Here is a 56,213-nt window from a genome sequence, read left to right as displayed (position 1 = left end):
ACAGACGCAGTCATATAGGACGGCGCACAGACAGCAGTCATACTAGTGACGGCGTGCACAGACAGCAGTCATAGGACGGCGTGCACAGACAGCAGTCATATCAGGACGGCGCACAGACAGCAGTCATACAGACGGCGCACAGACCAGCAGTCATATTGATGACGTGCGTACAGACAGCAGTCATATCATGACGGCGCATAGACAGCAGTCATACAGTGACGGTGCATAGACGCAGTCATACGATGACGGCGCACAGATCAGCAGTCATACAGGACGGCGTCACAGACACAGCAGTCATACAGACGGCGCACATACGGTCAGTACAGACAGCAGTCATATAGGACGGCGTACAGACAGCACAGACAGCAGTCATACAGGACGGTCGTACAGCACAGCAGATCAGCAGTCATACAGGATGGCGCGTACAGACCAGCAGTCATATTAGTGACGGCGCATACAGATCAGCAGTCATATTAGTGACGGCGTACAGATCAAGCAGTCATATTGGTGACGGCGCACAGATCAGCAGTCATACAGGACTGACGCGCACAGACAGCAGTCATACAGACGGCGCAGTCAGATCGAGCAGTCACATCAGTGACGGCGCATACAGATCGAGCAGTCATATTACAGGATCTGGCGTACAGATCGCAGTCATACAGGACGGCGCACAGACGAGCACAGATCAGCAGTCATACAGGACGGCGCGCACAGATCAGCAGCTCATATCAGATCTGCGTACAGATCAGCAGCTCATATTATGACGGCGTACAGATCAGCAGTCATACAGGATCGTGCGTGCATAGATCGAGCAGTCATATTATGACGGTGCGTACAGGACAGCACAGACAGCAGTCATATCATGACGGCGTGCACAGACGAGCAGTCATATCAGGACGGCGCACAGATCAGCAGTCATACAGGACGGCGTGTACACGACAGCAGTCATATTGGACGGCTACAGACGCGCATAAGACCAGCAGTCATATCAGGACGGCGTGCACAGATCAGCAGTCATATATGACGGACGGCGTACAGATCGAGCAGTCATACAGGACGGCGTGCAGCAGACAGCAGTCAGTCATATATGACGGCGCACAGTACGCAGCAGTCATACAGACGGCGTGCACAGATCAGCAGTCATATCAGGACGGCGCATGCATCAGATCAGACAGCTCACATATTATGACGGCGTGCACAGATCAGCAGTCATACGACGGACGGCGTACAGACGACGTGCAGTCAGCAGTTACACGGTGACGGCGTGCACAGATCGAGCAGTCATACAGGACGGCGCTGCAGATCAGACAGACAGCAGTCATACTATGACGGCGTGCACAGACGAGCAGTCATTACAGGACGTGTGCGTACAGATCAGCAGTCATATTGCGGACGTGTACAGACAGCATCCATCAGGACCGAGCAGTATTCAGACGAGCAGTCATACAGGACGGCGCCATACAAGACAGCAGTCATACTATGATCTGCGCACAGATCAGCAGTCATATTGCGACGGCGTGCTACAGACAGCAGTCATACAGATGACGCTGGTGCGCACAGACAGCAGTCATCACAGGACGGCGTGCACAGACAGCAGTACAGACAGCAGTCATATTGCGATGATGCAGACGCAGCCACATATGACGGCGTACAGACAGACAGTCATACTATGACAGCAGTCATATGCAGTGACGGCGCACAGATCAGCAGTCATATTGCGACGGCGCACAGATCCAGCACACAGCCATTGTGACGGCGTGCACAGATCAGCAGCCATATGGGACGGTGCAGCACAGACAGCAGTCATACAGGACGGCGCGCACAGACCAGCAGTCATACAGGACTTGCGCATGGACATCAGCACAGACGGCAGTCATACAGGACGTGCGCACAGATCAGCAGTCATACAGGACGGCGCATCAGACAGCAGCAGTCATACAGGACGGCGTGCACAGACAGCAGTCATACAGGACGGCGTGCATACAGACAGCAGTCATACAGGACGGCACAGACGCACAGACAGTAGCTTCATATTGTGATTATGTGTATAGACAGCAGCTATATAGGATGCAGTGTGTATAGATCCGTAGTTACATAGGATGGTGTATAGACAGAAGCCATATTAGGATGGTGTAGACAGTATAGACAGTAGCCATACAGGATTTATGCACAGACAGCAGCCATACAGGACGGTGTACAGACAGCAGTCATATTATGACGGCGCTCTTAGAGCATCAGCAGTCATAATAGGACTTGCGTACAGACTGCAGTCATTAACAGGACGGCGTACAGCATCAAGTACAGACAGCAGTCATAATGGTGACGGCGCACAGACGACAGCAGTCATATTATGATTTACAGCAGTCATACAGGACGGTCAGCACAGACGCAGTCATATTATGACGGCGTGCATAAGACAGCAGCCATTGGTGACTTCGCGCACAGACAGCACAGACGGCAGCATCCCACGAGCAGTCATATTAGTGACGGCGTACAGATCAGCAGTCATACTAGGACGGCGTACAGATCAGCAGTCATATCAGGACGGCGCATCAGATCAGCAGTCATATTACGGATTTGCGTGCATACAGACAGCAGTCATACTAGGACGGCGTGCGACACAGATCAGCAGTCATTATCAGGACGGCGTGCACAGACGAGCAGTCATACAGGACGGCGCACAGACGAGACAGCAGTCATACAGTGACGGCGCGCACAGATCAGCAGTCATATCAGTGACGGCGCACAGATCAGCAGTCATATTGCGACGGCGCGTACAGATCAGCAGTCATCATTGACGGACGGTGCAGCACAGATCAGCAGTCATACAGGATCGGCGTGCATAGATCAGCAGTCATACAGGACGGCGTGCATAGACAGCAGTCATACTAGGACGGCGTACAGCACAGATCAGTAGCCATACAGGACGGCGCACATAGACAGCAGTCATATAGTGACGGCGCATGCAGACAGCAGTCATACAGGACGGCGCGTACAGACAGCAGCAGTCACAGTCATGGACGGCGTACAGATCAGCAGTCATATCAGGACGGCGTACAGACAGCAGTCATATCGGACGGCGCACAGACGCAGCAGTCATACAGGACGGCGCGCACAGACAGCAGTCATATATGACGGCGTGCACAGACGAGCACAGACAGCAGTCATATTATGACGGCGTGCACAGACAGCAGCATATCACATACAGGACGGCGTACAGACAGCAGTCATATTGTGACGGCGCGTATGACGCACAGACAGCAGTCATATCAGGACGGCGTGCACAGATCAGCAGTCATATTAGTGACGGCGCACAGATCAGCAGTCATACAGGACGGCGTGCACAGACCAGCAGTCATATAGACGGCGCATACAGATCGTGCACAGACAGCAGTCATACAGGACGGCGTACAGATCAGCAGTCATATTAGTGACGGCGCACAGACAGCAGTCATATTGTGACGGCGTGCATACAGATCAGCAGTCATACAGCGACGGCGCACAGACAGCAGTCATATTAGACGGTGTACAGACCGGCAGTCATATTGGTGACGGGCATGCGCAGCTCATACAGGACGGCGCATACAGACAGCAGTCAATCATAAAATGAAGTGCATAGACGAGCATTACATCAGCAGTCATACAGAACGGCGTACAGACGAGCAGTCATTGGTGACGGCGTGACAGACGCATGGACAGACAGCAGTCATATTATGACGGCGTCCACAGACAGCAGTCAAGACAGCGCGTTACAGACAGCATAGACAGCACATCTTGACGGTGTATAGACAGTATAGACAGCAGTTATATAGAATGGTGTATAGACAGTAGTTATATAGTGATTTAGACAGCCCAGACAGCAGTCATATAGGAGTCTACGGCAGCAATCATACGACGGCGCAGACATAGTTAAATATGGTGTATTGCGTGTGCAGACAGCAGCAACACAGGACGGCGTGCAGAGATCAAGCAGTCATACAGGACGGCACATTATGACTGGAGCAGTCATACAGACGGTACAGACAGCACAGACAGCAGTCATATTAGACGGCGCACAGATCAGCAGTCATATATTATGACTTATGCATGACTGCACAGACAGCAGTCATACAGGATTTGGGTGCGTACAGACCGCAGCTCATACGGACGGCGTGTACAGATCAGCAGTCATTATTGGTGACGGCGCATATGACGAGCAGTCATACAGGACGGTGCGTACAGACGCGCACAGACAGCAGCTCACAGGACGGCGTACAGACGAAAGCATTAAGATTGCGCAGTCATACAGACGGCGTGCACAGATCAGCAGTCACATTATGACGGCGTACAGACAGCAGTCATATTATGACGGCGTGCATAGATCAGCAGTCATACAGGACGGCACGTGCACAGATCAGCAGTCATACAGGACGGTGCGTACAGACGAGCAGTCATATCAGTGACGGCGCACAGATCAGCAGTCATACAGGACGGCGCATACAGACGAGCAGTCATATAGGATGGCGTGCATAGACAGCAGCTATACAGGATGGCGTGTATAGACAGCAGTCATATTAGGACGGTGTGTACAGACAGCAGTCAGATACAGTCATTAGGACGGCGTATAGACAGCAGTCATATAGGATGGTGTGTATAGACAGAGCAGCTCATATTAGGACGGCGTACAGACAGCAGTTATACAGGATGGCGTGTACAGACAGCAGCCATATAGGACGGCGTGCATAGACAGCAGTTATACAGGACGGCGTGTACAGACAGCAGCTATACAGGACGTGCGTACAGACGGCACAGACCGTGTTATATAGGATGGTGTGTATAGACAGAAGCAGATCGGATGGTGAGTATATGGTAGTTATTATATCGGATGGTGTGTATAGACAGCAGTTATATCGGATGGTGTGTATAGACAGTAGTTATATATAGGATGGGTGTATAGACAGTAGTTATATAGGATGGGTGTATAGACAGCAGTTATATAGATGGTGTGTATAGACAGTATAGACTGTAGTTATATAGGATGGTGTGTATAGACAGCAGTTATATCGGATGGGTGAGTATAGACAGTAGTTATATCGGATGGTGTGTATAGACAGTAGTTATATCGGATGGTTTGTATAGACAGTAGTTATATAGGATGGTGTGTATAGACAGTAGTTATATAGGATGGTGTGTATAGACAGTAGTTATATAGGATTGTGTGTATAGACAGTATAGAGTAGTTATATAGGATGGTGTGTATAGACAGTATAGAGTTATATAGGATGGTGTGTATAGACAGTAGTTATATAGGATGGTGTGTATAGACAGTAGTTATATAGGATGGTGTGTATAGACAGTAGTTATAGAGGATGGTGTGTATAGACAGTAGTTATATAGGATGGTGTGTATAGACAGTAGTTATATAGGATGGTGTGTATAGACAGTAGTTATATAGGATGGTGTGTATAGACAGTATAGACTGTAGTTATATAGGATGGTGTGTATAGACAGTAGTTATATCGGATGGTGAGTATAGACAGTAGTTATATCGGATGGTGTGTATAGACAGTAGTTATATCGGATGGTGTGTATAGACAGTAGTTATATAGGATGGTGTGTATAGACAGTAGTTATATAGGATGGTGTGTATAGACAGCAGTTATATAGGATGGTGTGTATAGACAGTATAGACTGTAGTTATATAGGATGGTGTGTATAGACAGTAGTTATATCGGATGGTGAGTATAGACAGTAGTTATATAGGATGGTGTGTATAGACAGCAGTTATATAGGATGGTGTGTATAGACAGTATAGACTGTAGTTATATAGGATGGTGTGTATAGACAGTAGTTATATAGGATGGTGTGTATAGACAGTAGTTATATAGGATGGTGTGTATAGACAGTAGTTATATCGGATGGTGTGTATAGACAGTAGTTATATCGGATGGTGAGTATAGACAGTAGTTATATCGGATGGTGTGTATAGACAGTAGTTATATCGGATGGTGAGTATAGACAGTAGTTATATCGGATGGTGTGTATAGACAGTAGTTATATAGGATGGTGTGTATAGACAGTAGTTATAAAGGATGGTGTGTATAGACAGTATAGACTGTAGTTATATAGGATGGTGTGTATAGACAGTAGTTATATCGGATGGTGAGTATAGACAGTAGTTATATCGGATGGTGTGTATAGACAGTAGTTATATCGGATGGTGTGTATAGACAGTAGTTATATAGGATGGTGTGTATAGACAGTAGTTATATAGGATGGTGTGTATAGACAGTAGTTATATCGGATGGTGAGTATAGACAGTAGTTATATCGGATGGTGTGTATAGACGTAGTTATATCGGATGGTGTGTATAGACAGTAGTTATATCGGATGGTGAGTATAGACAGTAGTTATATCGGATGGTGAGTATAGACAGTAGTTATATCGGATGGTGAGTATAGACAGTAGTTATATCGGATGGTGAGTATAGACAGTAGTTATATCGGATGGTGTGTATAGACAGTATAGACAGTAGTTATATAGGATGGTGTGTATAGACAGTAGTTATATCGGATGGTGAGTACAGCAGTAGTTATATAGGATGGTGAGTATAGACAGTATAGACAGTAGTTATATAGGATGTTGTGTATAGACAGTAGTTATATCGGATGGTGTGTATAGACAGTAGTTATATAGGATGGTGTGTATAGACAGTAGTTATATAGGATGGTGTGTATAGACAGTAGTTATATCGGATGGTGTGTATAGACAGTAGTTATATAGGATGGTGTGTATAGATAGTAGTTATATAGGATGGTGTGTATAGACAGTAGTTATATAGGATGGTGTGTATAGACAGTATAGCCAGTAGTTATATAGGATGGTGTGTATAGACAGTAGTTATATAGGATGGTGTGTATAGACAGTAGTTATATAGGATGGTGTGTATAGACAGTATATACAGTAGTTATATAGGTTGGTGTGTATAGACAGTAGTTATATAGGATGGTGTGTATAGACAGTATAGACAGTAGTTATATAGGATGGTGTGTATAGACAGTAGTTATATAGGATGGTGTGTATAGACAGTAGTTATATAGGATGGTGTGTATAGACAGTAGTTATATAGGATGGTGTGTATAGACAGTAGTTATATAGGATGTGTGTATAGACAGTAGTTATATAGGATGGTGTGTATAGACAGTAGTTATATAGGATGGTATGTATAGACAGTATGGACAGTAGTTATATTGGATGGTGTGTATAGACAGTATAGACAGTAGTTATATAGGTTGGTGTGTATAGACAGTAGTTATATAGGATGGTGTGTATAGACAGTATAGACAGTAGTTATATAGGATGGTGTGTATAGACAGTAGTTATATAGGATGGTGTGTATAGACAGTATAGACAGTAGTTATATAGGATGGTGTGTATAGACAGTAGTTATATAGGATGGTGTGTATAGACAGTAGTTATATAGGATGGTGTGTATAGACAGTATAGACAGTAGTTATATAGGATGGTGTGTATAGACAGTAGTTATATCGGATGGTGTGTATAGACAGTAGTTATATCGGATGGTGAGTATAGACAGTAGTTATATCGGATGGTGAGTATAGACAGTAGTTATATCGGATGGTGAGTATAGACAGTAGTTATATCGGATGGTGAGTATAGACAGTAGTTATATCGGATGGTGTGTATAGACAGTATAGACAGTAGTTATATAGGATGGTGTGTATAGACAGTAGTTATATCGGATGGTGAGTACAGCAGTAGTTATATAGGATGGTGAGTATAGACAGTATAGACAGTAGTTATATAGGATGTTGTGTATAGACAGTAGTTATATCGGATGGTGTGTATAGACAGTAGTTATATAGGATGGTGTGTATAGACAGTAGTTATATAGGATGGTGTGTATAGACAGTAGTTATATCGGATGGTGTGTATAGACAGTAGTTATATAGGATGGTGTGTATAGATAGTAGTTATATAGGATGGTGTGTATAGACAGTAGTTATATAGGATGGTGTGTATAGACAGTAGTTATATAGGATGGTGTGTATAGACAGTAGTTATAGGATGGTGTGTATAGACAGTAGTTATATAGGATGGTGTGTATAGACAGTAGTTATATAGGATGGTGTGTATAGACAGTATAGCAGTTATATAGGATGGTGTGTATAGACAGTAGTTATATAGGATGGTGTGTATAGACAGTAGTTATATAGGATGGTGTGTATAGACAGTAGTTATATAGGATGATGTGTATAGACAGTAGTTATATAGGATGTGTGTGTATAGACACAGTTATATAGGATGGTGTGTATAGACAGTAGTTATATAGGATGGTGTATAGACAGTAGTTATATAGGATGGTGTGTATAGACAGTAGTTATATAGGATGGTGTGTATAGACAGTAGTTATATAGGATGGTGTGTATAGACAGTAGTTATATAGGATGGTATGTATAGACAGTATAGTTATATGGATGGTGTGTATAGACAGTAGTTATATAGGATGGTGTGTATAGACAGTAGTTATATAGGATGGTGTGTATAGACAGTAGTTATATAGGATGGTGTGTATAGACAGTATAGACAGTAGTTATATAGGATGGTGTGTATAGACAGTAGTTATATAGGATGGTGTGTATAGACAGTAGTAGACAGTAGTTATATAGACAGTATAGACAGTAGTTATATAGGATGGTGTGTATAGACAGTAGTTATATAGGATGGTGTGTATAGACAGTATAGACAGTAGTTATATAGGATGGTGTGTATAGACAGTAGTTATATAGGATGGTGTGTATAGACAGTAGTTATATAGGATGGTGTGTATAGACAGTAGTTATATAGGATGGTGTGTATAGACTGTAGTTATATAGGATGGTGTGTATAGACAGTAGTTATATAGGATGGTGTGTATAGACAGTAGTTATATAGGATGGTGTGTATAGTACAGACAGCAGTTATATAGGATGGTGTGTATAGACAGTAGTTATATCGGATGGTGGTGTATAGACAGTAGTTATATAGGATGGTGTGTATAGACAGTAGTTATAGAGGATGGTGTGTATAGACAGTAGTTATATAGGATGGTGTGTATAGACAGTAGTTATATAGGATGGTGTGTATAGACAGTAGTTATATAGGATGGGTGTATAGACAGTACAGACAGTATTATAAAGGATGGTGTGTATAGACAGTAGTTATATAGGATGGTGTGTATAGACAGTAGTTATATAGGATGGTGTGTATAGACAGTAGTTATATAGGATGGTATAGACAGTATAGACAGTAGTTATGAGGATGGTGTGTATAGACAGTAGTTATATAGGATGGTGTGTATAGACAGTATCAGGTTATATAGGATGGTGTGTATAGACAGTATAGACAGTAGTTATATAGGATGGTGTGTATAGACAGTAGTTATATAGGATGGTGTGTATAGACAGTATAGACAGTAGTTATAAAGGATGGTGTGTATAGACAGTAGTTATATAGGATGGTGTGTATAGATAGTAGTTATTATAGACAGTAGTTATATAGGATGGTGTGTATAGACAGTATAGACAGTAGTTATATAGGATGGTGTGTATAGACAGTATAGTAGTTATATAGGATGGTGTGTATAGACAGTAGTTATATAGGATGGTGTGTATAGACAGTAGTTATATAGCATGGTGTGTATAGACAGTAGTTATATAGGATGGTGTGTATAGACAGTAGTTATATAGGATGGTGTGTATAGACAGTAGTTATATAGGATGGTTTGTATAGACAGTAGTTATACAGGATGGTGTGTATAGACAGTAGTTATATAGGATGGTGTGTATAGACAGTAGTTATATAGGATGGTGTGTATAGACAGTATAGACAGTAGTTATATAGGATGGTGTGTATAGACAGTAGTTATATAGGATGGTGTGTATAGATAGTATAGACAGTAGTTATATAGGATGAACCGTGACTAGAATACAGTATATACATATGAAGTGGACAACAGGATGAACCGTGACTAGAATACAGTATATACATATGAAGTGGACAGCAGTAGTTATATAGGATGAACCATGACTAGAATACAGTATATACATATGAAGTGGACAACAGTAGTTATATAGGATGAACCATGACTAGAATACAGTATATACATATGAAGTGGACAGCAGTAGTTATATAGGATGAACTAGAATACAGTATATACATATGAAGTGGACAGCAGTAGTTATATAGGATGAACTAGAATACAGTATATACATATGAAGTGGACAGCAGTAGTTATATAGGATGAACCATGACTAGAATACAGTATATACATATGAAGTGGACAACAGTAGTTATATAGGATGAACCATGACTAGAATACAGTATATACATATGAAGTGGACAGCAGTAGTTATATAGGATGAACTAGAATACAGTATATACATATGAAGTGGACAGCAGTAGTTATATAGGATGAACTAGAATACAGTATATACATATGAAGTGGACAGCAGTAGTTATATAGGATGAACCATGACTAGAATACAGTATATACATATGAAGTGGACAACAGAATGAACAATGACTAGAATACAGTATATACATATGAAGTGGACAGCAGAATGAACAATGACTAGAATACAGTATATATACATATTGTGTAAAACAGTACGAAAACATGAATAAAGTGACAAGTGCTCAACGGATCCATGTACACAGGGCAGCAGGCTCTAAGGTTCAGGGCAGGGTGCTGGGTGGAGGCCGACTAGTAACAGTGACTAAGGTTCAGGGCAGGGTGCTGGGTGGAGGCCGACTAGTAACAGTGACTAAGGTTCAGGGCAGGGTGCTGGGTGGAGGCCGACTAGTAACAGTGACTAAGGTTCAGGGCAGGGTGCTGGGTGGAGGCCGACTAGTAACAGTGACTAAGGTTCAGGGCAGGGTGCTGGGTGGAGGCCGACTAGTACCAGTGACTAAGGTTCAGGGCAGGGTGCTGGGTGGAGGCCGACTAGTAACAGTGACTAAGGTTCAGGGCAGGGTGCTGGGTGGAGGCCGACTAGTAACAGTGACTAAGGTTCAGGGCAGGGTGCTGGGTGAAGGCCGACTAGTAACAGTGACTAAGGTTCAGGGCAGGGTGCTGGGTGGAGGCCGACTAGTACCAGTGACTAAGGTTCAGGGCAGGGTGCTGGGTGGAGGCCGACTAGTAACAGTGACTAAGGTTCAGGGCAGGGTGCTGGGTGGAGGCCGACTAGTAACAGTGACTAAGGTTCAGGGCAGGGTGCTGGGTAGAGGCCGACTAGTAACAGTGACTAAGGTTCAGGGCAGGGTGCTGGGTGGAGGCCGACTAGTAACAGTGACTAAGGTTCAGGGCAGGGTGCTGGGTGGAGGCCGACTAGTAACAGTGACTAAGGTTCAGGGCAGGGTGCTGGGTGGAGGCCGACTAGTAACAGTGACTAAGGTTCAGGGCAGGGTGCTGGGTGGAGGCCGACTAGTAACAGTGACTAAGGTTCAGGGCAGGGTGCTGGGTGGAGGCCGACTAGTACCAGTGACTAAGGTTCAGGGCAGGGTGCCTGGTGGAGGCCGACTAGTAACAGTGACTAAGGTTCAGGGCAGGGTACTGGGTGGAGGCCGACTAGTAACAGTGACTAAGGTTCAGGGCAGGGTGCTGGGTGGAGGCCGACTAGTACCAGTGACTAAGGTTCAGGGCAGGGTGCTGAGTGGAGGCCGACTAGTAACAGTGACTAAGGTTCAGGGCAGGGTGCTGGGTGGAGGCCGACTAGTAACAGTGACTAAGGTTCAGGGCAGGGTGCTGGGTGGAGGCCGACTAGTAACAGTGACTAAGGTTCAGGGCAGGGTACTGGGTGGAGGCCAGATAGTAACAGTGGCTAAGGTTCAGGGCAGGGTACTGGGTAGAGGCCAGATAGTAACAGTGACTAAGGTTCAGGGCAGTGTACTGGGTGGAGGCCAGATAGTAACAGTGGCTAAGGTTCAGGGCAGGGTACTGGGTAGAGGCCAGATAGTAACAGTGACTAAGGTTCAGGGCAGGGTACTGGGTGGAGGCCAGATAGTAACAGTGGCTAAGGTTCAGGGCAGGGTACTGGGTAGAGGCCAGATAGTAACCGTGACTAAGGTTCAGGGCAGGGTACTGGGTGGAGGGTAGCTAGAAACAGTGACTAAGGTTCAGGGCAGGGTACTGGGTGGAGGGTAGCTAGAAACAGTGACTAGGGTTCAGGGCAGGGTACTGGTTGGAGGCTGGCTAGTGGTAACTAAGGTTCAGGGCAGGGTACTGGGTGGAGGCTGGATAGTAACAGTGCTAAGGTTCAAGGCAGGGTATTGGGCGGAGGGTAGCTCGAAACAGTGACTAAGATTCAGGGCAGGGTACTGGGTGGAGGCTGGATAGTAACAGTGTCTAAGGTTCAAGGCAGGGTACTGGTTGGAGGGTAGCTAGAAACAGTGACTAAGGTTCAAGGCAGGGTACTGGTTGGAGGGTAGCTAGAAACAGTAACTAAGGTTCAGGGCAGGGTACTGGGTAGAGGCCGGCAAGTGGTGACTAAGGTTCAGGGCAGGGTACTGAGTGGAGGAAAGCTAGTAACTGTGACTAATGTTCGGGGCAGGGTACTGAGTGGAGGCTGGCTAGTGGTAACTAAGGTTCAGGGCAGGGTACTGGGTGGAGGCAGGCTAGTGGTAACTAAGGTTCAGGGCAGGGTACTGGGTGGAGGCTGGCTAGTGTTAACTAAGGTTCAGGGCAGGGTACTGGGTAGAGGCTGGCTAGTGGTAAGTAAGGTTCAGGGCAGGGTACTGGGTGGAGGCTGGCTAGTGGTAACTAAGGTTCAGGGCAGGGTACTGGGTGGAGGCTGGCTAGTGGTAACTAAGGTTCAGGGCAGGGTACTGGGTGGAGGCTGGATAGTGGTAACTAAGGTTCAGGGCGGGGTACTTGTTGGAGCATGGATAGTGGTAACTAAGGTTCAGGGCAGGGTACTTGTTGGAGCATGGATAGTGGTAACTAAGGTTCAGGGCGGGGTACTGGGTGGAGCCTGGATAGTGACAGTGACTAAGGTTCAGGACAGGGTACTGGGTGGAGGCTGGATAGTGGTAACTAAGGTTCAGGGCGGGGTACTTGTTGGAGCATGGATAGTGGTAACTAAGGTTCAGGGCAGGGTACTTGTTGGCGCATGGATAGTGGTAACTAAGGTTCAGGGCAGGGTACTTGTTGGAGCATGGATAGTGGTAACTAAGGTTCAGGGCAGGGTACTGGGTGGAGCACGGATAGTGATAGTAACTCATGTTCAGGGCAGGGTACTGGGTGGAGGCTGGATAGTGGTAACTAATGTTCAGGACAGGGTACTGGGTGGAGGCTGGATAGTTACAGTAACTAAGGTTCATGGCAGGGTACTGGGTGGAGGCTGGATAGTGGTAACTAATGTTCAGGACAGGGTACTGGGTGGAGGCTGGATAGTGGTAACTAATGTTCAGGACAGGGTACTGGGTGGAGGCTGGCTAGTAACAGTGACTAAGGTTCAGGACAGGGTACTGGGTGGAGCCTGGATAGTGACAGTGACTAACTTCAGGGCAGGGTACTGTGTGGAGGCTGGATAGTGGTAACTAATGTTCAGGACAGGGTACTGGGTGGAGGCTGGATAGTGACAGTGACTAAGGTTCAGGACAGGGTACTGGGTAGAGGCTGGATAGTGGTAACTAATGTTCAGGACAGGGTACTGGGTGGAGGCTGGCTAGTAACAGTGACTAATGTTCAGGACAGGGTACTGGGTGGAGGCCGGAGAGTGGTGACTGTTTAACAATCTGATGTAGCATCCCTATTTATCCTGAATACAAAACACTCTGATGTAGGATCCCTATTTATCCAGAATACACAACACTCTGATGTTAGAATCAGCTGAAGACTTAAAGTCTCTGGTGTTTTATATGTCTCTATCTCTCGCTCCTTCTTCATCCAGACACTGTGGAATGTCCATATCTTCATGGTACACCATTTTAACAAAGGTATGTGGACACCCCTTCAAATGAGTGGATTCGGCTATTTATCCACACTCGTTGCAGACAGATGCATAATTTCGAGCACACAGCCATGCAATCTCCACAGACAAACATTGGCAGTAGAATGGACTTACTGAAGAGCTCAATGACTTTCAAAGTGGCGCTGTCATTGGATTCCACCAACAAGTAAGTGTCCAATTTCTACGCTGCTAGAGCTTCCCCGGTCACTGTAAGTGCTCTTATTGTGAAGTGATAAAGTCTAGGAGCAACAACGGCTTAGCCGCGAAATGGTTGGCCACACAAGCTCACAGAACGTGATCACCGAATACTGAACTACGTAGCGTGTAATAATCGTCTGTCCTCGGGTGCAACACGCCATACCGAGTTCCAAATTGCCTCTGAAAGCAACGTTAACTGTTAGTCGGGATGTTCATGAAATGGTTTTCCATGGCCGAGCAGCCGCACACAAGCCTAAGATCACCATGAGCAATGCCAAGCGTTGGCTGGAGGGGTGTAAAGCTCGCCGCCATTGGACTCTGGAGCAGTGGAAACATGTTCTCTGGAGTGATGAATCACGCTTCACCATCTGGCAGTACGACAGTCAAATCTGTGTTTGGTGGATGCCAGGTGAACGCTACATGCCCCAATGCATTGTGCCAACTTTAAAGTTTGGTTGAGGAGGAATAATGGTCTGGGGCTGTTTTTCATGGTTCGGGCTAGTCCCCATTAGTTCCAGTCAAGGGAAATCTTAACTCTACAATGACATTCTAGACAGTTCTGTGCTTCTAAATTTGTGGCAACAGTTTGGGGAAGGGCCTTTCCTGTTTCAGCATGACAATGCCCCTGTGCACAAAGCAAGGTCCATAAGGAAATGGTTTGTCTTGATCGGTGTGGAAGAACTTGACTGGCCTGCACAGAGCCCTGTCCTCAACCCTATCGAACACCTGTGGAATGAATTGGAACGCCGACTGCGAGTCAGGCCTAATCGCCCAACATCAGTGCCCGACCTCACTAATGCTCTTTTGGTTGAATGGAAGCAAGTCCACGCAACAATGTTTCAACATCTAGTGGAAAGCCTTCCCAGAAGAATGGAGGCTGTGTAATAGCAGCAAAACGGGGGACCAACTCCATATTTAATCCCCATGATTTTGGGATGAGATGTTGAACAAGCAGGTGTCCACAATACTTTTGGTCATGTAGTGTAAATATCCCCATTAGATATGGTCAGCTAGAGGTTCATGGTGGTGATGAGTCTCTCCTCATTCAACCATATCTGTTAAAGAACTACATACATTAATCCATGAGTCCGTTATGGCGCCCATAGACTACACGTCAGTGAATATCTTCTTGTTGACGCTGACGCTGTTCACCGTGTTGTTTTGTGTCACGGTTGTCGTCGTGGTAGCGGTGGTTGCCGTGGGGAAGTTCTGCTGCTGTTTGAAGGTGCTGCTGTTCATTCCTCTGTGTTCCTCTATCACCAGGTACTCACTCTTACTGAGCGACGAAGAGCTGCTCCTCTTCCTCACCTCCCCATCCTCCTCCGTCTCGGCCGCCAGCGGCTGACAGCTGCCCACGTGGAGGTACTGCGCTTGCTCCTCGCCCTCCGTTTCCCGGTGGTAGAAGTAGTTGAAGTTGGACACGATGACGGGGACGGGCAGGGCGATGGTCAGCACGCCAGCGATGGCGCAGAGAGAGCCCACGATCTTCCCGCCGATGGTTATCGGGTGCATGTCTCCATAGCCGACAGTAGTCATGGTGACCACGGCCCACCAGAAGGCATCAGGGATGGAGCTAAAGCTGGAGTCTGGGTCGTCGGCTTCGGCGAAGTAGACGGCACTGGAGAAGAGGATGACTCCGATGAAGAGGAAGAAGATGAGCAGACCCAGCTCCCGCATGCTGGCCTTCAGGGTCTGGCCCAGGATCTGGAGCCCCTACCATAGATAGACAGAGTGAGTTCAGACCTACCATAGATATACAGAGAGAGTTCAGACCTACCATAGATAGACAGAGAGAGTTCAGACCTACCATAGATATACAGAGAGAGTTCAGACCTACCATAGATAGACAGAGAGAGTTCAGACCTACCATAGATAGACAGAGAGAGTTCAGACCTACCATAGATAGGCAGAGAGAGTTCAGACCTACCATAGATAGACAGAGAGAGTTCAGACCTACCATAGATAGACAGAGAGAGTTCAGACCTACCATAGATAGACAGAGTTCACTCTAATTAAATTAAATCAAATCAAATCAAATGTATTTATATAGCCCTTCTTACATCAGCTGATATCTCAAAGTGCTGTACAGAAACCCAGCCTAAAACCCCAAACAGCAAGTAATGCAGGTGTAGAAGCACGGTGGCTAGGATTTTTTGTTTGTTTATTGTATTAGGGCAATTGGTTTGGTTTAACGCAGCTTCAGCTTGACAGTACACACACACACAGACAGTGAGAGGGAAAGCGATGGCAACAGTGAACATCGAACACATCTTTGGAGGTTTGTCCTATATAGAGATGGTACTACATAGATACCTTGGAGTGTCTGGACAGCTTGAAGATCCTGAACACCCTGACCAGCCTGATGACCCTGAGGATGGCGAGGGACATGGCTTGCTGTCCGTTCCCCTGCTGCTCTGCCAGTTCCGTGCCCAGCGTAATGAAGTAGGGTATGATAGCAACGATATCTATAATGTTCATGATGTTCCTAGAGAAGGTGGCCTTGGAGGGACAGGCGAAGAACCGGACCAGCAGCTCGAAGGAGAACCAGATGATGCACAGCGTCTCCACCACGAAGAACGGGTCGGAGAACGGAGAGGAGAAGTACGGCTCGGTGCCGTTAATAACGGGAGCCAGAGGGACGGGCTCCTTGTGGTCCTCCCTGAACTCCGGTAACGTCTCCAGGCAGAAGATGACGATGGAGATGAGGATGACGAGCACGGATACGATGGCTATCCCCCGAGCCGGACCACTGCTCTCAGGGTACTCAAACAGCAACCACACCTTTAAGATGAGATATACTGTATTAACCACACCTTTAAGAGGAGAGGATATATACTGTATTAACCTCACCTTTAAGAGGAGATATACTGTATTAACCACACCTTTAAGAGGAGATATACTGTATTAACCACACCTTTAAGAGGAGAGGAGATATACTGTATTAACCTCACCTTTAAGAGGAGATATACTGTATTAACCACACCTTTAAGAGGAGATATACTGTATTAACCACACCTTTAAGAGGAGATATACTGTATTAACCACACCTTTAAGATGAGAGGAGATATACTGTATTAACCTCACCTTTAAGATGAGAGGAGATATACTGTATTAACCTCACCTTTAAGATTAGATATACTGTATTAACCACACCTTTAAGGGGAGATATACTGTATTAACCACACCTTTAAGAGGAGATATACTGTATTAATCTCACCTTTAAGAGGAGAGGAGATATACTGTATTAACCACACCTTTAAGAGGAGAGGAGATATACTGTATTAACCACACCTTTAAGAGGAGATATACTGTATTAACCTGACCTTTAAGAGGAGAGGAGATATACTGTATTAACCACACCTTTAAGATGAGAGGAGATATACTGTATTAACCACACCTTTAAGAGGGGAGGAGATATACTGTATTAACCTCACCTTTAAGAGGAGAGGAGATATACTGTATTAACCACACCTTTAAGAGGAGAGGAGAAATACTGTATTAACCACACCTTTAAGAGGAGATATACTGTATTAACCTCACCTTTAAGAGGAGAGGAGATATACTGTATTAACCTCACCTTTAAGAGGATATATACTGTATTAACCTCACCTTTAAGAGGAGAGGAGATATACTGTATTAACCACACCTTTAAGAGGAGATATACTGTATTAACCTCACCTTTAAGAGGATATATACTGTATTAACCACACCTTTAAGAGGAGATATACTGTATTAACCTCACCTTTAAGAGGAGATATACTGTATTAACCACACCTTTAAGATGAGATATACTGTATTAACCACACCTTTAAGAGGAGATATACTGTATTAACCACACCTTTAAGAGGAGAGGAGATATACTGTATTAACCACACCTTTAAGAGGAGATATACTGTATTAACCACACCTTTAAGATGAGAGGAGATATACTGTATTAACCTCACCTTTAAGAGGGGAGGAGATATACTGTATTAACCTCACCTTTAAGATTAGATATACTGTATTAACCACACCTTTAAGATGAGATATACTGTATTAACCACACCTTCTGTATTAAACACACCTTTAAGAGGAGATATACTGTATTAACCACACATTTAAGATGAGATATACTGTATTAACCACACCTTTAAGAGGAGAGGACATATACTGTATTAACCTCACCTTTAAGAGGAGATATACTGTATTAACCACACCTTTAAGAGGGGAGGAGATATACTGTATTAACCACACCTTTAAGAGGAGATATACTGTATTAACCTCACCTTTAAGAGGAGAGGAGATATACTGTATTAACCACACCTTTAAGATGAGAGGAGATATACTGTATTAACCACACCTTTAAGAGGGGAGGAGATATACTGTATTAACCTCACCTTTAAGAGGAGAGGAGATATACTGTATTAACCACACCTTTAAGAGGAGAGGAGAAATACTGTATTAACCACACCTTTAAGAGGAGATATACTGTATTAACCTCACCTTTAAGAGGAGAGGAGATATACTGTATTAACCTCACCTTTAAGAGGATATATACTGTATTAACCTCACCTTTAAGAGGAGAGGAGATATACTGTATTAACCACACCTTTAAGAGGAGATATACTGTATTAACCTCACCTTTAAGAGGATATATACTGTATTAACCACACCTTTAAGAGGAGATATACTGTATTAACCTCACCTTTAAGAGGAGATATACTGTATTAACCACACCTTTAAGATGAGATATACTGTATTAACCACACCTTTAAGAGGAGATATACTGTATTAACCACACCTTTAAGAGGAGAGGAGATATACTGTATTAACCACACCTTTAAGAGGAGATATACTGTATTAACCACACCTTTAAGATGAGAGGAGATATACTGTATTAACCTCACCTTTAAGAGGGGAGGAGATATACTGTATTAACCTCACCTTTAAGATTAGATATACTGTATTAACCACACCTTTAAGATGAGATATACTGTATTAACCACACCTTCTGTATTAAACACACCTTTAAGAGGAGATATACTGTATTAACCACACATTTAAGATGAGATATACTGTATTAACCACACCTTTAAGAGGAGAGGACATATACTGTATTAACCTCACCTTTAAGAGGAGATATACTGTATTAACCACACCTTTAAGAGGGGAGGAGATATACTGTATTAACCTCACCTTTAAGATTAGATATACTGTATTAACCACACCTTTAAGATGAGATATACTGTATTAACCACACCTTTAAGAGGCGATGAGATATACTGTATTAACAACACCTTTAAGAGGAGATATACTGTATTAACCACACCTTCTGTATTAACCTCACCTTTAAGAGGAGATATACTGTATTAACCACCCCTTTAAGATGAGATATACTGTATTAACCACACCTTTAAGATGAGATATACTGTATTAACGACACATTTAAGATGATATATACTGTATTAACCTCACCTTTAAGATGAGGAGATATACTGTATTAACCTCACCTTTAAGATGATATATACTGTATTAACCACACCTCTAAGATGAGAGGAGATATACTGTATTAACCACACCTTTAAGGGGATATATAGTGTATTAACCCCACCTTCTGTATTCACCACACCTTTAAGAGGAGATATACTGTATTAACCACACCTTTAAGATGATATATACTGTATTAACCTCACCTTTAAGAGGAGATATACTGTATTAACCTCACCTTTAAGAGGAGATATACTGTATTAACCACACCTCTAAGATGAGATATACTGTATTAACCTCACCTTTAATATAAGATATACTGTATTAACCTCACCTTTAAGAGGAGATATACTGTGTTAACCACACCTCTAAGATGAGATATACTGTATTAACCTCACCTTTAATATAAGATATACTGTATTAACCTCACCTCTAAGATGAGATATACTGTATTAACCACACCTTTAAGATGAGAGGAGATATACTGTGTTAACCACACCTTTAAGAGGAGAGGAGATATACTGTATTAACCTCACCTTTAAGAGGAGATATACTGTATTAACCACACCTTTAAGATGAGAGGAGATATACTGTATTAACCTCACCTTTAAGATGAGATATACTGTATTAACCTCACCTTTAAGAGGAGATATACTGTATTAACCACACCTTTAAGAGGAGAGGAGATATACTGTATTAACCACACCTTTAAGAGGAGATATACTGTATTAACCACACCTTTAAGATGATATATACTGTATTAACCACACCTTTAAGAGGAGATATACTGTATTAACCTCACCTTTAAGAGGAGAGGAGATATACTGTATTAACCACACCTTTAAGATGAGATATACTGTATTAACCTCACCTTTAAGAGGAGATATACTGTATTAACCACACCTTTAAGAGGAGATATACTGTATTAACCACACCTTTCAGAGGAGATATACTGTATTAACCACACCTTTAAGAGGAGATATACTGTATTAACCACACCTTTAAGAGGAGAGGATATATACTGTATTGACCACACCTTTAAGAGGAGAGGATATATACTGTATTAACCTCACCTTTAAGAGGAGATATACTGTATTAACCACACCTTTAAGAGGAGAGGAGATATACTGTATTAACCTCACATTTAAGAGGAGATATACTGTATTAACCACACCTTTAAGAGGAGATATACTGTATTAACCACACCTTTAAGAGGAGAGGATATATACTGTATTAACCACACCTTTAAGAGGAGATATACTGTATTAACCACACCTTTAAGAGGAGAGGAGATATACTGTATTAACCTCACCTTTAAGAGGAGATATACTGTATTAACCACACCTTTAAGAGGAGAGGAGATATACTGTATTAACCTCACCTTTAAGAGGAGAGGAGATATACTGTATTAACCTCACCTTTAAGATTAGATATACTGTATTAACCACACCTTTAAGAGGAGAGGAGATATACTGTATTAACCACACCTTTAAGATTAGATATACTGTATTAACCTCACCTTTAAGATGAGATATACTGTATTAACCACACCTTTAAGAGGAGATATACTGTATTAACCACACCTTTAAGATGAGATATACTGTATTAACCTCACCTTTAAGAGGAGATATACTGTATTAACCTCACTTTTAAGAGGAGATATACTGTATTAACCACACCTTTAAGAGGAGAGGAGATATACTGTATTAACCACACCTTTAAGAGGAGAGGAGATATACTGTATTAACCTCACCTTTAAGAGGAGAGGAGATATACTGTATTAACCACACCTTTAAGATGAGATATACTGTATTAACCACACCTCTAAGATGAGATATACTGTATTAACCACACCTCTAAGATGAGATATACTGTATTAACCACACCTTTAAGAGGAGAGGAGATATACTGTATTAACCTCACCTTTAAGATGAGATATACTGTATTAACCACACCTTTAAGATGAGGAGATATACTGTATTAACCTCACCTTTAAGAGGAGAGGAGATATACTGTATTAACCACACCTTTAAGAGGAGATATACTGTATTAACCACACCTTTACGATGAGATATACTGTATTAACCACACCTTTAAGAGGAGATATACTCTATTAACCTCACCTTTAAGAGGAGAGGAGATATACTGTATTAACCACACCTTTAAGAGATATACTGTATTAACCTCACCTTTAAGAGGAGATATACTGTATTAACCACACCTTTAAGAGGAGATATACTGTATTAACCACACCTTTAAGATGAGAGGAGATATACTGTATTAACCACACCTTTAAGAGGAGATATACTGTATTAACCACCCCTTTAAGATGAGATATACTGTATTAACCTCACCTTTAAGAGGAGATATACTGTATTAACCTCACCTTTACGATGAGATATACTGTATTAACCACACCTTTAAGATGAGATGAGATATACTGTATTAACCTCACCTTTAAGAGGATATGTACTGTATTAACCACGCCTTTAAGATGAGAGGAGATATACTGTATTAACCTCACCTTTAAGAGGAGAGGAGATATACTGTATTAACCTCACCTTTAAGAGGAGATATACTGTATTAGCCACACCTTTAAGAGGATATATACTGTATTAACCACACCTCTAAGATGAGATATACTGTATTAACCACACCTTTAAGATGAGATATACTGTATTAACCACACCTTTAAGAGGAGATATACTGTATTAACCACACCTTTAAGAGGATATATACTGTATTAACCACACCTTTAAGAGGAGAGGAGATATACTGTATTAACCTCACCTTTAAGAGGAGATATACTGTATTAACCTCACCTCTAAGATGAGATATACTGTATTAACCTCACCTTTAAGAGGATATATATACTGTATTAACCACACCTTTAAGATGAGATATACTGTATTAACCACACCTTCTGTATTAACCACACCTTTAAGAGGAGATATACTGTATTAACCACACCTTTAAGATGAGATATACTGTATTAACCTCACCTTTAAGAGGAGATATACTGTATTAACCACACCTCTAAGATGAGATATACTGTATTAACCACACCTTTAAGAGGATATATACTGTATTAACCACACCTCTAAGATGAGATATGCTGTGTTAACCACACCTTTAAGAGGAGATATACTGTATTAACCTCACCTTTAAGATTAGATATACTGTATTAACCACACATTTAAGATGAGATATACTGTATTAACCTCACCTTTAAGAGGAGATATACTGTATTAACCACACCTTTAAGAGGAGATATACTGTATTGACCACACCTTTAAGATGGGATATACTGTATTAACCACACCTTTAAGAGGCGATGAGATATACTGTATTAACAACACCTTTAAGAGGAGATATACTGTATTAACCTCACCTTTAAGAGGAGATATACTGTATTGACCACACCTTTAAGATGGGATATACTGTATTAACCACACCTTTAAGAGGAGATATACTGTATTAACCTCACCTTTCAGAGGGGAGGAGATATACTGTATTAACCACACCTTTAAGATGAGAGGAGATATACTGTATTAACCACACCTTTAAGAGGAGAGGAGATATACTGTATTAACCTCACCTTTAAGAGGAGATATACTGTATTAACCACACCTTTAAGAGGAGATGAGATATACTGTATTAACCTCACCTTTAAGAGGAGATATACTGTATTAACCACACCTTTAAGAGGAGATATACTGTATTAACCACACCTTTAAGAGGAGATATACTGTATTAACCTCACCTTTAAGAGGAGAGGAGAAATACTGTATTAACCACACCTTTAAGATGAGAGGAGATATACTGTATTAACCTCACCTTTCAGAGGAGATATACTGTATTAACCACACCTTTAAGAGGAGAGGAGATATACTGTATTAACCACACCTTTAAGAGGAGATGAGATATACTGTATTAACCACACCTTTAAGAGGAGATATACTGTATTAACCCCACCTTTAAGATGAGAGGAGATATACTGTATTAACCACACCTTTAAGAGGAGATATACTGTATTAACCACACCTTTAAGAGGAGATATACTGTATTAACCACACCTTTAAGAGGAGATATACTGTATTAACCACACCTTTAAGATGAGATATACTGTATTAACCACACCTTTAAGATTAGATATACTGTATTAACCTCACCTTTAAGAGGAGAGGAGATATACTGTATTAACCACACCTTTAAGAGGAGATATACTGTATTAACCTCACCTTTAAGAGGAGATATACTGTATTAACCACACCTTTAAGATTAGATATACTGTATTAACCTCACCTTTAAGAGGAGAGGAGATATACTGTATTAACCACACCTTTAAGAGGAGATATACTGTATTAACCTCACCTTTAAGATGAGAGGAGATATACTGTATTAACCTCACCTTTAAGAGGAGATATACTGTATTAACCACACCTTTAAGATGAGAGGAGATATACTGTATTAACCTCACCTTTAAGATGAGAGGAGATATACTGTATTAACCTCACCTTTAAGAGGAGATATACTGTATTAACCTCACCTTTAAGATTAGATATACTGTATTAACCACACCTTTAAGATGAGATATACTGTATTAACCTCACCTTTAAGAGGAGATATACTGTATTAACCACACCTTTAAGAGGAGATATACTGTATTGACCACACCTTTAAGATGGGATATACTGTATTAACCACACCTTTAAGAGGCGATGAGATATACTGTATTAACAACACCTTTAAGAGGAGAAATACTGTATTAACCTCACCTTTAAGAGGAGATATACTGTATTGACCACACCTTTAAGATGGGATATACTGTATTAACCACACCTTTAAGAGGAGATATACTGTATTAACCTCACCTTTCAGAGGGGAGGAGATATACTGTATTAACCACACCTTTAAGATGAGAGGAGATATACTGTATTAACCACACCTTTAAGAGGAGAGGAGATATACTGTATTAACCTCACCTTTAAGAGGATATATACTGTATTAACCACACCTTTAAGAGGAGATGAGATATACTGTATTAACCTCACCTTTAAGAGGAGATATACTGTATTAACCACACCTTTAAGAGGAGATATACTGTATTAACCACACCTTTAAGAGGAGATATACTGTATTAACCTCACCTATAAGAGGAGAGGAGAAATACTGTATTAACCACACCTTTAAGATGAGAGGAGATATACTGTATTAACCTCACCTTTCAGAGGAGATATACTGTATTAACCACACCTTTAAGAGGAGAGGAGAGATACTGTATTAACCACACCTTTAAGAGGAGATGAGATATACTGTATTAACCACACCTTTAAGAGGAGATATACTGTATTAACCCCACCTTTAAGATGAGAGGAGATATACTGTATTAACCACACCTTTAAGAGGAGATATACTGTATTAACCACACCTTTAAGAGGAGATATACTGTATTAACCACACCTTTAAGAGGAGATATACTGTATTAACCACACCTTTAAGATGAGATATACTGTATTAACCACACCTTTAAGATTAGATATACTGTATTAACCTCACCTTTAAGAGGAGAGGAGATATACTGTATTAACCACACCTTTAAGAGGAGATATACTGTATTAACCTCACCTTTAAGAGGAGATATACTGTATTAACCACACCTTTAAGATTAGATATACTGTATTAACCTCACCTTTAAGAGGAGAGGAGATATACTGTATTAACCACACCTTTAAGAGGAGATATACTGTATTAACCTCACCTTTAAGATGAGAGGAGATATACTGTATTAACCTCACCTTTAAGAGGAGATATACTGTATTAACCACACCTTTAAGATGAGAGGAGATATACTGTATTAACCTCACCTTTAAGATGAGAGGAGATATACTGTATTAACCTCACCTTTAAGAGGAGAGGAGATATACTGTATTAACCACACCTTTAAGATGAGAGGAGATATACTGTATTAACCTCACCTTTAAGAGGAGATATACTGTATTAAACACACCTTTAAGATGATATATACTGTATTAACCTCACCTTTAAGAGGAGAGGATATATACTGTATTAACCTCACCTTTAAGAGGAGATATACTGTATTAACCTCACCTTTAAGATTAGATATACTGTATTAACCACACCTTTAAGAGATATACTGTATTAACCACACCTTTAAGAGGAGATATACTGTATTAACCACACCTTTAAGAGGAGATATACTGCATTAACCTCACCTTTAAGAGGAGAGGAGATATACTGTATTAACCACACCTTTAAGATGAGATATACTGTATTAACCACACCTTTAAGAGGAGAGGAGATATACTGTATTAACCACACCTTTAAGAGGAGATATACTGTATTAACCACACCTTTAAGATGAGAGGAGATATACTGTATTAACCTCACCTTTAAGAGGAGATATACTGTATTAACCACACCTTTAAGATGAGATATACTGTATTAACCACACCTTTAAGATGAGATATACTGTATTAACCACACCTTTAAGAGGAGATATACTGTATTAACCTCACCTTTAAGATGAGAGGAGATATACTGTATTAACCTCACCTTTAAGATTAGATATACTGTATTAACCTCACCTTTAAGAGGAGATATACTGTATTAACCTCACCTTTAAGATGAGAGAAGATATACTGTATTAACCTCACCTTTAAGAGGAGATATACTGTATTAACCTCACCTTTAAGATGAGAGAAGATATACTGTATTAACCTCACCTTTAAGAGGAGATATACTGTATTAACCACACCTTTAAGAGGAGATATACTGTATTAACCTCACCTTTAAGATGAGATATACTGTATTAACCTCACCTTTAAGAGATATTCTGTATTAACCACACCTTTAAGATGAGATATACTGTATTAACCTCACCTTTAAGATGAGATATACTGTATTAACCTCACCTTTAAGATGAGATATACTGTATTAACCTCACCTTTAAGATGAGATGAGATATACTTTATTAACCACACCTTTAAGATTAGATATACTGTATTAACCACACCTTTAAGAGGAGAGGAGATATACTGTATTAACCCCACCTTTAAGATTAGATATACTGTATTAACCACACCTTTAAGATGAGATATACTGTATTAACCACACCTTTAAGAGGAGAGGAGATATACTATATTAACCTCACCTTTAAGAGGAGAGGAGATATACTGTATTAACCTCACCTTTAAGATGAGATATACTGTATTAACCACACCTTTAAGATGAGATATACTGTATTAACCACACCTTTAAGAGGAGAGGAGATATACTGTATTAACCTCACCTTTAAGAGGAGATATACTGTATTAACCCCACCTTTAAGATTAGATATACTGTATTAACCTCACCTTTAAGATGAGATATACTGTATTAACCACACCTTTAAGGGGAGATATACTGTATTAACCACACCTTCTGTATTAACCACACCTTTAAGAGGAGATATACTGTATTAACCACACCTTTAAGATGAGATATACTGTATTAACCTCACCTTTAAGAGGAGATATACTGTATTAACCACACCTCTAAGATGATATATACTGTATTAACCACACCTTTAAGAGGAGATATACTGTATTAACCACACCTTTAAGAGGAGATATACTGTATTAACCACACCTTTAAGAGGAGAGGAGATATACTGTATTAACCACACCTTTAAGAGGAGATATACTGTATTAACCTCACCTTTAAGATGAGATATACTGTATTAACCACACCTTTAAGAGGAGATATACTGTATTAACCACACCTTTAAGATGAGCTATACTGTATTAACCACACCTTTAAGATGAGATATACTGTATTAACCTCACCTTTAAGAGATATTCTGTATTAACCTCACCTTTAAGAGATATTCTGTATTAACCTCACCTTTAAGAGATATTCTGTATTAACCTCACCTTTAAGATATATTCTGTATTAACCTCACCTTTAAGAGATATTCTGTATTAACCTCACCTTTAAGAGATATTCTGTATTATTATTATGACATTATGTTGTTTTCATCTGTCTTTTAAATTCCTTTCTCAAGGGAGCATCAACATTTTACATTTACGTAATGTAGCAGACGCCCTTATCCAGAGAAACTGCATACATTTTCACGTACTGGTCGCCCGTTGGAATCCGAACCACAACCCTGGCTCTACCAACTGAGACACTCAGGGTAACCAGTAGAAGAAAGGGAAGAGCTAGAAGGTTCTCTTTGGTAAAGGTGTAAATGTATCATTAAAAGAAAAATCAAGGATGCTGTTATTGTTACGGCATGTTCAATGGAACAAACATTTCTAAACTCATTTCTAAACTCTGACTCTGTTTTGTCAGAGTTTGTCTGTGTTCAACCATACCTGCCTCTGCAGCTCATTGTCAGGCAGTGGTCTCTCCTCTTCTTTAATAAAACCCTCATCCTCTCTGAACTTCTCCATGGCCTCTTCTCCCAGCTCGTAGAAGCGGATCTCCTCAGAGAAGATGTCTATGGGCACGTTGACAGGTCTCCTGATACGCCCGCCTGACTGGTAGTAGTAGAGGATGGCGTCGAAGCTGGGCCGGTTCCTGTCGAAGAAATACTCGTTCCTCAGAGGGTCAAAGTACCTGGAGAAAGAGAGGGGGGAATAGAGAGAGGCCGATACATATGCAGTAATACTTCATTTACAGACAGACAGAGACAAACACAGAGACAGACAGACAAATAGACATGCAGACAGACAGAGGCAGACAGGCAGACAGGCAGAGACAGACAGACAGACAGACAGACAGACAGACAGACAGACAGACAGACAGGCAGACAGGCAGGCAGGCAGGCAGGCAGGCAGGCAGGCAGGCAGAGACAAACACAGTGACAGACAGACATACAGGCAGACAGAGATATAATTGATATATTGATAGTTAATTGATTAATTGTCAGCAGTAGGCATGACGTGTTAAGACAATAACCAGTAGAGAGTATGTCCTTCTGTATCTCATCCTGGTCTTAAGGTTAGAGTTACCATAAAGTACAATACAATAAATAGTCAACAGTTAAAGTACCTCATAACAAATCGGGTCAACATCAGGGGATATCTTTATTTCAACTAGATCTCACAGTCTCACGTCACAATTAGATGTTCATCCATGTTTCTCAAACATTACATTTCAAAGTTGTTCCAAATGTTGTACCAAACGAAGTGTTTAGGGTGAAGTTTAGACATTAACACCACATTTTTAAGGTAAAGGTTAGACATTTGTCTCAGAAATCTCAAGGTTAGACATTAACTCAGAGTGGTTAAAGTAAAGGATAAGGCTTAAAACAAAAATATCAAGAACACCTTTCTATGACTGGATTCGAACTTGCAGAGGCAGATGCTTAAGCCCATCCCCAACTCCCTCGAGAAACCTACTTGAAGGTAACATCGCTCACTGCTGCCCCTAGTGGTCGAATTCCACTTCATCTCCAGGTGTGGACGGACATCAAATAGTGACTTGTATCACAGGTGACCCGGCTGATTTATCTATATATTTCCTGACAACAAGGTTGATGAAATCCGAGCAAGGGTAGCATTCCAGAGGGACATCAGAGACTGTAACGTTCTTTGCTTCACGGAAACATGGCTCACTGGAGAGACGCTATCGGAGACGGTGCAGCCAGCTGGTTTCTCCACGCATCGCGCCGACAGAAACAAACATCTTTCTGGTAAGAAGAGGGGCGGGAGCATATGCTTCATGGTTAACGTGACGTGGTGTGGCCTAAACAACATACAGGAACTCATGTCCTTCTGTTCACCTGATTTAGAATTCCTCACAATCTACTGTCGACCGCATTATCTACCAAGGGAATTCTCTTCGATTATAATCACAGCCGTATATATTACCACCCGAGCAGACACATCGATGGCTCTGAACTAACTTTATTTGACTCTTTGCAAACTGGAATCCATATATCCGGAGGCTGCATTCATTGTAGCTGGGGATTTTAACAAGGCTAATCTGAAAACAAGACTCCCTAAATTTTATCAGCATATCGATTGCACAACCAGGGCTGGAAAAACCTTGGATCATTGCTATTCCAACTTCCGCGACGCATATAAGGCTCTGCCCCGCTCTCCTTTCGGAAAAGCTGACCACGACATTTTGTTGATCCCTGCCTACAGACAGAAACTAAAACAAGAAGCTCCCGCGCTGAGGTCTGTTCAACGCTAGTCCGACCAATCTGATTCCACACTCCAAGACTGCTTCCATCACGTGGACTGGGATATGTTCCGTATTGCGTCAGACAACAACATTGACGAATACGCTGATTCGGTGAGCGAGTTCATTAGAACGTGTGTTGAAGATGTCGTTCCCATAGCAACGATTAAAACATTCCCAAACCAGAAACCGTGGATTGATGGCAGCATTCGCGTGAAACTGAAAGTGCGAACCACTGCTTTTAATCAGGGCAAGGTGACTGGAAACATGACCGAATACAAACAGTGTAACTATTCCCTCCGCAAGGCAATCAAACAAGCTAAGCGTCAGTATAAAGACAAAGTAGAATCTCAATTCAACGGCTCAGACACAAGAGGTATGTGGCAGGGTCTACAGTCAATCACGGATTACAAAAAGAAAACCAGCCTCGTCAAGGACCAGGATTTCTTGCTCCCAGGCAGACTAAATAACTTTTTTGCCCGCTTTGAGGACAATACAGTGCCACTGACACTGCCCGCAACTAAAACATGCGGACTCTCCTTCACTGCAGCCGACGTGAGGAAAACATTTAAACATGTCAACCCTCGCAAGGCTGCAGGCCCTGATGGCATCCCCAGCCGCGCCCTCAGAGCATGCGCAGACCAGCTGGCTGGTGTGTTTACGGGCATATTCAATCAATCCCTATCCCAGTCTGTTGTTCCCACATGCTTCAAGAGGGCCACCATTGTTCCTGTTCCCAAGAAAGCTAAGGTAACTGAGCTAAACGACTACCGCCCCGTATCACTCACGTCATCATGAAGTGCTTTGAGAGACTAGTCAAGGACCATATCACCTCCACCCTACCTGACACCCTAGACCCACTCCACTCCAATTTGCTTACCGCCCAAATAGGTCCACAGACGATGCAATCTCAACCACACTGCACACTGCCCTAACCCAATCAGAACAAGAGGAATACCTATGTGAGAATGCTGTTCATCGACTACAGCTCGGCATTTAACACCATAGTGCCCTCCAAGCTCGTCATCAAGCTCGAGACTCTGGGTCTCGACCCCGCCCTGTGCAACTGGGTACTGGACTTCCTGACGGGCCGCCCCCAGGTGGTGAGGGTAGGCACCAACATCTCCATCCCACTGATCCTCAACACTGGGGCCCCACAAGGGTGCGTTCTGAGCCCTCTCCTGTACTCCCTGTTCACCCACGACTGCGTGGCCACGCACGCCTCCAAATCAATCATCAAGTTTGCGGACGACACAACAGTGGTAGGCTTGATTACCAACAACGATGAGAGGACCTACAGCGATGAGGTGAGGGCCCTCGGAGTGTGGTGTCAGGAAAATAACCTCACACTCAACGTCAACAAAACTAAGGAGATGATTGTGGACTTCAGGAAACAGCAGAGGGAACACCCCCCTATCCACATCGATGGAACAGTAGTGGAGAGGGTAGTACGTTTTAAGTTCCTCGGCGTACACATCACAGACAAACTGAATTGGTCCACCCACACACACTGCATCGTGAAGAAGGCGCAGCAGCGCCTCTTCAACCTCAGGAGGCTGAAGAAATTCGGCTTGTCACCAAAAGCACTCACAAACTTCTACAGATGCACAATCGAGAGCATCCTGTCGGGCTGCATCACCCCCTGGTATGGCAACTGCTCCGCCCACAACCGTAAGGCTCTCCAGAGGGTAGTGAGGTCTGCACAACGCATCACTGGGGGCAAACTACCTGCCCTCCAGGACACCTACACAACCCGATGTCACAGGAAGGCCATACAGATCATCAAGGACAACAACCACCCAAGCAACTGCCTGTTCACCCCGCTATCATCCAGAAGGCGAGGTCAGTACAGGTGGGTGCATCAAAGCTGGGACCTGAGAGACTGAAAAACAGCTTCTATCTCAAGGCCATCAGACTGTTAAACAGCCACCACTAACATTGAGTGGCTGCTGCCAACACACTGACTCAACTCCAGCCACTTTAATAATGGGAATTGATGGGAAATGATGTAAAATATATTACTAGCCACTTTAAACAATGCTACCTAATATAATGTTTACATACCCTACATTATTCATCTCATATGTATACGTATATACTGTACTCTATATCATCTACTGCATCCTTATGTAATACATGTATCACTAGCCACTTTAACTATGCCACTTTGTTTACATACTCATCTCATATGTATATACTGCACTCAATACCATCTACTGTATCTTGCCTATGCCGCTCTGTACCATCACTCATTCATATATCTTTATGTACATATTCTTTATCCCCTTACACTTGTGTCTATAAGGTAGTAGTTTTGGAATTGTTAGCTAGATTACTTGTTGGTTATTACTGCATTGTCGGAACTAGAAGCACAAGCATTTCACTACACTCGCATTAACATCTGCTAACCATGTGTATGTGACAAATAAAATTTGATTTGATTTGATCCTGTTTAACTACTGTCCATACTATGCACACCATTATATAGATTTATATTCTGGACTTTGGCTCCTTCTGATATTTCTTCATGTATTTATTTAATCTGTTTTGATGATGTGTGTATTGTTAGGTATTACAGCACTGTTGGAGGTAGGAACATTTCACACTTTCGAATACGATTTGATTTGATTAGATTTGATATCTTATTTTATGCGATATAAGGAGTATTTGGTATTTTAAGCAAAAGCAGAAGCTACTCTTCTTGGGGTCCAAACTAAACATGTATCACGACATAATACAGAACATTAATAGACAAGAAGGACAGAACTACGTAAAAAACACACGTAGCCTACATATCAATACACACAAACTATCTAGGTCCAATATGGGAGAGACGTTGTGCTGTGAGGTGTTGCTTTATCTGTTTTGTTAAACCAGGTTTGCTGTTTATTTGAGATGGAAGGAAGTTCCATGCGATAATGACTCTATAAAATGCTGCATCTTGAATTTGTTCTGGATTTGGGGACTGTGAAAAGCCCCCAGGTGGCATGTCTGGTGGGATAAGTGTGTGTGTCAGAGCTGTGTGTAAGTTGACGATGCAAAACATGTGGGATTTTCAACACATGCATGTTTCCTATAAAAAGAAGTGATGCAGTCAGTCTGAATGTGGTAGGAACATCACATCATACAGTTGAAGTCGGAAGTTTGCATACACCTTAGCCAAGTACATTTAAACTCAGTTTTTCACAATTCCTGACATTTAATCCTAGTAAAAATTCCCTGTATTAGGTCAGTTAGGATCACCACTTCATTTTAAGAATGTGAAATGTCAGAATAATGGTAGAGAGAATTATTTATTTCAGCTTTCATTTCTTTCATCACATTCCCAGTGGGTCAGAAGTTTACATACACGCAATTAGTATTTGGTAGCATTGCCTTTAAATTGTTTAACTTGGGTCAAATGTTACGGGTAGCCTTCCACAAGCTTCCCACAATAAGTTGGGTGAATTTTGACCCATTCCACCTGACAGAGCTGGTGTAACTGAGTCAGGTTTGTAGGCCTCCTTGCTTGCACACGCTTTTTCAGGTCTGCCCACAAAATGTTCTATAGGATTGAGGTCAGGGCTTTGTGATGGCCACTCCAATACCTTGACTTTGTTGTCCTTAAGCCATTTTGCCACAACTTTGGAAGTATGATTGGGGTCATTGTCCATTTGGAAGACCCATTTGTGACCAAGTTTTAACTGATGTCTTGAGATGTTGCTTCAATATATCCACATAATTTTCCTCGTCATGGTACCATCTATTTTGTGAAGTGCACCAATCCCTCCTGCAGCACCCCCACATCATGATGCTGCCACCCACGTGCTTCACGGTTGGGATGGTGTTCTTCGGCTTGCAAGCCTCCCCCCTTTTTCCTCCAAACATAACAATGGTCATTATGGCAAAACAGTTATATTTGTGTTTCATCAGACCAGAGGACATTTGTCCAAAAAGTACGATATTTTGGTCTGGCAGTTTTGGAGCAGAGGCTTCTTCCTTGCTGAGCGGCCTTTCAGGTTATGTCGATATAGTACTCGATTTACTGTGGATATAGATACTTTTGTACCAGTTTCCTCCAGCATCTTCACAAGGTCCTTTGCTGTTGTTCTGGGATTGATTTTCACATTTCACACCAAAGTACGTTCATCTTTAGGAGACAAAACTCGTCTCTTTCCTGAGCGGTATGACAGCTGCGTGTTTACACTCGCGTACTATTGTTTGTACAGATTAAAGTGGCACCTTCAGGCGTTTGGAATTTGCTCCCAAGCGTGAATCAGTCTTGTGTAGGTCTACAGTTTTTTATCCTGAGGTCTAGCTGATTTCTTTTGATTTTCCCATGATGTCAAGCAAAGAGGCACTGGGTTTGAAGGTAGTTCTTGAAATACATCCACAGGTATACCTCCAATTTACTCAAATGATGACAATTAGCCTATCAGAAGCTTCTAAAGCTATGACATCATTTTCTGGAATTTTCCAAGCTGTTTAAAGGCACAGTCAACTTAGTGTATGTAAACTTCTGAGCCACTGGAATTGTGATACAATGAATTATAAGTGAAATAATCTGTCTGTAAACAATTGTTGGAAAAATTACTTGTGTCATGCACAAAGTAGATGTCCTAACCGACTTGCCAAAACTAGTTTGTTAACAAGACATTTATGGAGCGATTTATTTTATTTTTTATTTCACCTTTATTTAACCAGGTGGGCTAGTTGAGAACAAGTTCTCATTTACAACTGCGACCTGGCCAAGATAAAGCAAAGCAGTTCGACACATACAACGACACAGAGTTACACATGGAGTAAAACAAACATACAGTCAATAATACAGTATAAACAAGTCTATTTACGATGTGAGCAAATGAGGTGAGATAAGGGAGGTAAAGGCAAAAAAGGCCATGGTGGCAAAGTAAATACAATATAGCAAGTAAAACACTGAAAATGGTAGATTTGCAGTGGAAGAATGTGCAAAGTAGAGAGAAATAATGGGGTGCAAAGGAGCTAAATGTATAAATAAATAAATACAATAGGGGGAGAGGTAGTTGTTTGGGATAAATTATAGATGGGCTGTGTACAGGTGCAGTAATCTGTGAGCTGCTTTGACAGCTGGTGCTTAAAGCTAGTGAGGGAGATAAGTGTTTCCAGTTTCAGAGATTTTTGTAGTTCGTTCCAGTCATTGGCAGCAGAGAACTGGAAGGAGAGGCAGCCAAGGGAAGAATTGGTTTTGGGGGTGACCAGAGAGATATACCTGCTGGAGCGCGTGCTACAGGTGGGTGCTGTTATAATGACCAGCGAGCTGAGATAAGGTGGGACTTTACCTTGCAGGGTCTTGCAGATGACCTGGAGCCAGTGGGTTTGGCGACGAGTATGAAGCGAGGGCCAGCCAACGAGAGCATACAGGTCGCAGTGGTGGGTAGTATATGGGGCTTTGGTGACAAAACAGATGGCACTGTGATAGACTGCATCCAGTTTATTGAGTGGAGTGTTGGAGGCTATTTTGTAAATGACATCGCCAAAGTCGAGGATCAGTAGGATGGTCAGTTTTACAAGGGTATGTTTGGCAACATGAGTGAAGGATGCTTTGTTGCGAAATAGGAAGCCAATTCTTGATTTAACTTTGGATTAGAGATGTTTGATGTGAGTCTGGAAGGAGAGTTTACAGTCTATCCAGACACCTAGGTATATGTAGTTGTCCACATATTCTAAGTCAGAGCCGTCCAGAGGAGTGATGTTGAACAGGCGGGAGGGTGTGGGCAGGAATCGGTTGAAGGGCATGCATTTAGTTTTACTTGTATTTAAGAGCAATTGGAGGCCACGGAAGGAGAGTTGTATGGCATTGAAGCTCGTCTGGAAGGCTGTTAACTTCTTATGGTATAAGAGACGCGCTGCATTTTCCCTGGTTTTGGCCAGGTGGGGCTGGATTCACAACGAGTGTAGCTTTAATTTAGTATCTTACATGTGTGATTTAATGAAAGTTTATTTTAATTTGCCGCGCTGCATTTTCCACCTGGCCAAAACCAGGGAAAATGCAGCGCGGCAAATTAAAATAAACTTTCATTAAATCACACATGTAAGATACTAAATTAAACTTATGAATCCAGCCGACATGTCAGATTTTAAAAAGGCGTTTCGGCGAAAGCATAAGAAGCTATTATCTGATGATAGCACAACAGTAAACAAAGAGAGTAGCATATTTCAACCCTGCAGGCGCTATACAAAACGCAGAAATAAAATATAAAACGTAACTTACCTTTAACGAGCTTCTTTTGTTGGCACTCCAATATGTCCCAAAAAACATCATAATTGGTCATTTTGTTCGATTCATTCCGTCCATATATATCCAAAATGTCAATTTATTTGGCGGGTTTGATCCAGAAAAAACAGCTTCCAAATTGCGCAAAGTCACTACAAAATATTTCAAAAGTTACCTGTAAACTTTGCCAAAACATTTCAAACTACTTCTGTAATACAACTTTAGGTATTTCTAAACGTTAATAATCAATCAAATTGAAGACGGGTCTATCTGTTTTCAATAGAGGACAAGAGGAAACTAACGCTACTTTTCAAGTCTTGCACAACTCTCAACAGTGTTACCCATTTCCTAGTTGGCCCTACTTCTTCATTGCACAAAGGAATAACCTCAACCAAATTCTAAAGACTGGTGACATCCAGTGGAAGCGGTGGGAACTGAAAAGAAGTTCCAAAGAAATATTGCATCCCAAGGAGAGCTCACTGAGCAGACAGAGACCTAAAAAAAAATAATAAATCTGAACGGTAGAATACAGAATGGTGTCATCTGCGTGGAGGTGGATCAGAGAATCGCCAGGAGCAAGAGAGATAGGTCTGTAGCAGTTAGGGTCAAGAGTGCTTTCCAATCTTTGGGAATCTCAGACGACACGAAAGAGAGGTTGAACAGGCTAGTAATAGGGGTTGCAACAATTTCGGCAGATCATTTTTAGAAAGAAAGGATTGTCTAGCCCGGCTGATTTGTAGGGCTCCAGATTTTGCAGCTCTTTCGGAACATCAGCTGACTGGATTTGGGAGAAGGAGAAATGGAGAAGGCTTGGGAGAGTTGCTGTGGGGGGTGCAGTGCTGTTGACCGGGGTAGGAGTAGCCAGGTGGAAAGCATGGCCAGCCGTAGAAAAATGCTAATTGAAATTCTCAATTATAGTCGATTTATCAGTGGTGACAGTGTTTCCTATCTTCAGTGCAGTGGGCAGCTGGGAGGAGGTGTTCTTATTCTCCATGGACTTTACAGTGTCCCAGAACTTTTTTGAGTTAGTGTTGCAGGAAGCAAATTTCTGCTTGAAAAAGCTAGCCTTGGCTCTTCTAACTGCCTATGTACATTGGTTTCTAGCTTCCCTGAAAAGTTGCATATCACGGGGCTGTTCGATGCTAATGCAGAACGCCATAGGATGTTTTTGTGTTGGTTAAGGGCAGTCAGGTCTGGGGAGAACCAAGGGCTATATCTGTTCCTGGTTCTACATTTCTTGAATGGGGCATGCTTATTTAAGATGGTAAGGAAGTCATTTAAAAAAAATAACCAGGCATCCTCTACTGACGGGATGAGATCAATATCCTTCCAGGATACCCGGGCCTGGTCGATTAGAAAGGCCTGCTCGCTGAAGTGTTTCAGGGAGCGTTTTACAGTGATGAGTGGAGGTTGTTTGACCGCTGACCCATTACGGATGCAGGCAATGAGGCAGTGATCGCTGAGATTGAGTAACGTCGCGACGGAGGAGCCAGCCGGATAACTCCCTCGGGCAGATAACGTCGGTAGTCCAGTTGTGAAGGCCCGGTGGGGCTCCGCATCGGCAGTAAAACGGGTCCGGATAGGTAATTGTAGCCCAGGAGTGGCTGATGGAACTCTTCAGCTGGCTAGCTCCGGAATAATTGATGTTTGCTCCGGGATCAACGTAAGCCAATAGTCACACGGATAGCAGCTAGCTAGCTGCGAGATCCAGGTGTAAATGTCCAGAAACCGTGGTTAGCTCAATACTAACTTTAGCCAGTAAACTGGCTAGCTTCTGGCTAGCTTCTGGCTAGCTTCTGGTTAGCTTCTAGCTAGCTTCTGGTTAGCTGGTGGTTAGCTTCTGGTTGGCTTCTGGTTAGCTTCTGGTTAGCTTCTGGCTAGCTGCTGGTTGGCTTCTGTCTAGCTTCTGGCTAGCTTCTGGCTAGCTTCTATTATGGATTTCAAATTTGAGGTAATATTTTTTTTCTTCTTTTTTTTAGTTAAACTAGTTAATGACTCCAACCTGTGTGTGTTACTTAAGATCTCAACTGTATATGGCTGTATATGGCTGTATATGGCTGTATGATCTCTGTGATCTCTGTGGTTACTTGTATCCTGTATAGGGTGAACTCTATATGCAAAAAGGTTAAATGGTCCTCTTAGGAATTCTGTCTTATTTACATTGGTCTCGTCCCATACACAAGCCTCTAAATGCTGTGACACCCTGTGGACATTGGGCCCTGGGAGTGTTTATGTTACTGTAAACTCAGTGTGGTTTAATTGGTCAATGGTGGTTCGTTTTGGGTTCAAAGGTTACACGTTCAGATGTTACAAATGGATTTGAATGTATCTCATCCAGTACACGGAGGAAGGTTGTATCATCAATTCTCATTTCTTAGGCTTCTAGGCTTCGTAAGCGTCTCTTTGTTCATGCTTTGTCCTGTATATTAACCTTAGGATCTATACGCTTGGAATAATGCCTTGTAATGTCTGTTAATGCTTTGTAACTTAAGCTTTATGCCTTGTCTGTGAATCCATTAGTTTTACAATGTTAATTAAATATCTGCCTTTGATATAGACAATTCTCAGACTAATTCTCGCTAAGGTCAACTCATCAAGTATATTTTAATTATCTTTATGGAGTCAGATAAATAAGTTAATTTCTTCGTTTTATTATGAGTCACAAGTGAGGTATTTATAATATCATATAAACTGTACTGTGCACTACAAGCGTATAGAAACAGTGTAGTAATCTACAGTGGAAGAAACAGTGTAGTAATCTACAGTGGAAGAAACAGTGTAGTAATCTACAGTGGAAGAAACAGTGTAGTAATCTACAGTGGAAGAAACAGTGTAGTAATCTACAGTGGAAGAAACAGTGTAGTAATCTACAGTGGAAGAAACAGTGTAGTAATCTACAGTGGAAGAACCAGTGTAGTAATCTACAGTGGAAGAAACAGTGTAGTAATCTACAGTGGAAGAAACAGTGTAGTAATCTACAGTGGAAGAAACAGTGTAGTAATCTACAGTGGAAGAAACAGTGTAGTAATCTACAGTGGAAGAAACAGTATAGTAATCTACAGTGGAAGAAACAGTGTAGTAATCTACAGTGGAAGAAACAGTGTAGTAATCTACAGTGGAAGAAACAGTGTAGTAATCTACAGTGGAAGAAACAGTGTAGTAATCTACAGTGGAAGAAACAGTGTAGTAATCTACAGTGGAAGAACCAGTGTAGTAATCTACAGTGGAAGAAACAGTGTAGTAATCTACAGTGGAAGAAACAGTGTAGTAATCTACAGTGGAAGAAACAGTGTAGTAATCTACAGTGGAAGAAACAGTGTAGTAATCTACAGTGGAAGAAACAGTGTAGTAATCTACAGTGGAAGAAACAGTGTAGTAATCTACAGTGGAAGAAACAGTGTAGTAATCTACAGTGGAAGAAACAGTGTAGTAATCTACAGTGGAAGAAACAGTGTAGTAATCTACAGTGGAAGAAACAGTGTAGTAATCTACAGTGGAAGAAACAGTGTAGTAATCTACAGTGGAAGAAACAGTGTAGTAATCTACAGTGGAAGAAACAGTGTAGTAATCTACAGTGGAAGAAACAGTATGTGAACACTTTGGAGTTAACTGGATTTCTACATAAATTAGTCATAAAATGTTATCTGATCTTCACAACAATAGACAAACACAGTGCGCTTAAACAAAGAACTAATATTATATTTTTCTTGTCTACATTGATCATTGACATCATAAACATTCACATTGTAGGTTGGGAAAGGTATGTGAACCTCCCCCTAGGCTAATGACTTCTCCAAAAGCTAATTGGAGTCAGGAGTCATCTAACCTGGAGTCCAATCAATGAGATGAGATTGGAGACGGTTGTTAGAGCTGCCTTGCCCTATAAAAAACACTCACAACATTTGAGTTTGCTATTTACAAGAAGCATTGCCTGATGTGAACCATGCCTCAAACAAAATATCTCAAAAGACATAAGATTAAGAATGGTTGACTTGCATAAAGCTGGAAAGGGTTACAAAAGTATCTCTAAAAGCCTTGATGTTCATCAACTCACGGTAAGACAAATTGTCTCGTAAAACACTAACCAAGAATGGTGTTCATGGGAGGACACCACGGTAGAATCCACTGCTGTCCAAAAAAAACATTGTTGCACGTTTGAAGTTCGCAAAAGTGCACCTGGATGTTCCACATCGCTAATGGCAAAATATTCTGTGGACAGATGAAACTATAGTTGAGTTGTTTGGAAGGAACACACAACACTATGTGTGGAGAAAAAGAGGCACAGCAACATCAAAACCTCATCCCAACTGTAAAGTCTGGTGGAGGGAGCATCATGGTTTGGGGCTGCTTTGCTGCCTCAGGGCCTGGACAACTTGCTATCATCGACAGAAAAATGAATTCACAAGTTTATCAAGACATTTTGCAGGAGAATGTAAGGCTATCTCTCTGCCAATTGAAGCTTAACAGAAGTTGGGTGATGCAACAGGACAACGACCCAAAACACAGCAGTAAATCAACAACAGAATGGCTTCAACAGAAGACAATACGGCCTTCTGGAGTGGCACAGTCAGAGTCCTGACCTCAACCCGATTGAGATGCAGTGTCCTGACCTCAACCCGATTGAAATGCAGTGTCCTGACCTCAACCCGATTGAGATGCAGTGTCCTGACCTCAACCCGATTGAGATGCAGTGTCCTGACCTCAACCCGATTGAGATGCAGTGTCCTGACCTCAACCCGATTGAGATGCAGTGTCCTGACCTCAACCCGATTGAGATGCAGTGTCCTGACCTCAACCCGATTGAGATACTGTGGGATGACCTCAAGAGAGCGGTTCACACCAGACATCCCAGGAATATTACTGAACTGAAACAGTTTTGAAAAGAGGAATGGTCCAGAATTCCTCCTGATCGTTGGTGCAGGTCTGATCCACAACTACAGAAAACGTTTGGTTGAGGTTATTGCTGCCATAGTAGAGTCAACCATTTGTTAAATACAAGGGTTCACATACTTTTTCCAACCTGCACTGTGAATGTTTACCTGGTAAATAAATACATGAAAACATCTGATTGTCTGTGTGCTATCAGTTTAAGAAGACTGTGTTTCTCTATTGTGAAGATCAGATAAAAGTTTATGACCAATTTATGCAGAAATCAAGTTATTTCACATACTTTTTCTTGCCACTGTGTGGAAGTACTAAAGTCACCTCATTCTCTTCTAGGAGTTAACATACAGTATAACCAATATTACTAAAGTACTATAGTCACCTCATTCTCTTCTAGGAGTTAACATACAGTATAACCAATATTACTAAAGTACTATAGTCACCTCATTCTCTTCTTGGGGTCCCCCAGCAGGGTCTCAGGGAACTGGGAGAGGGTCTTCAGTTGAGTCTCGAAGCGCAGTCCAGAGATGTTGACGACTACGCGCTCACAGCACTCGTGGTCCGGTTGATTCCGTTCGTACCGGTCCAGAGAGTGGTGACCTGGTAGAGTCACCAACTCCTCCAACATGTTGTCTCCGCCACACGCCACCACCGTCATCACATCGACGTCTGTCTCTGTGTAGCCGTGGTTTACGAGGGTGTCGCGGTCTCGGAGGTCGGCGTGGTCCTGGTGGGTCTTGGTAATGGAAGACGGTGGGGATTGAAGGAGACTGAGGTGGTCGTCCATGTGCACGCCGAGATAGACAGACGGAGACACATGCAGGGGCACCAGCTGTTCCCCCTCCGCGAGCCCCTGTTAGCCTGCCACCACCGCGGCTTCCCCTCCTCCGTCTCCTCTCTCTCGCTCTCTCCCTGTCTGTCTGCTCTTCTCACTCAGTCTGTCTATCTCCAATTGGTGTTCACTCCCACGACGCGAGAGCTGTGGTTTATAAACATGCGAGCACTACCCCAGTCCCTGGCAGGCAACCCCCTCTCTCTCTCTCTCTCTCTCCTCTCTTTCTCTCCTCTCTCTCCTATCAGAGCCTGGACAGACATAAACACTGAGTATCAGACGCGTCACAACCCGACTCTTTGGGTGTGCCCACAACATGAATTATGAATTAAACGACAAGCAGGACGGCACCTTTTGATCAAGGTGACCGAGGACATTATTGGGTAGATATAGGTTAATAGTGTGTAATCAAAGGGGCTGAAAATCATAAAAAATATTACCTTTGTGGGAGTCTATAGACAACGTTTGACAACACCGAGTAGCTGATTGTTTCCCTGGCACTGTTGTTTCCAAATGGTAAAGTTTGAGCCTTTGTCGCAAAAATGACATCCAAGTCTTACCGATATTAGCATGTTTCACAAATCATGTTTAGATAATCTACTAGCTTCACAATCAATTCTAAATACTTTCGGATTAAACTAAACACACTTATCCATAATAATAATAATAATACATGGGGTTTAAAGCCCAAAAATTAATCTGGCATTAAAAAAAAGGCCATTTAAATGGACAAATGTCCTCAACTACTCCATGTGCAGATGTCCTCAACTACTCCATGGGCAGATGTCCTCAACGAGATGTCCTCAACGACTCCATGGGCAGATGTCCTCAACGACTCCATGGGGAGATGTCCTCAATGACTCCATGGGGAGATGTCCTCAACTACTCCATGGGCAGATGTCCTCAACTACTCCATGGGGAGATGTCCTCAACTACTCCATGGGCAGTTGTCCTCAACTACTCCATGGACAGATGTCCTCAACTACTCCATGGACAGATGTCCTCAACTACTCCATGGGTGGATATTTAGAATCCCATTCTGAATAAATTAAATGGACAAATTTCCTCAACTACTCCATGGGTGGATATTTAGAATCCCATTCTGAATAAATTAAATGGGCAGATGTCCTCAACTACTCCATGGACAGTTGTCCTCAACTACTCCATGGACAGATGTCCTCAACTACTCCATGGGTGGATATTTTTTTGTCTGGGTTCCGTGGTTGCCATGATGTATCCTAATCAGAGAGCTGTGTAAAAATTGTACATATGTTGTTATTTGTAAGTGAGGGATTTTTGTGAATTTTTTAATAAGTGTTTTGTGTTTTGGCTGCTCCAGGGTTTGATCACTATATCCCGTGGTCTTGACTCTCAGAGCTGCAGGATCCTGATGACATTTAACATTTACATTTAAGTCATTTAGCAGACGCTCTTATCCAGAGCAGATGTTTTGGCTTCATAGCTAGCTGAATGTTCGGATTCAAATAATCTGTTTGGAAGTATTACACAAAAGAATGCATGATTTTTTAAGACGTAGAAGAGGAAGTTCAGGCCCTGTTCAGAGCTGCCCTGACCACTGTTCAGGGACTGCTCCTGACCACTGCCAAGATGTGGTGGCTTTTCAGAAACCATGGCATCACCCAGGTGGGTGCTACATTCCTGGCAATGGAGGACCAGTACCAGAGGACAGGCTCCAATGGAGGACCAGTACCAGAGGACAGGCTCCAATGAAGGACCAGTACCAGAGGAGAGGCTCCAATGGAGGACCAGTACCAGAGGAGAGGCTCCAATGGAGGACCAGTACCAGAGGAGAGGCTCCAATGGAGGACCAGTACCAGAGAAGAGGCTCTAATGGAGGACCAGTACCAGAGGAGAGGCTCCAATGGAGGACCAGTACCAGAGGAGAGGCTCCAATGGAGGACCAGTACCAGAGAAGAGGCTCTAATGGAGGACCAGTACCAGAGGAGAGGCTCCAATGGAGGACCAGTACCAGAGGAGAGGCTCCAATGGAGGACCAGTACCAGAGGAGAGGCTCCAAAGGAGGACCAGTACCAGAGGAGAGGCTCCAATGTAGTGACTGACCAAATCAAATTGAATCAAATCAAATTGAATTTGTCAGATGCAGATGTTAGTGCGAGTGTAGCGAAATGCTTGTGCTTCTAGTTCCGACAATGCAGTAATAACCAACAAGTAATCTAGCTAACAATTCCAAAACTACTACCTTATAGACACAAGTGTAAGGGGATAAAGAATATGTACATAAGATATATGAATGAGTGATGGTACAGAGCGGCATAGGCAAGATCGGGTAGATGGTATTGAGTGCAGCATATACATATGAGATGAGTATTTAAACAAAGTGCCATAGTTAAAGTGGCTAGTGTTAACCCTCGCAAGGCTGCAGGCCCAGACGGCATCCCCAGCCGCGCCCTCAGAGCATGCGCAGACCAGCTGGCCGGTGTGTTTACGGACATATTCAATCAATCCCTATACCAGTCTGCTGTTCCCACATGCTTCAAGAGGGCCACCATTGTTCCTGTTCCCAAGAAAGCTAAGGTAACTGAGCTAAACGACTACCGCCCCGTAGCACTCACTTCCGTCATCATGAAGTGCTTTGAGAGACTAGTCAAGGACCATATCACCTCCACCCTACCTGACACCCTAGACCCACTCCAATTTGCTTACCGCCCAAATAGGTCCACAGACGATGCAATCTCAACCACACTGCACACTGCCCTAACCCACCTGGACAAGAGGAATACCTATGTGAGAATGCTGTTCATCGACTACAGCTCGGCATTCAATACCATAGTACCCTCCAAGCTCGTCATCAAGCTCGAGACCCTGGGTCTCGACCCCGCCCTGTGCAACTGGGTACTGGACTTCCTGACGGGCCGCCCACAGGTGGTGAGGGTAGGCAACAACATCTCCTCCCCGCTGATCCTCAACACGGGGGCCCCACAAGGGTGCGTTCTGAGCCCTCTCCTGTACTCCCTGTTCACCCACGACTGCGTGGCCATGCACGCCTCCAACTCAATCATCAAGTTTGCGGACGACACAACAGTGGTAGGCTTGATTACCAACAACGACGAGACGGCCTACAGGGAGGAGGTGAGGGCCCTCGGAGTGTGGTGTCAGGAAAATAACCTCACACTCAACGTCAACAAAACTAAGGAGATGATTGTGGACTTCAGGAAACAGCAGAGGGAACACCCCCTATCCACATCGATGGATCAGTAGTGGAGAGGGTAGCAAGTTTTAAGTTCCTCGGCATACACATCACAGACAAACTGAATTGGTCCACTCACACTGACAGCGTCGTGAAGAAGGCGCAGCAGCGCCTCTTCAACCTCAGGAGGCTGAAGAAATTCGGCTTGTCACCAAAAGCACTCACAAACTTCTACAGATGCACAATCGAGAGCATCCTGGCGGGCTGTATCACCGCCTGGTACGGCAACTGCTCCGCCCTCAACCGTAAGGCTCTCCAGAGGGTAGTGAGGTCTGCACAACGCATCACCGGGGCAAACTACCTGCCCTCCAGGACACCTACACCACCCGATGTTACAGGAAGGCCATAAAGATCATCAAGGACATCAACCACCGAACCACTGCCTGTTCACCCCGCTATCATCCAGAAGGCGAGGTCAGTACAGGTGCATCAAAGCTGGGACCGAGAGACTGAAAAACAGCTTCTATCTCAAGGCCATCAGACTGTTAAACAGCAATCACTAACATTGAGTGGCTGCTGCCAACACACTGTCATTGACACTGACCCAACTCCAGCCACTTTAATAATGGGAATTGATGGGAAATGATGTAAATATATCACTAGCCACTTTAAACAATGCTACCTTATATAATGTTACTTACCCTACATTATTCATCTCATATGCATATGTATATACTGTACTCTAGATCATCGACTGCATTCTTATGTCACTAGCCACTTTAACTATGCCACTTTGTTTACTTTGTCTACATACTCATCTCATATGTATATACTGTACTCGATACCATCTACTGTATGCTGCTCTGTACCATCACTCATTCATATATCCTTATGTACATATTCCTTATCCCCTTACACTGTGTATAAGACAGTAGTTTTGGAATTGTTAGTTAGATTACTTGTTGGTTATCACTGCATTGTCGGAACTAGAAGCACAAGCATTTCGCAACACTCGCATTAACATCTGCTAACCATGTGTATGTGACAAATAAAATTTTATTTTATTTGATTTAGTGATACATGTATTACATAAGGATGCAGTAGATGATATAGAGTACAGTATATACGTATACATATGAGATGAATAATGTAGGGTATGTAAACATTATATTAGGTAGCATTGTTTAAAGTGGCTAGTGATATATTTTACATCATTTCCCATCAATTCCCATTATTAAAGTGGCTGGAGTTGAGTCAGTGTGTTGGCAGCAGCCACTCAGTGTTAGTGGTGGCTGTTTAACAGTCTGATGGCCTTGAGATAGAAGCTGTTTTTCAGTCTCTCGGTCCCAGCTTTGATGCACCTGTACTGACCTCATCTTCTGGATGATAGCGGGGTGAACAGGAAGTGGCTCGGGTGGTTGTTGTTCTTGATGATCTTTATGGCCTTCCTGTGACATCGGGTGGTGTAGGTGTCCTGGAGGGCAGGTAGTTTGCCCCCGGTGATGCGTTGTGCAGACCTCACTACCCTCTGGAGAGCCTTACGGTTGTGGGCGGAGCAGTTGCCGTACCAGGCGGTGATACAGCCCGACAGGATGCTCTCGATTGTGCATCTGTAGAAGTTTGTGAGTGCTTTTGGTGACAAGCCGAATTTCTTCAGCCTCCTGAGGTTGAAGAGGCGCTGCTGCGCCTTCTTCACAATGCTGTCTGTGTGGGTGGACCAATTCAGTTTGTCTGTGATGTGTACGCCGAGGAACTTAAAACTTACTACCCTCTCCACTACTGTTCCATCGATGTGGATAGGGGGGTGTTCCCTCTGCTGTTTCCTGAAGTTCACAATCATCTCCTTAGTTTTGTTGACGTTGAGTGTGAGGTTATTTTCCTGACACCACACTCCGAGGAACCTCACCTCCTCCCTGTAGGCCGTCTCGTCGTTGTTGGTAATCAAGCCTACCACTGTTGTGTCGTCCGCAAACTTGATGATTGAGTTGGAGGCGTGCGTGGCCACACAGTCGTGGGTGAACAGGGAGTACAGGAGAGGGCTCAGAACGCACCCTTGTGGGGCCCCAGTGTTGAGGATCAGCGGGGTGGAGATGTTGTTGCCTACCCTCACCACCTGGGGGCGGCCCGTCAGGAAGTCCAGTACCCAGTTGCACAGGGCGGGGTCGAGACCCAGGGTCTCGAGCTTGATGTTGAGCTTGGAGGGCACTATGGTGTTAAATGCCGAGCTGTAGTCGATGAACAGCATTCTCACATAGGTATTCTTTTTGTCCAGATGGGTTAGGGCAGTGTGCAGTGTGGTTGAGATTGCATCGTCTGTGGACCTATTTGGGCGGTAAGCAAATTGGAGTGGGTCTAGGGTGTCAGGTAGGGTGGAGGTGATATGATCCTTGACTAGTCTCTCAAAGCACTTCATGATGACGGAAGTGAGTGCTACCTTAGCTTTCTTGGGAACAGGAACAATGGTGGCCCTCTTGAAGCATGTGGGAACAACAGACTGGGATAAGGATTGATTGAATATGTCCGTAAACACACCAGCCAGCTGGTCTGCGCATGCTCTGAGGGCGCGGCTGGGGATGCCGTCTGGGCCTGCAGCCTTGTGAGGGTTGACACGTTTAAATGTTTTCCTCACGTCGGCTGCAGTGAAGGAGAGTCCGCATGTTTTAGTTGCGGGCCGTGTCAGTGGCACTGTATTGTCCTCAAAGCGGGCAAAAAAGTTATTTAGTCTGCCTGGGAGCAAGACATCCTGGTCCGTGACGGTGCTGGTTTTCTTTTTGTTATCCGTAATTGACTGTAGACCCTGCCACATACCTCTTGTGTCTGAGCCGTTGAATTGAGATTCTACTTTGTCTCCATACTGACGCTTAGATTGTTTGATTGCCTTGCGGAGGGAATAGTTACACTGTTTGTATTCGGTCATGTTTCCAGTCACCTTGCCCTGATTAAAAGCAGAGGTTCGCGCTTTCAGTTTCACGCGAATGCTGCCATCAATCCACGGTTTCTGGTTTGGGAATGTTTTAATCGTTGCTATGGGAACGACATCTTCAACGCACGTTCTAATGAACTCACACACCGAATCAGCGTATTCGTCAATGTTGTTGTCTGACGCAATACGGAACATATCCCAGTCCACGTGATGGAGGCAGTCTTGGAGTGTGGAATCAAGTTGGTCGGACCAGCGTTGAACAGACCTCAGCGCGGGAGCTTCTTGTTTTAGTTTCTGCCTGTAGGCAGGGATCAACAAAATGGAGTCGTGGTCAGCTTTTCCGAAAGGAGGGCGGGGCAGGGCCTTATATGCGTCGCGGAAGTTGGAATAGCAATGATCCAAGGTTTTTCCAGCCCTGGTTGTGCAATCGATATGCTAATAAAATTTAGGGAGTCTTGTTTTCAGATTAGCCTTGTTAAAATCCCCAGCTACAATGAATGCAGCCATACGGATATATGGATTCCAGTTTGCAAAGAGTCAAATACAGTTCGTTCAGAGCCATCGATGTGTCTGCTTGGGGGGGAATATATACGGCTGTGATTATAATCGAAGAGAATTCCCTTGGTAGATAATGCGGTCTACATTTGATTGTGAGGAATTCTAAATCAGGTGAACAGAAGGACTTGAGTTCCTGTATGTTGTTGTGGCAACACCACGTCCCGTTAAGCATAAAGCATACGCCCCCGCCCCTCTTCTTACCAGAAAGATGTTTGTTTCTGTCGGCGCGATGTGTGGAGAAACCAGCTGGCTGCACCGTCTCCGATGTTTCCGTGAAGCAAAGAACGTTACAGTCTCTGATGTCCCTCTGGAATGCTACCCTTGCTCGGATATCATCAACCTTGTTGTCAAGAGACTGGACATTGGCGAGGAGAATGCTAAGGAGTGGTGCACGATGTGCCCGTCTGACCAGAACACCGCTTCGTTTTCCCCTTTTCGAAGTCGTTTTTTGTGGTCGCCGGCTGGGATCCATTCCGTTGTCCTGGGTGAAAGGCAGAATGCAGGATCCACTTCGCGAAAGTCATATTCTTGGTCGTACTGATGGTGAGTTGACGCTGCTCTTATGTTCAGTAGTTCTTCTCGACTGTATGTAATGAAACCTAAGATGACCTGGGGTACTAATGTAAGAAATAACACGTAAAAAAAAAAAAAAAACTGCATAGGTTCCTAGGAACGCGAAGCGAGGCGGCCATCTCTGTCGGCGCCAGAAACAGAGGAGCCAGAGGAGAGGCACCAATGGAGGACCAGTACCAGAGGAGAGGCCACAATGTAGTGACTGACCATTCAGAGAAGAAGCTCTAATGTAGTGACTGACCAGAGAAGAGGCTCCAATGTAGTGACTGACCATTCAGAGAAGAGGCTCCAATGTAGTGACTGACCATTCAGAGAAGAGGCTCTAATGTAGTGACTGACCAGAGAAGAGGCTACAATGTAGTGACTGACCACAGAGATATAAACAGAGACAGAGACAGAAACAGAGAGAGAGACAGAAACAGAGAGAGAGACAAACAGAGACAGAGACAGAAATAGAAACGGAGACATAAACAGAGACCGAAATAGAAACAGAGACAGAAACAGAGACAGAAACAGAGACAGAAACAGAGACAGAAATAGAAACAGAGACAGAAACAGAGAGAGACAGAAATAGAAACAGAGACCGAAAGAGAAACAGAGACAGAAATAGAAACAGACATAGAAACAGAGACAGAGACATAAACAGAGACAGAGACATAAACAGAGAGAGATATAAACAGAAATAGAAACAGAGACAGAGACAGAGACAGAAATAGAAACAGAGACATAAACAGAGACCGAAATAGAAACAGAGACAGAAACAGAGACATAAACAGAGACAGAGAGAGAGACAGAGACAGAAACAGAGACAGAGACAGAGACATAAACAGAGAGAGATATAAACAGAAATAGAAACAGAGACCAAAATAGAAACAGAGACAGAAACAGAAACAGAGACATAAACAGAGACAGAGACAGAAATAGAAACAGAGACAGAGACAGAAATAGAGACAGAAACAGAGACAGAAACAGAGACAGAAATAGAAACAGAGACATAAACAGAGACAGAGAGAGAAACAGAGACAGAGACAGAAACAGAAACAGAAACAGAGACAGAAACAGAGACAGAGATATAGACAGAGACAGAAATAGAAACAGACATAGATACAGAGACAGAAAAAGAAAGAGACATAAACAGAGACAGAGACAGAGACATAAACAGAGACAGAGACATAAACAGAGACAGAGACAGAGACATAAACAGAAACAGAGACATAAACAGAGACAGAGATATAAACAGAGACAGAGACATAAACAGAGACAGAGATATAAACAGAGACAGAGACATAAACAGAGACAGAGACAGAGATATAAACAGAGACAGAGATATAAACAGAGACAGAGATATAAACAGAGACAGAGACATAAACAGAGACAGAGACAGAGACAGAGACATAAACAGAGACAGAGACAGAACAGAGACAGAGACAGAGACATAAACAGAGACAGAGAGATATAAACAGAAACAGAGACAGAGATATAAACAGAGACATAAACAGAGACAGAGACAGAAACAGAAACAGAGACAGAAACAGAGACAGAGACAGAAACAGAGACAGAGACAGAAACAGAAACAGAGACAGAAACAGAGACATAGATATAAACAGAGACAGAGAGAGAAACAGAGACAGAAACAGAGACATAGATATAGACAGAGACAGAGAAACAGAGACAGAGACATAAACAGAGACAGAGAGATATAAACAGAGACAGAGACAGACAGAGACAGAGACAGAGACAGAGACAGAGACAGAGACATAAACAGAGACAGAGACAGAGACAGAGATATAAACAGAGACAGAGACAGAGACAGAGACAGAGACAGAGACAGAGACAGAGACAGAGATAAACAGAGACAGAGACAGAGACAGAGACAGAGATATAAACAGAGACAGAGAGATACAAACAGAGACAGAGATATAAACAGAGACAGAGACATAAACAGAGACAGAGACATAAACAGAGACAGAGATATAAACAGAGACAGAGACAGAGACAGAGACATAAACAGAGACAGAGACAGAACAGAGACAGAGACAGAGACAGAGACAGAGACAGAGATATAAACAGAGACAGAGACAGAAACAGAGACAGAGACAGAGACAGAGACAGAGACAGAGACAGAGATATAAACAGAGACAGAGACATAAACAGAGACAGAGACAGAGACAGAGACATAAACAGAGACAGAGACAGAGACATAAACAGAGACAGAAATAGAAACAGACATAGAAACAGAGACAGTGACATAAACAGAGACAGAGACATAAACAGAGACAGATACATAAACAGAGACAGAGATATAAACAGAGACAGAGACATAAACAGAGACAGAGATATAGACAGAGACAGAGACATAAACAGAGACAGAGACATATAAACAGAGACAGAGACATAAACAGAGACATAAACAGAGACAGAGAGACAAGACAGAGACAGAGAGACAGAGACAGAGACATAAGACAGAGACAGAGACATAAACAGAGACAGAGATAAACAGAGACAAACAGAGACAGAGATATAAACAAAGACAGAGACAGACAGAGACAGAGACAGAGACAGAGACATAAACAGAGACAGAGACAGAGACAGAGACAGAGACATAGAGACAGAACAGAGACATAAACAGAGACATAAACAGAGACAGAGACAGAGACAGAACAGAGACAGAGATAAACAGAGACATAGAGACAGAGACAGAGACATAGAGACAGAGATATAAACAGAGATATAAACAGAGACAGAGATATAAACAGAGACAGAGACAGAGACAGAGACAGAGACATAAACAGAGACAGAGATATAAACAGAGACAGAGACAGATATAAACAGAGACAGAGACAGAGACAGAGACAGAGACAGAGACAGAGACAGAGACAGAGACAGAGACAGAGACAGAGACAGAGATATAAACAGAGACAGAGATATAAACAGAGACAGAGATACAGAGACAGAAACAGAGACAGAGACATAAACAGAGACAGAGATATAAACAGAGACAGAGACATAAACAGAGACATAAACAGAGACAGAGACAGAGACAGAGACAGAGACATAAACAGAGACAGAGACATAAACAGAGACAGAGACATAAACAGAGACAGAGATATAAACAGAGACAGAGACATAAACAGAGACAGAGACATAGACAGAGACAGAGACATAAACAGAGACAGAGATATAACCAGAGACATAACCAGAGACATAAACAGAGACAGAGATATAAACAGAGACAGAGACATAAACAGAGACAGAGATATAGACAGAGACAGAGACATAAACAGAGACAGAGACATAAACAGAGACAGAGATATAAACAGAGACAGAGACAGAGACAACAAGACAGAAACAGAGAGACATAAACAGAGACAGAGATATAAACAGAGACAGAGACAGAGACAGAGAATAGAACAGAGACATAGATACAGAGACAGAAAAAGAAAGAGACATAAACAGAGACAGAGACAGAGACATAAACAGAGACAGAAATAGAAACAGAGACAGAGATAAACAGAGACAGAGACATAAACAGAGACAGAGACATAAACAGAGACAGAGATATAAACAGAGACAGAGACATAAACAGAGACAGAGATATAAACAGAGACAGAGATATAAACAGAGACAGAGACAGAGACAGAGACAGAGACAGAGACAGAGAGACAGAGACATAAACAGAGACAGAGACATAAACAGAGACAGAGACATAAACAGAGACAGAGATATAAACAGAGACATAAACAGAGACAGAGACAGAGACATAAACAGAGACATAAACAGAGACATAAACAGAGACAGAGATATAAACAGAGACAGAGATATAAACAGAGACAGAGAAATAGAGACAGAGACAGAGACAGAGACAGAGACAGAGACAGAGACAGAGAGACAGAGACAGAGACAGAGACAGAGACAGAGATATAAACAGAGACAGAGACATAAACAGAGACAGAGATATAAACAGAGACAGAGACATAAACAGAGACATAAACAGAGACAGAGATATAAACAGAGACAGAGACATAGACAGAGACAGAGACAGAGACAGAGACAGAGACAGAGACAGAGACAGAGACAGAGACAGAGACAGAGATATAAACAGAGACAGAGACAGAGATATAAACAGAGACAGAGACATAAACAGAGACAGAGACAGAGACAGAGACAGAGACAGAGACAGAGACAGAGACATAAACAGAGACAGAGACAGAAACAGACATAAACAGAGACAGAGACATAAACAGAGACAGAGACATAAACAGACAGAGACATAAACAGAGACAGAGACATAAACAGAGACAGAGACATAAACAGAGACAGAGAGACAGAGACAGAGACATAGAGACAGAGACAGAGACAGAGACATATAAGACAGAGACAGAGACATAAACAGAGACAGAGACATAAACAGAGACAGAGACATAAACAGAGAGACAGAGACAGAGACAGAGACAGAGACAGAGACAGAGACAGAGATATAAACAGAGACAGAGACAGAGACAGAGACAGAGACAGAGACAGAGACAGAGACATAAACAGAGACAGAGACAGAGACAGAGACATAAACAGAGACAGAGACATAAACAGAGACATAAACAGAGACAGAGACAGAGACATAAACAGAGACATAAACAGAGACATAAACAGAGACAGAGACAAACAGAGAGACAGAGACAGAGACAGAGACAGAGACAGAGACAGAGACAGAGACAGAGACAGAGACATAAACAGAGACAGAGACAGAGACATAAACAGAGACAGAGATATAAACAGAGACAGAGATATAAACAGAGACAAACAGAGACAGAGACAGAGACAGAGACAGAGACATAAACAGAGACAGAGACAGAGATATAAACAGAGACAGAGATATAAACAGAGACAGAGATATAAACAGAGACAGAGACATAAACAGAGACAGAGATATAAACAGAGACAGAGACAGAGACAGAGACAGAGACAGAGACAGAGACAGAGATATAAACAGAGACAGAGACAGAGACAGAGACAGAGATATAAACAGAGACAGAGACAGAGACAGAGACAGAGATATAGAAACAGAGACAGAGACAGAGATATAAACAGAGACAGAGACATAAACAGAGACAGAGACATAGAGACAGAGACAGAGACAGAGATATAAACAGAGACAGAGACAGAGACAGAGACAGAAACAGAGACAGAGACAGAGATATAAACAGAGACAGAGATATAAACAGAGATATAAACAGAGACAGAGACATAAACAGAGACAGAGACAGAGACAGAGACAGAGATATAAACAGAGACAGAGACATAAACAGAGACAGAGACAGAGACAGAGACAGAGACAGAGACATAAACAGAGACAGAGACATAAACAGAGACAGAGACAGAGATATAAACAGAGACAGAGACAGAGACAGAGATATAAACAAACAGAGACAGAGACAGAGACATAAACAGAGACAGAGACAGAGACAGAGACAGAGATATAAGACAGAGACAGAGACAGAGATATAAACAGAGACAGAGACAGAGACAGAGACAGAGACAGAGATATAAACAGAGACAGAGACAGAGATATAAACAGAGACAGAGACAGAGACAGAGACAGAGATATAAACAGAGACAGAGACAGAGACAGAGACAGAGACAGAGATATAAACAGAGACAGAGACAGAGACAGACAGAGACAGAGACAGAGACATACAGAGACAGAACAGAGACATAAACAGAGAGACAGAGACATAAACAGAGACAGAGACATAAACAGAGACAGAGACATAAACAGAGACAGAGACAGAGACAGAGACAGAGATATAGAGACAGAGACAGAGACAGAGACATAAACAGAGACAGAGACATAAACAGAGACAGAGACATAAACAGAGACAGAGATATAAACAGAGACAGAGACATAAACAGAGACAGAGATATAAACAGAGAGATATAAACAGAGACAGAGAGAGATATAAACAGAGACAGAGACATAAACAGAGACAGAGATATAAACAGAGACAGAGATATAAACAGAGACAGAGATATAAACAGAGACAGAGACAGAGACAGAGACAGAGACAGAGACAGAGACAGAGACAGAGACAGAGACAGAGACAGAGACAGAGACAGAGACAGAGACAAACAAACATAAACAGAGACAGAGACAGAGACATAAACAGAGACAGAGACATAAACAGAGACAGAGACATAAACAGAGACAGAGACAGAGACAGAGACAGAGACAGAGACATAAACAGAGACAGAGACATAAACAGAGACAGAGACAGAGATATAAACAGAGACAGAGACAGAGACAGAGACAGAGACAGAGACAGAGATATAAACAGAGACAGAGACAGACAGAGACAGAGACATAAACAGAGACAGAGACAGAGACAGAGACAGAGACAGAAACAGACAGAGACAGAGACAGAGATATAAACAGAGACAGAGATATAAACAGAGACAGAGACAGAGACAGAGACAGAGACAGAGACAGAGACAGAGATATAAACAGAGACAGAGACAGAGACATAAACAGAGACAGAGATATAAACAGAGACAGAGACATAAACAGAGACATAAACAGAGACAGAGACATAAACAGAGACAGAGACAGAGATATAAACAGAGACAGAGACAGAGACACAGAGACAGAGACAGAGACAGAGACAGAGATATAAACAGAGACAGAAACAGAGACAGAGACAGAGACAGAGACAGAGATATAAACAGAGACAGAGATATAAACAGAGACAGAGACATAAACAGAGACAGAGATATAAACAGAGACAGAGATATAAACAGAGACAGAGACATAAACAGAGACAGAGACATAGAGACAGAGACAGAGACATAAACAGAGACAGACAGAGACAGAGACAGAGATATAAACAGAGACAGAGACAGAGACAGAGACAGAGACAGAGACAGAGACAGAGACAGAAACAGAGACAGAGACAGAGATATAAACAGAGACAGAGACAGAGATATAAACAGAGACAGAGATATAAACAGAGACAGATAGACAGAGACAGAGACAGAGACATAAACAGAGACAGAGACAGAGACAGAGACAGAGACATAAACAGAGACAGAGACATAAACAGAGACAGAGACAGAGATATAAACAGAGACAGAGATATAAACAGAGACAGAGACATAAACAGAGACAGAGACAGAGACAGAGACAGAGACAGAGACATAAACAG

General features: G+C 42.6%; 1 protein-coding gene across 1 annotated transcript; it reads right to left on the bottom strand.

Annotated features, from left to right (window-relative positions):
- Positions 1-15,296: 15,296 nt before the first annotated feature.
- On the bottom strand, positions 15,297-41,794 carry LOC115117149 (potassium voltage-gated channel subfamily A member 3). Its single transcript, XM_065020064.1, has 4 exons — positions 41,409-41,794; positions 28,034-28,277; positions 16,503-16,970; positions 15,297-15,902 (listed from the first exon to the last, which is right to left on the bottom strand). Exons 1-4 carry the CDS (start codon positions 41,750-41,752, stop codon positions 15,297-15,299), a joined length of 1,662 nt encoding a protein of 553 aa, XP_064876136.1. The 5' UTR covers positions 41,753-41,794.
- Between the last annotated feature and the right edge of the window lie 14,419 nt (positions 41,795-56,213).

This window comes from Oncorhynchus nerka, linkage group LG7 (assembly GCF_034236695.1).
Source record: "Oncorhynchus nerka isolate Pitt River linkage group LG7, Oner_Uvic_2.0, whole genome shotgun sequence".
Taxonomy (NCBI): domain Eukaryota; kingdom Metazoa; phylum Chordata; class Actinopteri; order Salmoniformes; family Salmonidae; genus Oncorhynchus; species Oncorhynchus nerka.
This window is presented reverse-complemented; position numbering and strand designations above follow the sequence as displayed.

What these genes read in the sequence shown, in the direction of transcription:
- LOC115117149 (XM_065020064.1), bottom strand. Translation starts at nt 41,752, where the DNA reads ATGGACGACCACCTCAGTCTCCTTCAATCCCCACCGTCTTCCATTACC. An exon ending in GACCCCAAGAAGAGAATGAG is followed by an intron (nt 28,278 to 41,408) that starts GTGACTATAGTA and finishes CTCTTTCTCCAG; the next exon opens with GTACTTTGACCCTCTGAGGA. An exon ending in ACAATGAGCTGCAGAGGCAG is followed by an intron (nt 16,971 to 28,033) that starts GTATGGTTGAAC and finishes CTCATCTTAAAG; the next exon opens with GTGTGGTTGCTGTTTGAGTA.